At 50.3% G+C, this 72,089-nt stretch overlaps 1 protein-coding gene across 1 annotated transcript; it reads right to left on the reverse strand.

Annotated features, from left to right (window-relative positions):
- Positions 1 to 23,605: 23,605 nt before the first annotated feature.
- Positions 23,606 to 28,608, reverse strand: LOC131205837 (insulin-like growth factor-binding protein complex acid labile subunit). The gene is made up of 4 exons (XM_058198107.1): positions 27,705 to 28,608; positions 26,773 to 26,933; positions 24,248 to 24,590; positions 23,606 to 24,214 (listed from the first exon to the last, which is right to left on the reverse strand). The coding sequence occupies exons 1-4, from the start codon at positions 28,500 to 28,502 to the stop codon at positions 23,606 to 23,608; spliced, it is 1,911 nt and encodes a 636-aa protein (XP_058054090.1). The 5' UTR covers positions 28,503 to 28,608.
- Between the last annotated feature and the right edge of the window lie 43,481 nt (positions 28,609 to 72,089).

Consider the following 72,089-nt stretch of genomic DNA (forward strand, 5'->3'; position numbering starts at 1 on the left):
ACGACGATAGTTGAGGTCGCACTTGCGATAAATCACGAGCGTAAAAACTCGAAACAAGGCTCGGGATGGGCTGATGATGATTTAAAACTTAATGGTCGATGGCCATTTTAAACTACGGGATCGCCAGCGAGTGATTTACGCATCCCATTGTTGCACTATTCATTTGCACATTGGAAAGTTTCACGATTTAAAAGCTTTGTCCAACTCGGACGTCAACAGCATGTCCGGATGCGGCAGTTCATTTGGAAGTGACTAATTACGGTGCGATCATCGTCGTCATTGTGGGGGATACCGATGCTCATCCCGTCACCACAATGGCACAATAGTGTGCGAAACTCGAGTCGATCCTCTCCGTGCTTCCTGGCGCAGCACTCCGGAAGTGCACCTGTCACGGTTACGGAGGGCTAATTATTCCAAAATGGCACCAAACGCACACTCTCCCAGCAGGTAAGCAGGTAATAAAAAGTCATAAAACAATTTTCCCCGCCCCACCAAAAGGACACACAAACGAACCGGTCCACGCCACCGGGAACCGATGCGGCACATAAAGCAATAATCCAAGCTTTTGGTGTCGCATTTGCTACAAACAACTGAACACGGCAAACATAACATGAGCTTCATTTGGGCTCAGTAAACTGGAGAGTGGAGAACAAGCCAGGTGGCAGCGGAAAAAAAAACAATTCCGACCCTGGACCCGCTCCAATCCGCCCCAATCCGCCCCAATCCGGACCGGGATGCTGCTCCGCACACTGAGCATAAATTAAAAATAACAATAGCGATGCGATGGGACACCGTTTCGTTCGTTGTTTTTTCGCCTGCAGTGGGGTAGCGTTTTTATTGACTCATTTACTCATTTTCACCCTGTTTATTTATTCACGTTATCCGCAACCCCGCAGCGTGCAGAGCGTTGACAGGGCCGATCGTCATCCGGGATGTTTTCACTCCTCGCTGACCGGGCGTCCATCAGTGGGCTGCTCGGACACCGTAAGCTGCGCTGATCCTGACGGGCGGGCGGCCATATTTTCGAAGCCACAAATCTTTGAACTGACGTGGTGAATGGTAAAAATCGGTTTCAGCAAAGTTTCTGATTTCACCACACCGGTGCACCGGCAGCTAGCTTATGGGATCGGCTTACAGGGAAGCTTGCCTTTTCTCGGCCAGCATCGAGAGACTCACCTCGGTAAGTGAAAAGTGATTAAGCGAATTAACAATACAATAGTGAAAGTACTTATAACATCAATCAGCTGGCGAATGGGCGAATTATTAACGATTGCAGCCACCAACGTAAACACGCTCGCACCATTCGCTTCCCGGTGACCGCATCACTTTGAAAGATTTTCAATCATTTAATCGATGGGCCATTTTATTTCGCGCATTTGCGTTTGGCAAAAACAAAAACATTCAATTAGTTTTCATATTTTATTGCCAATCAACGCCAACGCGCCTGGCACCACCGCGTGGCAATTGTTTTAATGTCGACTTTTGCGCGCGCACTTTTTTTGCGCTCCGTCGATCTGTTTGTTGCGCGCCGGTTTCATTCCGAACGAACCGGAAATTCGAAATGCTTCATTTTGGCGCTACTATTTGCGTTCGCTGTTTACTATTCCGGGGCCCGATCCGCATGCCAATGCAAAATGGTGCAGTGAAGCGCTAACGAGCAGCAATGATGTTTGCCGTACATATTGTTTCTTGGTTTATTGTTTTGTTTTTGCTCGCCCCACCCTCCGCAAATTCCATTTCGTCGTTTAATTTCTCCAATAAAAGCCGCCCCCGGGCTCAACCACTTTTTAACTTTCTTTCTTGTGTTTGCTTGTTGCACTGTTTTATTGGGATAAAAATGATCAACAAACAGCGTGGGCCCGCGCTTTCGAAATTGAATCATATTTCAATCGAACGCCATCGTCCCAGATGGGGGACTCATTTAATCCATCGAACGGGTTTGGGGGGGCCACCAGTGGCCGATTTCCGAGTGGGAGAGTCTTCAAGAGCTCTGAGCGGGAGGGACACAAAAAAGTGTTACCCGTCGATCACCGCCATCGGTCGGTATCGTTTAATTCATTTATTGGCAATATATTTGACCGATTGCCGGTCATTAAAAGTTTAATTGGAACGCGTAGCCCAATAAATCAATTACCGAAGTACCATTAAGCGGCGTATTTATCAAACAGTGTTACGCCTTCCGAAGGTGTTTGTTGGCCGCGTGGCTTTGAGCCCAGAAGGACGTTGCTGCGGTTTATGATTGTTTATGCAAATTCGGGTGTTGAGTGCAAAGTTAGCGAACTTTCTCATTTAAGAGCCTAATGTAGAAATTTTTGGTAGTTTGCATTTCTAACGTGTCGAAGGCACGATTAATCAATATTTGGGCCATCATATTCAAGCGCTAATTGACAGAAAGCTTCTCAGCTTCCGGGAAGCGACGACAGCAGAATGTCCCGCTTCCTGTTGGTTGTGGACAAGCAAACCCGGTGTTTCCGCTTCAGTTCGTGATTCGTGCCCACAGTCTACTCCATCAACACACCCTGTGTTTGGGGAGTGTTCGGTCAATACATGATAAGTAACGGACCGGTTACTCGGTCTGTGCCGGACCTCGGGTTCTTGGGTTACGTTACTGCACATTCCTAGCACTCATCGAATCATGGAGCCAGAGGACCAGGGAAAATTCCAACCTCACCGGGTTCAGTCCAGTGTTGTCACAATGTCACAATGATGGCCAGTGATGCATAGCGTGGGACTAGGGTCAGGGAAAATGTGCCTCTCAAAAGTACGGCCTCACGGCAAGGTACACAATGTTGGTCATGCTTGGTTTGGAGAAAGGTTTGCGGTACACTGGAAATGGTTCGCAAACGGGAGTAGGGCAATGAAAACAAACTTTTCTTGGCAAGGCCCACAATCCACAGGCCCGTAGGGGTTGATTACTGATTCCTGCGATTCCTCGGTTCCGTTCCGTGGGTCGAAGTCGAATGTGTTTATTTTTATTTAGAACGATGGAACTGGGTTGGAATGAAAAAAGGTTCCTAGAGCTTTCTTGGTACACGATGTTCGTGAAAATTGTGGAAAACTTCCCCAGTGATTCAATAGTGAAGCCCATGTTAAATAATAACCGTAGATTAGAGTAGAACAGCACGGTTTTTAACTCGCGCAAAACTTACACGCAACATGTTGCGCAGATTAAAGAGATTATCTCGTTTGCGTCGCTTTAAAAACGCCACCCTAAACACTGGCTCATAAACGTGGGGCAAACATAAAAAGTTCCACACGGGAACCGAGCCGAAGCCAGGGCCGCTTCCGGTTAGTTGTCGGTCGATGCGGTTCGAAGATTATGTTTCGCGCGCACGCTGTTGCCCGCCGCGTGAGCTTTATGATATTACGCGCATTCCCGTGGCTTCGCAAACCTCGCCTCGGCACGTTGGGCATGTTGTGGCACGTTATGCACGGGGCGGCCGGTGCCTTTGGGCCCTTCCATCCTGTGGCCTGCGCTGGCGCGCCGGGTGCATCGAGGTTGTTAATTTGACCGAAAGTTTGCGGTTTGCGTACTAGGTTTGGTGGCGGCCCTTCTGCAGAGTCGCGCTGATGAAGGACTGGGGGTCCCACAATTTATGCTACGGCATGCCTGTAAGTTATTGGACCCGGGCCCGTTCGGTGGCCGGGTGCATCGGGAAACATAAATCGATACGCTCACCCGGTGGGGTGGAAAGAAATACCTCCATTCAAATGGGAGTCACGGTGCACGGCCGGAGTGCAACTGCGACCGTGTCTGGGTCAATCGACCGATCGTTATCGGTTTCGCGAGCGTCGATCCGATGACAGTATCATAGCGGGGGCCCGTCGGTTCGGTTCAGTGATTTCAGAATGTTAATAATGTCGCCGATTGGAAAATAATTACAATTATTTGGCACCCGCAACGGCCAACAGCTCGTGGCCAGCTGTTAGAAGCGGTTGCGACGGTTGCCATCGCATTTGACGCAGTTTCACGTTTCGACGTCAGTGCGCATCGTGGCGTTTCGAGTTCCTGGGTTGAGTGACGGTGCTTGTGTTTGAAACATGACACTGATTTTGTGCCCCGGCACCGGAACTAACGTGGTGCGTTTGTGTGTCCTGGGGAGGGTTATATTGTACCGATTACTTCCGGCCGTTTCGAGTGACGTTTGTGTTGCTCCGGGAACCACAACTGGGATCGATGAGAAGCTACGTTTTAATTCAACCTCAAAAACGGGTTTGTGATTTCGTTTAGTCCCGTGAAAGGGGGTGCTTTCGTTTTAATTTGTATTCAATAAATAAGCAACAGAACACTTGAAGGTAAACAATTCAATAAACTTTGCATTACTGATTTATTGTTTAGTTCATAAATGTTGCAGATAAACCAAAGGATGAATCCATTTAATTTTCGTTATCATACTTTAAAATTAAAGTCCAACTCAATGATGGAGGTGCATGGTGCTTCAATCAATGTAACAAAACAAATACAATAAACATGTTTTCCTTCGTTGTTTATTGCTAGCTTCTTAAATTCTATCGATGTTTGGCACTGTATTCCTTTTGATGAGGTATATTGAAGTCCCTTTTCAGTTTCGCTCAAACGCCACTCATCCAGTCATGAGCTGAAACGGATAGAAAGGTTTCCAAGAATGAAACTGGGATTTGCTAACAAATGGCTCTAGCTTTCAATTTAGTGCTCATCATAATACTTTATTGACAATGTTGCCTTCGTTTGACATCTGGCAAAGAATTTCAACTAAAAACAGAACGTGTTTTGGTCTGCAACTAACGTTTGTAGGGGTTCAGGAACATGTCGACTTTTGTGTCTATAAAGTACGAAACAAGGAGATCATTCTTTTCGATGATCGCATCGAATGCTTGTCGAAGCTTTGGGTGAAAACGATTTTGAAAAATCACAGTGCTTTGAGTGGTTTTCATTAGCGTCATTTATGCAGCAGTATCGATGCTATTCAATGCGTCGGATTCGCTTTAGAAGGATCTAGACCAAGACAGAATTCGACTCGTTTTGTTGAAAACTGAGCCAGATTAAACATTTGTTCTACTAAAAAAGCAGTTGAAATTTTCACCGACTAAAGTTTTAGGATGTTCACGCAAGTTTCGAATCAAATGCAAGTGTCATTTGAATAAAATAGACTTTATCATTTCAACTTCGGTTTCTGGTAACTAGCTTCCAACGCAGGCGCATAGAAGTTGAGATTTGAAAACAAAAGGCAACAATACCATGCCCAGCTCATCCCATTGGATGGCTCATTGTCAAACCGTATTATGGTGGGCTTGATGACAGAACCCGTTGTCGATGCAGCTCGGTCGCTGAAGCCTACGTAATCCGCATTGAGCCCTGCCACTTCGAGCGTCCGAGTCAGGATGCATCGAGTGCATAGAAGGTACCCTTTTTATCCACCTCTCCGCATCACCTGCGCCACCACCGAGCGTGAGCACAACAAATAAAACCAATTAATGGCCTCCCAGATTATGGCACTTGTTTGTGCCGTACCCCGTCTAGTCGTGTCATACACGACTATTCGATCAACTTGCGACGAATGAGTGTGTGCTGAGAGTTTCCACCTGAGCGCCTCATCCGGGGCCCCCACCCGGGCGTGGAAATCTGATCGACGAAAGCGTGACGCTTAAATTTATTGCATCATTTATCAGGCCACGCGCGGACCGATTCGCGTCCGGGACCCTTTTCGGGCGTAATGATCAGCGGCCCCCAGCGGCAGTCGATAATCGAATTTGTTTGTCAGCCGACTGCAAGGGGCCACCACTGTTGCATTCCGCCATTTGCGCGTTTTGCGGCAGCAAAAAAAACCGAAATGCAACAAGAATGATATGCCTTCATTATCGCGAATGTCCATCGCGGTCTGGTCCCAGCTGTCGGCTGCAGGCACGGCGACGGAGGGAGGGACGCGAGGCGACGTGATTGAACCACAAATTTATTGGTTTTAATGCTGGGCTTGTGGCCCAGGACTCCAGGGAGGGCCGGTGTCCGGGTGGCAGTGTGGCGCCGATCCGGAAGGGGATTCAATTTTATTTTACACAACATACAATGCAAATGGACTCACCATTTGTTATTAAATTAGCGTGATGGGTATTGATGTAATCCAATCAATATCAATTCTTATGCGAAGCCCGTTTTTACGTTCAATTCTCAAAATAAAAAAGCATAAAGGTCCTCCGACAGCGTGTTTCGACGGGTTCTGAATTTTTGCCACTTAAGTGGTTTGATTTCGGTTTTATTATTGTCCCCCCCGCGGAACAATGGAGCGAAATTTAATTGACAAAATAACCATAACTCCTACGGTGGAGCGGTGGTTCATTACAAGTGGCCGCTTGTAAAACGTAAACATAATTCAAAACGGTACCTCTGCAGTGCACTGTAATTAGCGCCCTTCTCCAAAAGAATCCATCATTTGGGTTCTGGCTTCAAATGTGTCCCCGGATGGCCCGGAGCTCGGCAAAAGGTTGGCAAGGTTTTTTTTTGCCCCAGCGTGCGTTTATGTGGCACCATTGGCCAACCGCGGGGAGTCGTCGAATGTACCGCAGCCGCCACAAAACAAGCATGATTACATTGTTGTCGCCCGCGGAGGGCTAAATCATGACCGGCCCGTCGGGGTCGTCAGCGTAAATCCTTCTGGTAGCCAAATGGCAGCAGCGGCAGCATAAAAAACCCGATTCGGTGTCCTTTCGGTGAATGAGCCCGGAGGGTGTGTTGAGTGCTCCATAACCCGCTCCCATAAACCGTTCAAATCGACCGTTGAACAATAGGAGCCCCTCGGAGACCCACCGAGCGAGAGAGAGAGAGAGAGAGAAAGGTTTTTGATTTAACTTTAACCGCCGGGATGAGGGTTTTAATTTCAGCCGCACCGAAAAAATGTAATTTACGGCCCACGACGAGAGCCCGTAGCGTTGGCATATTTTATGCGGAACGGCCGGATGTGCTGGGTCGCCGTTCATGCGTATTTATGAATATGAGGTACTTGGTGATCGTAAAAGTGCCAAGTGGACAGTTTTCGGTTGAATAGGAAGTTTTGATCGTCCGGCCCCACCAGAGTGTGAGAGAGAGAGAGAGGCCGAAAAGGGACTAAACGGGGATGAGCAACATTATTTACGGTGGTGGAATAATTAAAAGGCGACCACGGAGAAAAAAGGTGGAACCACATCTCGACCACGGAGAGTACGGTGAGTAGATTGAAAATCATTCAATCCTGGCATCCCGAACGGAAGGAAGTGGCTGCTGGTGGCCCATCCGCACACCACCGAGGAACCCGGAGCCCCGAGAAGTCATTACCATATTTCATTATGTATGATAATTTCCCCACAAATAAATTGTAATTTAACGGGTGATGATAATCAACACGTACACGCCGGACGCTGGCCAGCCTCCGACCGACCGGCCAGCACCTGAAGCCTGTCTCCAGCGCAAAAGGTCCTGCTTTGGCGGTGCAGTCGGCGTGCATTCCGCCTCTGGCGCTGTGGACTCGAGGACTCCAGGCTGGCGTAAAGTTTGCTCGCACCCGGGCCATTCCCGGGAGTGTAGTTTTTTGGCCAGACCAGCCAGACCGACCAGTTGTGGTGGGTTCAAAGTTCGTTAAAGGATTCGGTGAAGCGTGTAAATTTCCGTCCACGGCCGGCACTATGCCGCCGGCGACTGTCCACCCCAGGTCGGGTTGGCGTGTTGTGCGTTAGCCAAGTGGCACTTGTAGTGGGTAGTTTTATTATGATGTTGGACGTCGGTTGTGGGGTACTTTTTTGCTCCGCTGATGGCCAAAAACGGCGGGACGGAATTGGGTGTACATTAAGAGCAGCAAATTGACTCCTAAAGTGGGGTAATAATCTCTAGTTGCATCTCGAAGACGCCGCTCCGTTCGGGTGGGTCGGTCCCAATCAGTGGCGAATGGCGGTATTTTGGAAGGTCTTCGACTGCCTTAATTTGTGTTGCCCTAATTGGCTTGGCTGGATTGTGTTGGCTTCAGTTTTCGAAGTTGGGCCTTCATTATGATAAGTGGATAAGGTTTGGACTCAAACTAGTAGACTGTTGTCGATTGTAAGTAAAATAATTAAACAAACCTACATTTCTAATTTATTCTCCCGTTAATTAGATTTGTATAAAATTTATGGATCCACATCGAATATAATAATTTAACCGCCTTTTTAACTCCACTCCAAAGCACCAAACGGACCCATTATTCACTCGGACCGAACGCAGCTGCTAATGAAATGTAATTAACGTGAAATATTCCGCGTCTAGCGAACCGTTGGCGGCCTGAAGTGCATTGCTGATCTGTTTTTAACACCCCGCGAGTCGCGATAGTTAATTAACGGCGCTATGCAACGGCCGTGCGGTGGGCTCAATCACTCGCCCATTATTCATCCATGATCGACACGGAACAATTCCCAAAACATTTGGCCCATCCCGTGCTTTGGGTGGTGGTGGTCGTGTTTCGTGGCCGGATTGGGTGGGGACGCCACATGGAATTCTGCCACCGACTTGCTTGACATCTCGGCAAACAATCGCCCCAATGGGGAGCGTTGCTGGCGAAACCCATTCGCCGGAACCGGACCAAGCTTTGACCTCTTAATTAGGGTGCTCACTACGCAACTTTCCGGGGCACAATATTGGAATGTCAGAATCGAAACAAATGCAGAAAGAATGTTCCCAATGATCCGGTCCGGGGAGCTAGAAGACACGTAAAAAAAGCCTAACCATTATTTGGTGACCAGATGGTCCACGCGGCGTTAAATGACACTTTCCGCCCGGCGCGAAATTGCAATCAATTGCTTCACTGAAACGGAATGTCATTAAATTTGGCGATTACATTTCGGGTCCCCGGTGTGTCCAGCGTGTCCTGGAGCCGAAAATGGGGCCAACCGAAAATGCTTTCGATACGGTCAATCACATGTGTGCGTCAATTTTGAGTTTAGCGTCGCGATTGTTTCACTGTTTGCCGTGCTCCTTTCCTAACAATCCTTCTATTTATTCTCGTGCTCTGCTTAAATAACGCGAAAAAGGCGCACTCGAAAATTAGACCCGGACTGTGCCGGGTCCACTTTCATCATTCATCGATTGACCGATGGCCGATTGTCGGCTGCCGACTGCGTTGTTGTTTGTTCGTAATTAAAATACGTGTTTCAAATACCAATCCGACGTCGGATGGCATCGTTGGCCGGCCGGCCAGCCGGCAAACTAAGCTAATGTCACACCAGACCGAACGTCAACATGTTGGGAAATTCACGCCACTCCGCGGCGCACCGTGACCGTCTACCTTAGTTGGGGCCCGTTGGCCCGCCCCGATTTGGTGAATGTTTTGGAAGCTCGCGGACACTGGCGCTGCGTGCGGTCGCTTACAAAATCTTTCGACGATTGCAATTTATTGCATTTGCATGTTTAATTGAATCGGGCGCGGACATTCGGCGTACGCAGGCCGGGCGCCACTGACTGACTGATTGTTGTCCGGGGTGTTGTGCATTGTTGTGCAGCAATCGGCTTTGCCCTGTGTTTTGGCGCTGATTGGGAATACACAGACACAGGGACAGCGGGTGTCGCGAGGGATCCAGGCAGAACCAGGCACCTCTCGGTAACTCAACCGCGACTGTATTTAGAAGAAAATGGAAGCACAGCTTGAAACAAACACAATCACCGGAACCTGGTGACGGTCGAAGGAAGGGATGAAGGATTGCTCTTTGTGTGGTTGATTCGAAAATGATAATCGAAAAGGATTTACCACCGTGACACGTGTTTCACATTTCCATTTAGGCACAAGATGATTAACCCTTGAAGTCGCTTTTGATTTGAGCCCCATGTTAAATGGTCTTAAATCTTGTATAAAATATTTAATTACCGGATCTATTTTGTTGGATGTTTAACTTCTGTGGGATTTCTAAAAACAAGGAGTTTATGTTAAGGCTTCAAGAAAGGGCTTGGCTATATTATCGACCCATAAAAGAAGAGATCGAAGCGGGTATTTTATAATCCTTTTAATACATTGTTATGTGTATCGCTGAAAAAGGAAAGATGAACATCTCCGGTTTTATTGGAGAAAACTCGATACCTTGACTACTCTTCGAGACTATTGAGAGTGATGAAGCCCTTTTCCCCTTTTCCCCTCCGGAAAACCTTGCTGAAACCGTATCGATAGGCTCTTTTCAAGAAGATTGAGGCTATCATCTCGTTGTGAGCGTGAGCTAAGCCTTTGCGGAAACTTAATTCAGAAGACCAATAGATTCAAGTCATCTATCCAGGCCGAAATTAATCATCATCTCGAATAATTTTCGTTGTGGAGCAGTTTGCTCAACACACGATCTCGTCTTCGGCAGGAATTGGAAGTTCTTTCCAATTTTCTAAGAGTCGCCACTCGAACAGCCGGTTTGCGTCGTTCACTCAAATGTTGGACACACGGTATTTGTCTCAGGCATACGAACTTAGATTTTAACGTAGACTTTAGTGTGGCGTGTTCTTCACTCGAACGATCGAGTGAGACAAGCCGTTGGATTCGTTGATTTGCCTTGACGATTGGACATCATGAATGCCCAACGCAATCCAATCGAATCAATTCTGTCGAAATTTTCTGGCAAACTTCAACCTTCAACGCCTTCAGTGTTTTGATCGTTAAACTTAGCTGTGGCGTATTCGCCGTCAAGATCGAAAAGGACTCGGGTTTTCATCAATATCAAGGGTTTTAAATAAAACTTTCATTGACTACAACAATTCTGAAATACGGTACATTTACTTAAAATACATTGTTATGTTTAGAGTAGTTGGAATGTATGTTTAAAATTAATATTATTCTCTTTTCGTGGAATAGTGTTAAACGGTAAATCGATGCTCCCCGAAGGGTTCATACCCGTCACTAGTTTGGCAGACGCAAATGGCGCAGCTGCGCCTTCGGGCAACAATGTGCCCGTACCGGTGGGGCAATCGTTTGATTTTCATGTTTCATGAATATTCAGCTGATAAATATGGCTGTAAATCAATTAAACATATGTGACTATGCGGTTCGCTTTCGTCAGCGAACGGGTCGTCTCTCCATCCCCTTTCGAAGGGCCGGATGGGCGGCCCGGAACGAAATCGGATTGCACAGCGTAATCCGCCTGTCAGCTGGATGTTACGAGCTGGAAGGACTATTTGCCAATATAAAGCCCTTGGTCACTTCATTTAGTTTTCCGGTGCATAACCGAAAGCTTTACCGAAAATACCAGGAAGGCAGTGGAAGGTAAATTTAAAGGTCCCACAACGCTCATTAGTCAGCTGTGGGTCATCGAGGACTCATAAACCACATCAACGGAATAAGGCCCTCGATACGAGCTCCAAACAAAAAACCGGATCCGTTTCTATGTTTGTTGGACTGATCTATCATTTTAACGGAAACCTCAAATGACAGTGTCCTGTTGCCGCGGTGTGATGTATGGCTGTTTGATGGGTTTCGTATGAAAACGGCAATTAACAAACCCATCCATTGACCGCAGGTGATCCCCTGCGTAACGATCGTTACGCGCAACGGCCGTCGGCAAATAGTGTCACGATGGATGATGATCAAACAAGTCCTGGAGGTTCGGTCAGTGTCCGTTTTTATCCGCTGTCCGTTTCGATTAGTTTATTTGGAAGGATTATTAGCGCATCGAGTCGAGCCGTCGAGGTTCGGAACGGATTTTACGAATCATTTCTGATGGCTACACCACGGAACGGTGCTCGCTTCCGGCCCGTTTGGTGAGGTGAGCAAACAATTTTAATTATTGTGTACGTTGTGAATTTAAAATGTCCGCAGCGAACATTTCCCCTTGGGCGGGCTATTGTTTTTGGGAGGTTTTTTTTACAGAGCTTCGTGCTACTAAATGAATGTGCCGAGCGTGGGATGCATTTGGCCTGTGGGCGTGGATGGTGGCCAAAACCACATAGCCGCTTTATCTTACGTATTTCAGTTATATATTTTTGTCTCTAAATATGTTTTGATGATGCTTTAAATAATTTTAAACGCATTTCTTCTGAACTAAAGTTTACCGCTTTAAAAAAATAATATTTTATGGAAGATGTTTTTGGCCATTTTGACACCGCGTTCAGAGTGCTGCTAGTGTCCCGGTGCCCGCTGACTGTGAAACGGTTGCGAAATTAGTGTTTTGAAGCTGGAGGGTTGTTAAAAGCATAACATTGGTGCAGCGCACGAAAACGCCGCTGCCGACGAACCACCGCTCCGGGTCCGGCTACAAACGAATTAATACAATAATTTCAGCTGTTTGAGTTGTAGCTCTAGCTAAACGTCGGTTTGCGGAATGCCAAGCCGGTGCCAGGCCCCGGTGGCTTCCGGCGGAAAACTGGGACAGCCAAACCGTGCCGTGTATGGGACGGTTTTTTTTCGCTCTCTCTCTCTCTGGCCTCCATTTGCCCCAGAATTGCCCAGCTGCGATTAGCTGCAGCACTGCATCCGACTGCATCCTGTGGCAATAAAGCTGTATTCGGTGCGGCCAGGCCAGGACTCGGATTGCGGATTCGGTCCCGCTGCGGGTGAAGAGAAATTGTTGGACAAATAAAATTGGAAAATAGCTGAGAACGGAACGGACCGTTCCGTGCTCTCGGTTCCGTTCCGGCTTTCTTTCACTCTCTCTCTCTCTCTCTATCCCATTCGGACAGCAGGACACGAGTTACAACACGGTCACGGCGCGCTTTCGACGATCGTTTTCGGGGAAATAAATTTCCTTCCACCGCCCACCGGGTGTTCCGGGACCTTCCGGGCAGCTCAAGAATGCAGCCCTTACCGTTGCAGCCGCCATTCGGAAAATTACTATTAGAAGCTATTTAATTAGTGTTTACACCGGGGTCGCCGTCGCTCGTTCTGCGCCCGAAAAATGTCCGATTTCACACGGTTTCGCCCCGATTTACCTCACGTTCGAAGGGAGCGAAGTTTGGGACGGGATTTGGATCGGTAGTGGGCACACCAAAGCAAAAAAAGGACCGCCAAAGAAAAGCTTTCGTAATCCGAACGGGCAAGGTAATGCCGGCGAATGGGAAAGAAAAGAAAAAAAGCGCCCTCTGCTAATAATTTCCGTGGCCGGGAGCGATGCAACGGGCACTCGGTAAGGCACGTAAAAATTGGCCAGCTCACCCCAGCCTCACCGGAAGTCGCCTTATGCTGCGCCGCGCCACTAATTAACCGTTTGCGCTAGGGAAGCCCCGGCCAGCCGGCCCCCGGACAATCAAACGCTGAACACTGGTGCAGTTTAATTTTGAGCAAACGGAAATTGTCCCCCCTCGCTTCGCCCGCTCGGGAGGCAAAACCCCGATGGGGTCGGAACTTTTCCGGTCGGCGTCGGGCTGGTCACCAGATGCAACGATGCGGTCCAGTGTCGGTTTAATTGATTCAACAAAGTAAAATAAATTTGGTACAGAATTCAGGGACCGCGGCTCAAGACGCCATCCCGGGAACCGACTCGAAACAGAGAGAGAGAGAGAGAGAGAGAGAGAGAGAGAGAGAGAGAGAGAGAGAGAGAGAGAGAGAGAGAGAGCGAACGAGAATGGAGCATGAAATTGGCTCATTCCATCGGAATCGGCGCACAATGCTGATTGAGGTGGAGTTGGGCAAGCAATTGTGCAGCTTCTGCTTGTTACTACTTCCGACAGTTACGAGATTTCGCCTGGCACGGCGATTGTAAATTGGATGTCGTTGTCTTTCGCTCGCGATTGGCCGGTAAATAGTGAGGGAAATGAAGGACAAACGCGGAACGATGCTAACTTTGGGTAGATGAATTGAATTACGTGCCGGAAAATATTCAAGAAGCACCCGGAGAGGATTGTGTTTTTCGATTGTGGTTGAAATTATGATTTACTGTCGGTTAGTTTATGATGGACTGCATTTGGGGCTTGAAATTATCGTGGAAAAACTGGCCGAAGGGCCATTCTGTTTGAAGAACTTCAATCTTTTGTATGGCTTGCAGCGCTTTGAAATTACTAATCAAACAATAAGCAACGGAGCTTCTGTAGGCAACTATTGTTTAATCTTGCACATTGACTGCAAACCCAGGGCGCCCTAGTTTGAGTTGCTCGAGAAGCACAATTACTACAATTGCAAAGTTTTGATTTCTTGTCGGGCTCTTACCCGAACGGCCGATGATGAGAAGTTTGTGGCCATGGAGTTTCTACCTTGATGAAATTTAAATTGGACCATGATTGTACATTACTCTACACAGGTTGGATTGGGCGAAGTGTCTGATGCACCTCCGATGCATCTTGTCCGATTTTTTCCAACCTGTACCCCGGTGCTGGAAGGATTGCGGATTTCCCGTGAATTTCTCCAACGCTCAAACTAATTGACGGGCAAATCGGCCTACCGTCGTTCGGTAGGACGTTCCGATGGCCGAAGAAAGGCCGCACCTTCGAAGGACCAACGCTTCCTAAGCAACCGAAACACGACACCTTCAAGTGTGGCTTCCCCCGAGGGAGCCGGCGAGATATGGAGGAAAATAATCCTATTATAAAATTTAATTATTCATGGATTAATTCACAAAACATGTCGCAGCTGTTACCGTCGGCCTTCGGGGCCATAGTGCTAGTGAAGGTGTAAGGACGAGCCCGGCACACAGCCCGGTCCGTCGGTGTAACGGAACGAGAGAGAGGGAGACCCCCATCGGGCGGTTGAAGTTTGGTCAGAATCGTTAGGATCGTTAGCAAACGGAACGGGTGCTGGTGGGCCAAATGATGTTCGTGAGAATGGTATTATGGTTCCGTGCGTCCGTGCGTGTGTGCGTGCGTGCGTGCGAACGGTGCCGGTGCCGGATCGTTTCCCGGCGAACGGAGAACCAGATACGGGTATTTTAACACCTTCATTTTTGCTCTCGCCCAGAAGATGGGCTTGGCTAAACCCCGGGAGGGGCGGTGGTGATGGTGGCCGTGCACGAGGTGCTCTAATAAAACCGGAAGCGTAGCACATTAGGGAAAATGGTGGAGATCTTTGGCCGTACCGAAAGGTGCGTTTTATAATCGGTGAACTAATGTCTTTACGTTTGGCACGACGTTTGGTGAACGAGTTACGACTGCCAACCGGCGGCACCCCGGCAGTGGGCCGGGTGCTGGTGGGTAACGACGGGATTTACGACCAATCACCGCAATATGGCATGGGTTTGTGGGATTCCGGGTGCCAGGAGCACTAAGTACCAGCTCGAGCGTGTGGCGGGAGTGTTAGAGAATTACAATTGGCGGCCAGGATTAGTAATTTGATTGTGTGAAAAGAATGTGTATTCGGTCCGTTACGGAAGGGTTAGAACAACTGAACCTTTCAAGTATTCGGGGCCATTCTTTTCTCAAATGTACTCTAAAATTTTGTTAAATTTGTCAACATTTTTCACTTTTTTATAACGTCGTCTTGTTGGCGCCAAAATGGAATTTCCTTGCAGAGGTCTTATCTGTTACGCAAACGCACCTGGCGATTCGTGCGCTCCGCCCAAAAGTAGCAGCAGTAATCATTATCATTACGATTATTACAATATCTTGCCTTTACGCTTGCGCGGCAATAGTTTGGCAAACTCCAAACTCAAATACCGTCACAATGTGATGAGAGTTTTGCCCATTGCTTCTGCTGGTGGGCAATCACCATCATCCGCCAGTAGAAAACACCTGGCCAACCCGAGGGTGGGCACTCGATATAATTGTATTAACACGCATTTTATTTCAAACAGCCCCCGAAATAATCGACCAATAGGGAGTCTTTGATTGATTTTATCGCATACCGACCAGAAGCCGGGCAGGCTTCGTAACTTAATTTCGGATCTGTTTACTAGCCCGTCGTGAGAAAATCGGATCAATCGAACAGTTGTTAAAAACGGGGCCGAGCTTCGCCGATTCGCTGAAAAGATTAATATTTAATGATTTTCTTTTGCGCGGTGATGATTGTCGGGGCGGTTTAGGTTGCCGAAGTTCGTTCATAAAAGATCACTGGGGTGGCTGGGGCCCCCGGCAGCAATGGGTGCCGTTCACAGGGATCATTTCGCTGGCCTAAACCGGCTTTCGGGCCCCGTTGGGTATTGATGAGAATTCGCGTGAAAATTTTGATTTTGAACGTAGAGCGTCGCTCTGCGCTTTGGAAAAGCACAATTCAAATACCCTCCATGGAAGTTTAACTTTTACGCGGAATTATGGAGCCGAATGGAGGCGCCTAGTTGGTGGTAAAATTACGCCGATCAGCGAAGCGAGAGTAACGTTCACTCACCTGTCCCCATTGGCCGGTATTGCGGGAAAATTAAAACTTCGCGCTCTCGTGCACCAATTAATAAGCAGGACCCCCGCGGGGGGACGTGCGTACCACTATGCGGCGCTAGGATTAATTTGTCGGAAAATTAGGCTGCCAATTAGTGAACCTTTTTGGACCTTGCCGTTGCACCCGGGCTTTTTTGTTGCCGTTGCCTCGGTATTATTCTTGCGCCAACTGCACGCTAGAGAGTAATCCTGCGGGCGCTGCGGGCTAATCAGGCCAACGATGCGTATCGCATGCGAGTTGGAAATTATTTTACCAATTCCAGGAGCCAGGGAGTATCGTGGCCACGGGAGTGGCCTAGTTTTTTGCATCCTGCACCACAGTGCAGTGCAACAGCATTTTTTACTGTGCTCACCATGCGCAGACTTCCACGCTGGTTGCTCCATAATTTAATTATCGCTTACACATACCGGCTTCCTAGCGTTACGACGACGGCGACGGTCCGGCCCCGGGCCAATGGGTTTTATTTTGATTCCATATATAATCGTTAAAATTAATCAGATTCATCCCGCTCATCAAACATCGAGCCCGGAGAGCGCGGAAAGGAAAAACAAATGCTGCGAACTGTATTATTAAAAAGTGCAGTCCAATGAAAGTATAATCCTGCACAGAAAAACCCTGTCCCAGTAACGTTGATCGACGCTGGCCGCTTGCCTGGCCGCCTGGTTTATGTTGGCGGTCCTGGAAAGGCAGCCATTCGTTTATTTTCTTTCAATTGAATGAGTTGATTGCTCCGGGATTTTTTATGTTTTCAATCTTCCGGTCCCGGTTCCAGTTCGCCATCTGGTTCGCCGTGCCGTGCCGAGTGTCCGGCACCGCCACCAGAGCATAGAGCATAAATTGTAATCAATTTAACGCAATGGATGCATTCATTTCGCTTGGGAAAATTCGTAATGAAAAAAATGCGCACGCAGGCAATGTGCGTACCGCGCGATGCATTTCCTGGCAGTGCATCTCGACAAATGGACAACCGTGTAATGCGATCGTGGCTTTCGATTTAATGAGGTAATAAATTCCACCAACGGCACCGACGAGGACGATAACGGTGGTGTTGATTTCCGTTCTTTCATTGCGTTTCGATTCCGTACCGTATCATTATCCGATCCGTTTCGGCCAGTCGAACGAAATTCTCCGCGTGCTTGTTCGATAAATTTTCCGTTTATTTGCAACTCAGTAGTGTCTTTTCACGCTGCACAGACTGCTGGTGTTTTGTCACATTTTTTTGTTCACGCACGAACCTGGCACGTGGTCGTTATCAAAATAGGTCATTAGCTAATTAGCCCACCGCAGAACGCGCTTGCGGTGGCCTGAACAGGCTTCCGGTTTCGGTTTGATAGCATTTTCGGTTCGCGCTTGAACGTTCCGAAGCACACGTTTTGTGCCTCGTTTTACGCGATCGCGATATGCAGATGACAGGAGTTTTCCTTCACGGCGTCGCATTTCTATCTTTTACTATACAGAGGGTTTACTTTGGGATTAACAGCTGAGTAAGGGGAGCTTTTACCGCTTGTTGTGCCGCGGGCCTGGTGCCTGGTTTTATGTTATATGTTTTCTGTTTCTGTTTTGTATAACGTTTATTGCTTTTTGTCAATTCTCACGATACTTGTTAGCGCGTTGATGCCTAGGTTTCGATTTACACACCGCAAAGGTCCGCACGGTTCACGGAGTTTCTTGTGTTTTTAGTACAAAAAGGAACGGAATGTACAGCGACGTGCAACACATTTGTTTTAGTATTGTTTTCTCGTAGCCTACTAGTGTGTCCTAAATCGTTTATCGGATGCAGTTGAATAAAGGGCACACGAAACACACGGCTTTACGCTGCCCTTAACCACCGTTTCACTATTCCAATTTGGAATGCACTTGCGCCGCGCGTGGGATTTTACTGTATTTTCGTCTCTCGATTATTCTCTCGGTCTCGGTTTGCTAAATAAATATTTTTACACACTCACATTTTCGGGCGCTAACTTACTGCACTTACCTTCCTATTTCACGTTCCACCATTCCGCTGTTGGCGGTGTAGTTAATGTACAACGATTTTTTCATGAGTTTTTCTTGCATAACTGTGGCCTAAGCTAGCTTAAATATTCCTTTCTCTCAACTGTTGCCACGCGGCCATCATCGTTCTCTGACGTCACCTGTCACCGGCACCTCAATCTTCATTTGCGTTCTACACACCGGAGAGCTGGGTCTGAGTCTTTTTGATCATTTCTTTTCCCCCGTCTTTGGCCTTCCTCGAAGAGCACGGGCGCATCCGCCACTACGCCACTTCCCATATTATAACGGAGGATTATCCTTTCCTTTACGAACTTCACCAGTCACCAGCCAGCCAGTCGGGCCGGAGTTTTTTGCCCGCCTTCCAATATCACGAACAGCGCCGCGCTTTGATTGTTGCATGCTTTGGCTTATATTTTTTTGTTGGTGTGCGGTGCGTGGGGAAATCCTCCATTTTTTTTTCTCGCTCCAATATTTTCGCATTTCCAAAGCCGTAATCCTGTTGTACGTATAGAGATGTATCTTTGGTAGAGTCGAGGTGTTCAACCGTTCCGGACCTTCTGCTGCTGCCGTTGCTGCTTAGCCGCTTAGTTTTTCGGACTCCCTTTCCGACGCCCTTTTCCCGACTGCCCGTCACCGATGGTGGGGAATACGAAGAAAGATAGAAGGAGAGAGAGAGAGAGAGAGAAGAAAAAAAAACCGTTTTCATTAAATAGAGATTACTCCGGCCGTACTCTAATGATTTGCGATGTCGGTCGCCCGGGTTGGTGTTATTATTATGTTGCGTTTGCATGTTACGTATCTTGACGCGCGCAAAAGGCGCAAAAAACCGCTCGGTTACCCGGGAAAAATGCCGCCGAAAAGCTAAACATGTGGCCGACGGCATAAAAACGGTTGAAGAGCGTTTCGCAGCTCGCCTCGGTCTCTGTTCCCGCCGGTGGGCCCGCGTACAAATTGATGAAATTCTAATGAAACTCCTTGCCCGCCGCCGTCCCGGCCAACCCGCGGCAGGTCGGCGGACGAACAACATCCGACAGCTCGATTTACGCGTCTGTCAATCTTCTTTATCGTCTGGCAGAAATTGTTCTAAATTGAAAAGAATTAAAGTTATGCTCTCTCCCTTTATGCCTCACGGTCTGGTTCGGAGCACCGGAGCATTTTTCAAATCACCATGATTATCCCGAGGATGTAGCCGTAGCTACTGCTACCGCTACTGATGACGCTGATGATGATGATGATGGTGTTGGGAACGAAGCCGGATCTTTGGGCACACTGCAGTAACAGCTGGCACACAGAGAGGCCGAGGAAAAGAGGAAAAAAAGGGTGTAGAGCGCGCGTCTCGGCTCCGTTCCGGGAAGTCCGCTCTGTAGTCGTCCTGCCGGCGGCCAACCTTCACCGCGGGTGGTTTCGGCGAATGTTAAATCGAAATTAAATTATCATTTTCCCTTGTTCATCCCTGCAGGTGCTGTTGATTTTCCTTCTGCCGAGGCTGGCCGGGTTTTCCTGCTTCTTTTTCCCTCTGTTTCTGCCAATTTTTCCATCGGTTTTTTTTGCCGACCCGTTGAAGCGCTGTGCCGTGCTCCCGGAGTACCGGATGGTCCGAAACTGTAGGAATTTTCCGAATGTCCTGTCGTTCCGGGCCGGTTCGATCGGCCGTGGCGAGTGCCAAAAAGCGATAGCGTTTGGCCCCGATCGGGCAAAACTCAAAAGTCCCACAAAAAAGGACGGCTACGGCCTTAAACGGGACGGTCGAAACCTTGTGTCAATATTGGACCATTTGTGGCCTACCGAACGGGGTTTTTCCTGCAGCAAGGACGTTCCGCTGGCCCGGAGCAAGAGCCAGGAGGACACAAAGTAGCACAAATCGCCATTTTATTAACTTCTACCACCGCAGTGGCCGTCTTCCATCATCCACCGGCACTGAGTGTGACATTAAAGTTTCATTATTTGAGGGGAAACTTTGACTTGGGCGGCGTTTGTGGCCACCGAAGGATGGGCCGCCTGATAATGGGGATGTATTGAACCGACCTTTTGATGCTCTGCGTAAAGTGAGTTTGGCTTTGCATAAATTATCTCGAATGTGCCATCATCACCTTCTGGTGAGTAAGACCTAACTTTAGTCCTTAATTTGGTTGGCCACGCTGTTGATGTTACCCTTCTATTACGCCTACGATTCGAGCGCAAAGTCCTGGAACGGTTGAGTTGAGCGTTTCTATGTTTGTTTCCTACAATGCAACGAAATTTTTCCGCGAACTCGGAAATCGTTTTCCACGGAAATCGTATTCCAATCGAATCTGCGTCTGACGTCTGATTCGAGTCTATAAATAAGCGGTGGCCAGGGCAAGAAACCATGGCCCCATTCGGGGAAGGCCAAACAGCCTCACTTATTCACAGCGTTCCGCGCCAAAATATGTTCCACTTTCACGGCCCAGCCCGAGGTATGCGCGCGTAACAAATAGGACATCCGGCGCAATGGGCATTGCGCTAAGACAGGGCAGAATTTATGGCGTTGCGGAGAGCGAGTGAGATTTATATCATAAAACATTACTTAACCTTAGCGAGCGAACCGGAGAGCGGCCGAGTCCTCCGTAGAGTTGCTCGTGTGGCGCATTCCCCGTGCCATCGGTCATTTCGACTGACGTGCCACTTCCGGCGACGCACTGCTATGCGTTCCGGTTCCGGTTGCTTTACACGCTCGATTGACAGGAAATGGCCAAACGGGAGTGCTGATCCGCCGGGGCCGGGCCATGTCAGCTTCCGTACCGTTTTCATCGGCAGGATAAGCGCCGATGACTGTTGGCCCCATTCACCGAAATGGCGGTGGGAGGGGTGGGCATTCGGTATCGGGAAAGCGGAAAAACCGAACCGAGCGAATGATAAATAATTCAAACGATGTCTTTTCCGTCCAAACCGTCGGAACCGGCAGTGGGGCGAGTGGCTTCCTTTGGCAGAATCGTCGGAAGTAAAAAAGGACCCGTGCCAGACGATGGACATTCGGTTGATGCGGTGGATGCGGGTGAATCGATTCCGGTGGTTCCTTGGGCTCCTCTGCGCCGGTGGCTATCGATTGTTTTGGGCTCGTTCCCAAGACGATCCCCAAAAGGGGCCAACGTGCCACAGCTGGCACAGCATCAGCAACGTCCCTAATGAGCGTGCCCGAAGATCAGTCGTCACGTGGGCACAACGCACACGCGCGACAGGAAATTGGGACGAACCGGAGATGCCGGTGGACAGGCCGGTGGATAAGGCGAAGCCGTGACGGCCAATCCGATTGGTATCGATCCGTGATGATGTGTTATTGAATTAGAGCGATAGTAATTTGGCGCTCGGGCGCGTGAAGGACGGCGTTGATTAACTTCTCCTGTGCTGCCGAGGCCCCAGCGAGCACTACAGTCCCGACCGGCAACATGAGCCCGGGTCTAATTCATTGCCCAATTTGCTTGACTACCCTGCGCTTATTGCGGAACACGTCAGGCGTTGTTCAGTTTCAACGGCACGATAGCAACTTTATGCACAATGTTATGTTGAGTGTAAATAAAGAAGCTTAAACGAAGCTTCGAAACGAACGGCAGATGTTTCATCCTTACCGCAAAGCCAACGATTATCTTTCCCTTCAAGGACCCACCGGGATGATCGGGAAGCGTAGCCCCCCCCGGTGCTACTGCATCCGGCCCAACAGCTGACTAAATTACTTTCCATTCAAATAAGAGGCTTCAAACGCGAGTCGGCAACCTTGAGTTCCGCTTCCGGCCTTTCAGCGCTTCCGTTACGGCCTTTGCCGCGGAACTAATACGGAGAAGTTTGTTGCAAAAAAAGAGGCTCCGGCCAGATTCGCATCGTGAAGAGGATGAAAAGGAACGCCACGAGGACACGCGCGCTAATAAGGATGAGGGGAACATTCTTAGCGCGTTCGTCCGGGTTTGGACTTCGGCCTCGGCCAGTTTGGGAACCAGGGAGCGCCAGATGCTCGGGGGAAACAAATTTCCGTTCGCTTTCATTTCCGCCGCCACTGTGGCTCATAACGAAAAAGGGGCACGCACCTTTAGTAATTCTTGCGGACATTGAGTTGGTGTTGCGGAAAAAAAACGAAAGCATTTTCACGGTCGTGGTCCGGGATGGTCCCGGGGCCGGTGACAGCGAAATGAAAGCGAGTAAATAAAAGAAGCATCCCAAAGTCGTTACATATTTATTAAGACGTAAGCGCACGTTCCTTCACGGAGTGGGCTGTCCTTTCTCTGGAGGATGCCTGACCCTGACACCGGCACCGTGGCAATGGTCCGGACCCGGAGAGCTTCCATTCGTGCGGAAGATTTATCGCCAGACACGGACACGACAGCCAAGGGGCTTTCCGGTTGTGGCCATTGTGTGTGGCCTACTTATTAAGCTGGACAACAGAAGCCGAAGACGGCCCAGTCACTTCGGGTCGAGTGAATGGAAAACGCAAGACGATAACTCAAAACACTACGTGTCTGTCCGGGTGCGCAATATGTTGTCCCAGGAACAATCTGCCACGTTGGGGTGCCGTTTTCGCCGGGTACGAAAGTATTACCGGGGCGGTTCTAGGACCGTCTAGGAGGATAAGTATGTGTCGATGGCGACATCCGTCACCCTGGGGCTTCGGGTAACGTGCGCCGGTGATGTGTGCTAACGAGATAATTGATTTTCAACTAAAATGGCTTCCGGTGTTGACCAGCCTCGTGAAGGATTATCATCGAGAATAATGACCGGCTAACTGTCAGGTCGGTGATCCATGGTCTGAGATGTTCTTTGAAGTGATGAAAAAGGCCATTATCAGAGTCACACGCGAACCACGCGCTGGAAGAACGCCCGTGAGGCTCTTTTGCATTAAATATTAACGCGAAGAGGCCATAGATTTTGAAGGCCTCAACCTGTCACCTGGTTTATTGTAATTGATTGTGCTCTGAAGTTGGGATGAAAATGGGAAACAGAAGATTATGAAGGAGACATTGACCAAAGGCTGGCCGAGTTCCAGATTTAAAAGAATAGCCCAGCTAAGACCATTGGATTCTTTACATTCCTGTTGGCATCAAAAAGGCACCCAAGTCAAGTCAGCAAGTCGTCAAGTGCAAACGTCAGTGGCTAGAAAAAAGCCCGGGAATGTAATTATACTTTGATAATTGTGATTACTGCTTCACCCAGTTTAAAACTCATTAACCTGCGTCCGTGTGCGTGATGGCAATTAGCGGGTTCCCTCCCCCTGGGAACGGGGAAAGGACTTGTCACCGCGGGACTTACCTTCCGGGCGAGGGGTTGGGGAGCGCGCTTCAGACGGCGCTTTCGAACTCCAGCAGTGGCGTGACGCTGCTCGTGGTCCTTCGGCGCCCAGTGCAGTAACCTCGGTGACGTCGGCCGGTCTAGAGTCATACGAAGACGATGTGTGGACGGGAGAGGGTCCGCTTCTGTTGCTGTTGCTGCGGCTGCTGCTGCTGCTGCTGCTGTTGGTAGAAGTCGAGACTTTCGTAGTGGTCCGTCGTGGTCTGCGGACCGGCCCCGGTGGCCATTCGGTTCGTGACGCTCCCGTACTTGCTGAGGTCCTCCTTGACCGGGAGGGCCCCACCGAGCTCCCAGGGGGCCCGCAGCGCACGGTACTCGTGGACGAGCGACTGTTGCTGGGCGAGGTAGCGCTCCAGCTCGAGCTTGTCGACCTTCTGCGGGTGTGGCAAGGAGCGATCGGCCGTGCCCAGTCCGCCGCCCGACTTCGTCCGCCGCACGTCGTCCTCGTCCGCCATCAGGAGGCGCTTGCGGCGCTTGGACTGCCGCAGGACGTACAGCACGCTGCCCCCGGTGGCGAGGACGAGCAGCACGCTGAGCACCGCGCTGACGACGGTCAGCAGATGGGTCGGGCAGTGCATGTCGGCCTCAGCCAGTGTCCGCAGCAGATGGCGGGTCCGGCGGCCGTCCTCGTACCAATCGCACCCGATCTCGTCCCGATCGATGTGCAGCGCCCCCTGGCGGTGGTGGTGGTGGTGCTGATGGTGGTTCTCCTGGAGCGGCCGGCGGACCGGCTCGTCCTGGGGCGAGGACGAGGTGATGAGGGCGGCGGTGGCCGCCGCTGCCGCCGGCACGATTAACCGGAAGTCGGCCTCGTCCTGCAATCCGTAGCCAGTAGCTAGCCGCCACAGCCACAGCAGCGAACAGTTGCAGACGAGCGGATTACCGGCCAGCTCGAGCCGCTCTAACCGATCGAGCGGGAAGTGGACCGCGTCCAGGCGGACCAGTGCGTTGCGGCGCACGGAGACCTCCGTCAGGACCGGATTGCCGTGGAACAGCCGCAACGGTAAGCTCGCGAATGATGGATTATCGTCCAGCGTGAGAATCCGCAGGTTCGCGTTGTCCACGAACGCCCTGTCGGAGGGGAGAGATTGAAAGGATGAGCCTGCGTTGTCCTTTGGGGCTGAGAAGGGCTGATTTATATGCGGGGCGAGGACACAAATGAAGATGTATGATTTTGTTCGGGCAGCGAAAAGTCTAAGCACCATGTCTGGCTTCGTCAGGGTCCCCAAACGTTTGTGACCCCTCTCTGTTTGACACTGGCCCCCCGGTGGACAGTTCCTGATCGATTGACTGCGGTTCTGGCTTCGTCACAAGCCTGATGATGAAGGTTAGCGCAGAGCGAAATAACTATTCGCTGGCTCTTTGGAACTCGCCATCAGAATGGTGTCACCAACTGTCAAAAAATCGCAGAACGTTAGTAGCGATATCTATATATCTGTCTCAAGGTCCGTCTCATTTCAAATACTTTGTCTATCGTTCCAATCTCGTCCCTGGGTGGTTCCTTCTATTGTTTCCGATTTCGAAGATAGGGTTCAAAATATCAATTGTGACTTTCGTTCTGTTGAAACCCAAATGTCGCCCAATTTTTCAGGTTCAATTTCGCTGAAGAACCAATCAGCCGACATTTCTTTCAATTTCTTCTCTTTAGAAGAAAAATGAGCTGACGATGCCGCCATACTTAAATCCGCTCCAAACAGTCTTTCGTTTTGGGTGCATTGGCTTCTCTTGCACGACGTGAAATGAACTTTTCAAATTTCGTACAGTTCAAGTTCAAATCTCATCACTTTGGGAACATTTTTTTAAAATATTTTTCAATATTCTGCAAGCGCATAGCGTCCTTTTTCTTGAATGTCAAAGTTTTTACTAAATGTTTACATGTTTCCAGAATGAAGCTAGACATATTAAAAGTCAAGTAATCGGTTGTTAAAAATCTAAACACTTGATGAATCAACCTATAGCTTCTTAAAGCCACGGGATTCCGAAGCTTAGGACCGTTAGCTATTTTTCAAACAGATTTGACGCCACCGCCCAGCAGACAGGACAACAAATTTGAAGCGCAAGAGCCGGTAGAAGGCGGTACCGGCCGGTTTCGCCGATGTCACCGATGTTCACTTGTCACTGGCCACAGCTGCATGTGTACTTCCGGCACTGGAGGGCTCTGGCGTCTACCATTCATCCGGACGTGTCAACGTTAAGCCGTGATGCATTAATACCGGCGTACGGAACCGTCTGGCGCCGGAGTGTCAGAGATTTGCGTTTTTTGTGCCGTCGTCGGTATTAATGCGAAGCGAACCCCTGCCGAAAACGGTTCATGCTTCAATGTAATGCATCTGAGCCGGAACAATGTATTCGGGGCTCGCTAAACGAGGATTAGGAGTCCACCGAGCCACGCGCTACAGTTGGGGACATAATTTTAATCACACTCGGTACAGTGGCCAACAGTTCGCGAAGTGGTCTCCTAAGCGTTGGAATAGTAGTACTTTTGGTACTAATTTTTAGAACAAGCGATAACGTTAGGGAAGAACAGGATGATGAATAGCCCACCAGCCCACCAGGACCAGCGTGCCGTGGCTGACTCACGCTTATCACGGTGCACAACAATGAACTGGGCACAGCATAGATAGCGAGCGAGGTGATGCCTCACGGCCAGTACGACCCCTCTGGAGGCTTATCAGACCAGAAACCCCGGCACGGACCGCTCTGGCGGGATGGCTCATTTCCGATGCTCGTTTAGCCCGGACGCCATTTCACGCCGCCGCCGCCGCCGGCCAGTTCACCCATCAATGTCACGCGACGTGACACGGCAGATTAAAATCTTCACGTGGGCCGTGGGCCGTGTGTGTCCTTTGGCGGCTTTCAGGATTTGTTGGTCTACGTTGTTGGTCTTTGTCTTTCCGTTCTTGTCCCGTCTCTGGAGGGAGTTGTAATTTAATGAAAGTGTCCTTTGTGTCGCCGGCGTTGGAGTAATTGCGTTTTTCGGTGGCGGGGAGCAGTATCTTCGGGGTCACTCCGTGGTGGAGGCAAAAATGTAACTCCCGAAACCCGGTGCCCTTTTCGGGGGCATGTAGCAACGGATGTTACGCGGTCCTATCTCATCGCCCAGCAGCCGGATGAGGATCTACAAACACCGCTCCGGTTGGGGTCCTATCGGAGGGTGTAATTAAAATTCAACCAGTACAAGCGTTACATCTTCATTTGCCTGTGCCCTCGAGGCGACGCAGAAGACTGGCACTGTGCACTGGGCAATACCTACCGCACGTCGATCCGCTCGAGCCGGTCGAGCCGGTCGAGATGGAGCTGCTGGAGCTGCACGAGGTTCAGAAACGCCACCGGCGGCAGGGCCGTGAAGTAGTTGCCGCTCAGCGATAAATATGTTAAATTACACAATTTTGATAATTGCAGTGTTGGCACGACCTGCGAGAGAGACAGAGAGAGAGATGGGGTCAGCGGGAAGATCACAACTTTATGTGGAACGGAATGAATGAGAGGAAACGTCATCATCACAGGGACCTCTCCGCGGGGCCAGGGCAGCCGTGCAGCCGAAACGAAATCACTCATTCTATAAATTATTAATTAATTAAACATTCAACCCGCGGCCACGTTGCGTTCGGAACGGAACGGATCGCCGTCGGGACAAGGCAGACCGCTCGGCATGGTGACCACAAATCGACGCAGCGCAGTGCCGCCAATGACTTCGGCGTTGTTGTATTGTTTCCGCGCGGACGTCCTCTGGACGTTGAACATAAAATCGAGGACCGGGCCGAGCGAGCTGCAGACCTTGCGCCAGCAGGTCTCCACACGGGCCGCGCCAGAGTTGCGGAGTAATTATTCGAGAATGATTTATGTAAATTGTATGAGTTTGCATATTTTATGGCGTGCGGACCGTAGGCCCACCGGACCGGACGCTTTGCGTGTGAGCTGGGGGAGGGAACGGGATTAGGGGCGGGTGTGGCGTGTATGGGACGGGATTTGCACAACGGTTTATGATGGGCTCGCTCGGCGTCGGGATGGAGAAGCCAGCAATCGATGAGCTTGCTGGTGGAGCGGTTATTGGAATGGCAGAATTTAATAGCCTGCGAGTGAAGGATTAACTACAATGTTCGACGGTGTGGGCCTCATCAAGTCAGAGTTTCGGAAGCTCGACAACGGTTTGTGGCAGATCATCGTCGAGACTTGGATACTTACTGTAAAATTATTGTCAACGACATCGAGCGCCTTCAGCCCGGTCAGACCGTGGAACGCACCGACGTCCAGCTCGGTCAGGATGTTGCCACCGAGCCGGAGCGTACGGAGTTCCCGCAGCCCCACGAAGCTATCGTTCCCGATGTACTCGAGCAGGTTGACCGACAGATCGAGTAGCTGCAACCGGCCGAGGTGCTCCAGGTTCCGTTCGTACGGTACCTCCAGCAGCTGGTTGTTCTGGAACGAGAGCACCTCGAGTGAGTACAGATGGCGTAGCGTTCCCGGTTCCAGACTCGTCAGTGCGTTCCCCGTCAGATCGAGTTCGATCAGGTTACGGAGATCGTGAAACGCGGCTGGATGTAGCGTTTCGATGCGATTGTTGCCCAACCGGAGGGTCTGCAGCCGTTTGAGGCCTCGCAGTGCGTCCTTGGGGATGGTGGCGATCGCATTACCGCTCAGGTTCAGTGCCCGGAGGTGCTCCTGCGTGTCGAAGTTGCGTGATCCGAGTGCTTCGATGCGGTTGAGTGACAGATCGAGCAGCTCCAGCTTGTTGTAGAAGGTGAGCGTGAAGTGCACGTTGGTGATCCGGTTCGCGGTGAGGTTGATGTAGCGCACCTCCGGATTGAGCTGGATCGGGACGACGTCCAGCCCGGCACCGATGCACCAGGTGCGCATGTTCGGGTCACCCTCGCACGTGCAGATCGACGGGCAGAAGCTGTAGACCTGCGGCAGCAGGAACACCAGCAGCACCAGGGTCGTCGAGTAGATGATGATCCGACAGCTAGCCCACGGCGTGACCATCGTGCTGCGGGAGGGACGTTATCTGGGCGTATCCGGACGTTTCGAGGTTTCGAGTTCTCGAGGGCTCAGGCACGGTCGTTCCGCGAAGGCGGAAGCCAACACATGAAGCTATTAATTAAATCCACCGCAACGGGGGCAGGAGTGACTGTGACGTGGATCGTTGTGCTCCGATTTGAGCCTCGCTAATGGAGCTACGGGCCGTGGGTCCGTGGCAGTCCGTGGGATGGCTGGATGTCATCGTCAGATGCGGACACGTACCCATCTACTATTCGATACACTTGCGGTGGTCGATCCATTGCACCGACGGTCGGAACACACCCATCACGCAGCCGGTCACTGTGGAAGAAAGGGAGAAGAAGGAAGCCGTTAGTCTCAGTCTCAGGGATGCGAAAGATTAAACATTGGCCATGGCCATGTCGTGTCGATTAGAGTGCCTGGGAGTATATGCTGCATTTCTGAGGCACCCGAAGGCCAAACTACATCACAGCACATGGGTGGATCAGAAATAGAACGATCACGCACGCTGACTGCCGGCAGCCGGGGGCCTCTACGGTCCCCTCTCATTGGGCCCTCCTTTCCATTCTGTTGATTAGATATTTAAATTCAACTAATTAATTTTATCACTCCCACGGCTCGGCGTGGATGGCACAGACGCTTTCCCCAAGAGTGTGTCGACTTGACACCCCCCGACACCGGGACCGGTTCTGGGGAACCTTCAGAAGCCGGACCCGGAACGCCCAAACCCGGACCCTGACTTTGACTGACAGGCCGATTTGACATCTGGGCCGGTTTGGATGTCACGTCTAGCGGAGCGTCGCTTCCGAGATTTGGTTCGTGTTTTCTTTCTCTTGTTGGACCGATCCAACGTTCCGACTGTCCCCACAACGTTTTACAATGTTTCCCTTGTCACGGAGAGAGAGAGAGAGAGCTTGTAATCGGATTAAAGCGTTCCATGGTGGAGGATGATTAAGGAATGGTGTAACGCCAGTAGCTACCGTGGAAGAAACCCTAAGGCTGGCGAGGCCACGGAAACAATCTGTCCTGGTGGCTGGGTGCCGTTATCGCATTGTTTACCGAAGCCACATCGGGTCCTGCCACTTCGGAGGCTAACATTTGGACAGATTGGAATCTCCAAATTGTTGCCCAAGATGCTGTGACGATGAAATGCCACAGCTAGAGAGAGAAAAGGGCAGTGGCCAAATGAGTTGGGGACGTAGCATCGGGTTGCTGTGGTTTTAATTAAAACCCAGCGGCTGGTGTCAATGATGGCCTCGGAGGACTTAGGACCGATTCCGTCAGGTCCATCTGGAATCGTTGGCTTTTGGCTATGGCACTGTCAGTTTCCAATGATAACCATATTGAAGAAATCTTTTCTAATGCATTGTCCACAAAGCTCTTGTATCATTTCCACAAGTTATAAGTCGGACACAGCTCGCCTATCAATGCCTCAGGTTGTCCGTGACACTTAAGCTGTGGAGAGCGATTCGAACTATTCCAATAAAAATCACTCAAATACCTAACAAGGCGATTGGGCGGAAGTGGTCCGCCTAATGCATCGTCTGCCATCGTCACACCTGGAACGATGAGGTGATGAAGCCATTCCAAGCGTCCCGATCGTAGCCGGGCTCCGGCAGGGACCCCATTAAAGCCATGCCGGGGGACTGATCCAGGATTTCCCCGGAAAGACCCGACAACGAGCACACCGTGCACTGCCACACCACGTCACGTAAATAATGTTACGGTGAATTTTTAATAATTTTCTACTCCAACCGACCGACCGACCGACGGTCGTAAAGTAGCACAAGTCGAAAAAAGCCACTCACCGAGGGCAGAGACAGAGACAGAGGCAGGACCGTACGTGATCCGGTGCAATATTTACGGTCCGGACCGTCGTGCCCCGTGCCCCGGTACTTTCGGTCGTTTGTTTGACTTCTCAACACTCTGCAAAGCGAGAGAGAGAGCCATTCCTTTACCGAACCGTCCGGGTCCTGCAGGATCATCCCTGGCTGGCAGCCCTAGTTAGGTAAGTGACGAAAATGCTTCTACTGCCTCCCGGCGCACCGCGTCTGGTCACGTTTTGTGACTCTTGAGGTGCATTCCTTGCAGGCTGCAGTATGCAGTTCCTTGCACATCTGGCGCATACCTACACCGCCCTGCAGGTAAGGACCTCCGGGGATACGTGCCGTGGTTTGTGATGGGAAAAAATGACTGTCTTCTAGCAAACCGCAGCGCCCCGTCCGATGGAGACACGAATGGAGGTTGCAACATAAAAACTGCAAACATGTCCTTGGGGGGGGGAGGCACCACACATACAGCGAGAGAGGCGGCCGAATCCGGCACACAAATAATCAACCGTACGGTGTGTGTGCAGGTGTGCAGATTTCCGTTGCCACTGCGGATCCGCCACACCGGAAGCTGAGCAGCTTCTTGCGCCGCCGTCAGGCTTCGGGGTGTAGATTATTCATGAATCATTGTTTATTTGAATTTCCACCACCGGGGGGGCGGTCCGCCGTGTCGTGTCCTGCGGGAGCTTTACCTGCCTGACTTTCCGCTTTTTTCCTGGAACATCCACCTCCCCACGGGGAGAGACACAGTTACAACACGGAGAAGAGTGCATCCCCGGTGGGGATGCTGTTTGTCTGGCGGAAGGATAATGAGACGTAGCAATACATTATGCAGCGCCATCACACCGGGGAGCCACCAGGCTTGGGGGGCTGTTGTGTTGTGTTTCGGTGCACGGTGATGATTGTGGCTGGCCACCGAACCGGGGAAGGAAAAACGGTGCGGTCCACAAGACCGATGGGTGGTGGCCCATCGGATGGTGGTGTGAATGAACTGTAAAGCTCATTCGCCCGGCCCGAGGGGGGTTCTTCTTTGCAAATTCTCTCCACGGCTCTTAGGTTTATTAAAAAAAAACGACGGCAAACCCGACGGCCATCGGTTCGCTTTTTGTAAATGTTTTATGTTGAGCTTTATATGTTTATTCGTTACGAGCATGCATTTGGTTGTGTGGTGAAAATTATGTTTCGCCTTTTTTGGAGTTTCTTAGTATTGGGAAAGACAGAGCCTGGAGTGCGGCTCACTCACTGTCAATTTCAGGGACGAATTGCAATGAAAAGCTTTTCTTCGCGTTTTCATCACCCATCCACCAGTGGGCCAATAAGTCGTGAAGTTATGTTCTGTTACTTTAAGGATTTACATATTACAATTTATTCATCTCATTCAGTAATCAATGGGTCAATTTGAGTACTTTTCGTATTACTAACATTGGGAAGGCTTGTGATAGATTTTGAACGCATTTTGCAGAATAACCCAATAACCATAGCTATTGTGAATTAAAATAAGACATATATAGAAAGCAAAGTGGCTAGGTTAAAATGCCTAAATTAAAGAGTTTCTTTAACTCTGAATATTTTGAAGAATAGATCAGAATAGATCATTGGGATTGGGAAGTAGTCAAGTGGTAGATGTTTCGCTCCATCGATTGGAGCTTTTACTTTATGCGATTCTATAAGGCTGTCGTTAGCAGATCGAAGAGACAGTAGCAGTTGAAGTTGCTACTGAGATAAGACCAGAGTATTGTCTTAACCGCGTAAAATGTAACCTCGACATATTAAGAAAAAGTAAAAAAGAACGAGCGACAACCCCGTGTGTCACAAGCTAACAATTTTATAAAAATTCATTCCATTTTCCCAAAATGTTCAAGTAGTTTGGTGATGAAGTAGAACACAAAGAAACAGGGAACAAATAAATAAACTGAATAAATAAATAGACAAAGTGATTCAAAGTGAACTTTGCAATTACAGCGCAGCTACTTATTAACCCACTGAGCATGCTACATATTTTCTCCAAACTCACCATTCTCAGAACTCTCACCACAACTCGTTAGTTCGTGAGTTCGTTCGTTCTTTGCTCGTTTTCAGATCCAAAAATAAGGTAAATATTAATATTAACATCTCTTTCATTAATTGAACAAGCGCCGCGTTAGACTTGATCTGTCACCCGGTTCGGGAAGGACGGCTTCCTTTCAGAACCGGAAACGCCGCATTCGGCGCAAATATGCTTTTGGGTTGAAATTTAGTTAATGTTGCGCTCGGTACCGGCACGGCGCGCGTGTTAATGAATGCTGCCGGTTGCCGTTTCGCTCATTAAAACAACAAGGACGGGGTGCGTCCTTTGGGGGGAATTCACCTATGCTCACGTAGCACGCTACATGTTCGTGACGTGAGCGAAGGTTTTCGGTGCCACTTGAGCCGTGCTGCCGTTGAAGAGGTTCGATGCACGCGCTGCACCCTTGCAAGCTGCTGCCACGCAGGTGAGTGTCATTGTGGCAGGATTCGCCCCGGACACACACCCGTGGTCGACCCGGGCGTATATCTTAATCTCTTTGGTTGCTTCATTAACGGAATGGCATTCCACCCAGGGTAGGTGACCCAGGGGACCCAGCGCAGTTACAGCGCGCTCTTGACAATGCTCTCCGGTGCGACGCCAGGACGAAGCCTTCGAGTCGGCGGGAGGTTATCACTTGAAGAACAAACCCGGGGAATAGAAAAACGCACACTCGGGCTGGGCGAACGGGGCAAAAAGCTAATGGCACGATGTGACACCGAGAAGGATCTTGAAATTGGAGCACACGTTCCGGCCGGGGGGCTGGGCCCTCGGGGACCCCGTCCGCTCACCGGGACACCGCCGCAGCGGGTGACACACCGCAGCACGTCCGCATTCCTTCTGCGGTCTCTCCGAGATGATGGTTTGGGAAAAATATTTACTTTTGTCGCTCGGGACCTCGTCGGAATGCCTGGTACCTTCCACGAAGCCGTCATCCATCACTGTTTCCACGTTCCGTGTGTGCGCGGTGCCCACTTTTTCTTTGCCCTCGTTAGGAAGCTCCTTTCTCGCTCTCCGGTGTGTCGGACAGCGCAGCTGACATTTGAGCCCGACTTAATTCTTCCAGCGATTCCGACGAGCCACCCCTTTTTCCGGCCACGATCCCGCACACCCCGGGTTGTCGGGACGGCGAGACGTGGGCGAGAATCCAGAAAGTTCTCCAGCGCCAACCGCTGACGTGGAAAGGTGTTTCCAGAGAGAGAGAGAGAGAGAGGCAGTGTTTGACTGAGACTATTATTTATCTCAAGATGACACGGACGTGAGTGTGTGATTCATTTGTGCTATTTAAAGTGACACATATTTTGTGCGAGGAGGGCGGATGTACGGTTCAACCCGCCGGGCAGTGTTTCGGAATTTCCGGAGTGACATTCCTTATCACACACCCGGGGCTCACGGCGGTTGGATGAGCACGTTGTGACTCGTGTGCAGGGCTTCGGTTCCGTACGTCCTGTTGGGGTCGGACTTGGTCTGTCCGACTTGGCACAGCCCCCGCCCGGGCCAAGGAGATCGATAACTTTCAAGTGAGACCACACGGGCCAGGAGTTTAATTTCAACATGATTTATGTTCCCAGTGGCAGGAATGTGGGGCCACGACAACGGGTGGTACGCCGTTCGGTACGTGCGAAGTAAAAATATTGAAATTCTTTCGCGTTCGGTAAGTGCAGTGAAGAAGTTTTTACATTCTCGGAACTGCGGGTTGCGTTCGAGAAAGAGTTGAATAAATTTCCCAATATGCAGAACCCCGATAGGATTAGGAATTTAAAGACCTATTTAGTATTCCAAAAAAGGCCCTTCCTTTTATGCATTAAAGAAGCATTTATTGTTCGGCATATTTATTGATCGCTCGAGCTCTCTTGATTAGAGAAAGTGACAATCCTCACTCCGGATTACCGGAGTCTTTTGTCAAGAAGGCGAAGATTAACAAAGAATTTATGTAGCCCAAGGATTCACTTGGTAATCCATCCCGGATCACGCCTGGCCACTAATCAAGTTGCAAAAATTCAAAGGACTTCTATTTTCTTCGCTCACACCAATATGTCCTTCAAAATCACGAGAACAACCCTCCGCAATGACGCCGCGCCGACCGGGCTAAGTGTGAATAGCCCGAGGATAATGATAGCCAGCCACCGGAGGACCCTCGACCCTCGAGGGGCACACGACTTTACAGTAATGATAGCTCTCAGCGCCGCTATTCAATTACCTCCCCGGGGCACCAGGCAGGATCGATGCAGCTGATCCGGAAGGATTCGTTAGGAGCCACCGGGGGCGGGCCCGTAAATCACACTCCACCACGCGGCCGCGGCCACTTAACTGATTGGTTTTCCTCGCCTCTCGAGCGAACCGGGGAGTGTATTTTTAAATTCAAATCAAAACCAACCGCTTAGCCACGTTGCACTGATAAGGCACACACAGGCTGCCGGTGCAGGACGGCGTAGGGCTTCCCTTTCCTTTTTTCGCCGCGCCAATATGTTCCCCGGGTGAATGCCAATTTCTGTAAGCCACCTTTAATCACACGGCCCACAGGGTTCGTAGGGTGCCGCGCAGGCCGTGTCCAGGGCCAGGGAAACAGGCGACACCGTTATTACACCCATAAATTGATCCCGATTCCGGCGAAATCGAAGGCTCCCCACGGCGCACGGGCGCACTTTCCTGGCGTTAGGGACGCTGCTGCTTTCGACAGGATCAATTCGACGCCATTCGAGGTTAAAGAAGCGGAAATGGCGCACCGAGCGATAGAAAAAGAGAGCATGTATGTGAGCGAGAACGAGAGAGTGGAAAGTTGGCAACGGGAAAATCACGACACGACATTCCCGGGGACAGTTTTGACGTCCTTTCGCATTTTTTTGCCCTCTGGTTGCAGGATCTCCCGAACGGGCGCGGAATAGACTTCGAAACCTCATAATCGGTTTCAGCTCCTGTTCCGCGTCACCTGTCTGTGTGGGCTGGCTGGGTGTGCGGATGTGGTGATAAAATAACAGCTATTAAACCACAATCACTGTGGTTTTGTGGATAAATCATCACCCAACACAGGCACACCGTGGTGCCGCACAAGGACTCGCGGCCCTCCCAGATAGGGCCACAGGGTGTCCCTGTCCCTGTCGTTCGGTTTTTTACTGTTTACCGCTGTGTTTGCAGAGGACGCAGTGCGTTCCCGGGGGGGAGGACGTTTTTTCTTTCGGTTTCACCAGGATATCGGTAAAATGACAGGAACGCTGTCGCCGCCACGGCCAGGTGCCCGAAGGGGAAGATCGTTAATAGGGCGATCGATAGCATATTTTCCAGCCCCGTATCGGTGGCAGAGGGCGATAAAAAGTAATGACTAGACGCTGCGCTCCACTATCATTTACAAAACACGATCCACAGTGGGCCAGATACGGTTAAGCATGATTTAATAAATTGCTGCCATCGCCGTTGGTGGGTCGTTAGGGTGGCCAGATATTTATAGAAACGCCAACGGTTCGTCCCGGAACGCGGTACGCAGCGTGATGATGGCACTCTTGATGAGGTGAAAAAGTGTATAAATTCATTGCGGGCGGGTGGGACATTTGGGACCGATGTCTAGTTTGTTTACTGCGCTTGGGGTTGGGTTTTGTTTGGCCACTAGACCCCGAGTTGCTAGACCCATTTGTGTTGTTTTAGAAACATTAGGAATATGTTGATGATTCAGTACTACAGTGAGAGTGCCGATTGCCTTTACAGTAGGAAAATTCCTTGATAAAAGCGATTTTTTGGCTGCGCCTTTGTGTATGCAATACATGCAGCACGCCACGTGGTCGTCTTGTTGCTTTAAACATTATTCCATTCTACACTTCAAAATGATCATTTTGCCTTCCAATCCTCGTGCGTTTTAGCTTTTGGTTAGTGTGTTCAATTTCGGCCTAGTTTTGTTAATTTAATTTTTTGTTTAATTTCCATAAAAATAATTTCCACCTGGCGTGGTCCTGTGTTCCGTTGACTTCTAAGTAAAGCAACCTCTAAGGTGCCGCAAGGCTTCAATTTTTTTTCTAATTAGGGTATTTCCTTGGCCCTCAAAAAATCTCTCCAGCATGCTCGAAGATCCAACCGAGCTAGACAGAAATGTTTCTCGTCCCGATTTGTAGAACGAAACAAATCTGCACGCCATCCATTTCCGGTCACCGGGCAGCCTTCGCCCGGCGGAAGAGTGGGTTTGAGTATCATTCTCTTTAGACTGCAATTAAGGATTACGGCCCCGGGGGAAGCTGGCGCGGTGGCCTGGTGGCTGCTTGCAAACCGCAACCAGTGTGACCGAAGAGCGAACCGACCTCGGGGCGCACACCAAGTGAAGTGTGTACGTTTTGCTGCGTACATTTTTTCCTCTCGCTTTCCGGCTTTTCCTTTTCCGGTGGCTAACGATGGAAGGAAGGCCTGCACTCGACTCGTCGTCACGCACACGTCCCACGTGGCTGAAAATTGTCAGCGTGCCAGTCACCACAGCAGCACCCGCAGGACGAGCGAAAAGGGAAAAGGCAAAAGAAAAAAGAGGAATCACCCACTTTAGCAAGAGGTGACCGAGGCAGGCTCGAGCGCACACACATAGGCACCCTTGACAAATAAAGGATCTTCAGCTAACGACACACACGCCGCCGGTGCTCCCCGTTCCCGGCGGGCACTTTGGGCTTCCCGGGACACTCGGATGGACAGCAACGGCAGTGTATGAGAAGTTATGGTCCCGAGCCTGGCCCGGGCCCTGACGGAAAACAAGTGTAGTGCGTGCCGATGGAGGGTAACGGAGCGGTATCCTGAGAGGGCCGCGCGTGTCGATGATGTGATGTGGGGCCGGCGGCCGGCGGGAAAAGTGGACATGTTGAGTGTCTGATGGCTTGGTGATACATCATGTAATATTCATTCCTCAATAGGTATTTGACATCAATGCGCCGTCCGTTCTGCCGTCCGTCCGTTCCTTTTTCTTCGCTCCTCCCCCGAAGAAGGTCATTTCACGGGCCCTACGTGTGTGTGGGTGTGTGGGGGTTGGAAAATTCAATCAACCACTGGCGAGGTGTCGGAGCACTGAGGAAAATTCCACCCCAGCAAAACATGGCTTGTTACGGCCGTGGAAAAACAATGTTACGACGACAACGACGACGGGCGACAACAGTCCTCCGAACGAGTCCTCGAGCCGGGGCAAGATGTTGCCTTATCATGCCCTGATCGTCCTCTACCGACCGACGGAGGCGTTACAAGTGGTAAAGCAAGATGTCAACCAGCGTGTACACCCAGCCCAAGGATTCCCCCGAAGAAGTCATTAGATCGACACTCGAGCGGTTCCTCTCCGTGCGCTCGATTGGGTGCCTCCGACGGCCGCCAGCGATGATAAGCGATTTGTGATGTCCCTGCTGCTGTTGCTGCTGTTGATTGATTTAAAAAAAGAATGTCAAAGTCGTTCCGAAAGATGTGTCACGTTTCGTAAATAGGCGTCCCGTTTTTCGTCGCGCCGATTGACGATAAGGCCATGGCTGCCATGTTGGGTCCTTGGGCTAGAAACACGACAAGCAATTGAAACAGAGCCGCTTGCTCTAGTTGTGAAAAACCTTGGACTTTAAAGTGGTACTGTTAAAGATAAGGGAAAAAGTGACAGGAATCGGGCCATCGGGCCGTGGATGCCGGAGCTTGGGGCCAATTTTAGAGTGTTTTGTTCGTTTGAAAGTGATATGATTATTGTTTCAGGCATAAGCATTTGTTGTTAAGTGATTGTTCGAAGCTGGTTTCTCTAGTGTTCCACGAATTCTAATCCATTTTCAGTATTTTGCTTCTTTTTACATATCGAGTGAATGTTTTTGGATGGAGTGAATGTTTTTGGATATCGAATACTTGGAAGTACTGATGATTCCGTGTACTGACGTATTCTGGTTAAAATGATAGACTCCTATCCTGAATTTCTACGAGTCGCCACTGCAATCGTGGGCCCAAGGATTAGCAGATGCTTAAAAAATGTGGCCCTCTTAGGGTTTTACATTTCCGCGGCGAAAATCCTCTTTTCCTTAAGTTCAAGGTCAGGTCTTCCGGAAGGTTGATTCCCGCTGGAAATCGGATTAAAACTTCATTATTCTGTCCACAGTTCCGTGAGTTTCGTCAACAAATTTGTGGATCCTTCTAGGATAGTAGGATTGATTCCTTTGGCTCTCCCGATTTGTGGTCCTGCGGTTCCTGCTTTTCAAATAAATTGATACAAAATGAAATCCCGGTACAATCTGGAAGACAACAATTTACGCGTTAATCCAACGGCGGACGGAACTTTTCCTGGGGGTTGCCCGAAACTGTGAAAGATCGAAATCGATTTCCGATTATCCGACACGCGGAGCGGGCCAATTACGATTACCGGCCGTAATTGCTTTGCCGCCCGGCACATTTGAAGGCCAATTTTCGGCTAAAATAGAGGAAATTGTGTTACAATATCCCAGCCCAAACCCATTTCGTTGCGTTCGCGAGTGCCGCTCCTGCGAGAGATGCAAAACGATGTCATCTCGTAGTCGTAACTTTTGGCCAAGAAACGTTTAATGTCGAATCGAAACTCAACTACTTTCCTCGGCTCAATTGTTTTGCCGACAGTCGACAGCAAATAGTTGTTTCCGCCCTTTCCAAGAGCAAGTGCACTCAAGGATGAAGTTTTCTTCTGCATCCTGGTGACGACTCCTTGGTCCCGCTCCGTGTCGAGAGAGTTTTCCCCTTCGAACAAGAAATGTGCGCGGATGCGGTGCAAAATGAAAAGTCAACTGCGATGAAAAGCGTGGCACCAACGGCAACGTGTTTCTAATAAGTCGCAAATAACGGAAAATTGAAAAACCGGAAACAAAAGGCGGAGCGCGATGGCTTCGAGGAAGTGGCCCGCAAAGCTCGAGGCTTTTGAAGTGGAAACGAACGGGCACGCTCGCAGGAAAACCAAGTGGAAATGGCGGAAAAGCGGAACTCGGTGCCGCGCTCGGTGGATCGGTTTCCATTAACTTTTTCATGTTTGTCGCGTCTCGGGTGGAAATAAAATCATCACCAACCGCCCGTCGAGATGCCGGGAATATCCCGGCCCCGTGCTCTGTTTATACAAACAGATCGAACCGGGCGAAGCCGCTGCCGCCACCGATCGATGCGTGGGGAATTCTATTTCCACACGAAGGTGTGCCTGTGCTATTTGGATTTTCGCGCTTTTTCGCGCATTTCCTTAGCCATCGATGCATCTTAGGCAGTAGCACGGAGGCCCCCGAGCGACCCCGGCTATCGGCACCGTAGCTATCGGGCTGAATCTGATGAAATTTTATAAAATTGCAAACAGCTCCCGCGAGAGCGAGAGCGTGGGGCCATTAAATTTAGTTTTCACCGTGTTTTATCAGCGCGAAGCGCGCAGCGAGCATAAATATGGCCGCGCCGCGAAACTTGCTACTGCCAGGTTGAGTGCAAAAAATATGGCCAAATTGTATTTCCCACTTCGGGCCCGGGCGCACAGTTTGCATAGTTTGTGAGCATAGCTTTCGCCGGAGTGGGCCGGCAGATAACAAAGATGATTGCCCCGAGTGCAAATAGTGAGAGCGCGCGCGAGAGGCGAAGCGAATGGAAAATCGACCGACCGAGTGGGGCCCGCGGCCGAAAAACGGCAGGAACGGCAGGTAATGGAAAGTCGCCAACTGGGCAACTACTTCCGGAACTAACGGATGCTATTAACTTTTATCACTTGCTTTCTTCCTTTGCCGGGGATTGTTTTTGCTGCTGCTGCTCGGTGCTGTTCTTTTTTCACCTGGCCGGTTCTTCGGTGGGACGATAGCCGGTGGTTTATCGGCAAAGTTCATTGAGAAGGATGTCCACTTAAGAGGGTGATGCTTTTGCTGCCCCACTGCTTGATCTTTTCTTTCCACTTTCGACGAAAGTTCCATTCTTCTCACTGTTTTTTGTGTGTCTTTCTCATGGCCGGAACTCACCGACGAAAAAAAACCCGAACTCGTTTCATTCTTTTTCTGTGCATTTGCGAAACTAACGCGCGCCCGCTGGAGCATAAGAAAAGTCTATGCTCGAGGGGGGGTCGAAAGTGGAAGATGCTATCGGGCAGAAATATTGCACGCCCCGCCGGTCCAATCCGGTCCGATGGCCGGCAAGTGAGCAACTTTTTGATTTTGACCCGGTCGGACATCGAAAAACGGATGTGTCCCAGCGAAACGATTTGCCCATCGGGGACGGGGCAGGAAGTTTTCGTATCATGTCGCACTGTAGCCGGTGGCAGACAGGTTTAATCAAAATAATTTCAGGAGTTCCACTTTTTTAAGGATTAGCTACCTGGTGAAATGGGATCAAAGTTTTGCATTCAACAAAGGCACTACCGGCACTTGCCGTGCCCGAAAATGGGTGCCCGTTAAGATCCTTTACGAGCGATCCCATGTTTTAAGTTTCGTCCTTTTCGTCCCCTGTGGCGAAAAAGCCGAAAGCCGCCCTAAGGGAGGTTTGACTCTTTTGTTGGAATCATTAAATTAAATCAATTTTATATTGACCGTCCAACCGTCCCGGGGATCCGGGCGCAAGAAAAAGGAAGCAGAACCGCCTGGGTATGCAACGCCAATCGCCTGGTGCCTCCTCCAGGTTCTGGTTTGAGTGCTTTTCTGCAACGTTTACTCACGTCATCACGGCCGCTGCAAGATTGAACTTCCGGCATTTAATTAAGTGCTGTATGATCCGATGAGCTGCCTCAACCACTTCCGCCTACGAAGCCTGGCCGACCCTGGTGGACACTGGTCTAGACGACTGCCGCCGCTTCCTTTGTCAAGCGGTGATTGTTCTTCTCCGGCGGCCGGTCACCTTGCTCACCGATTCGGAGAGCGGTTCCGGCCAACCGGGATCGCCGCAGAGCGAAGGCATCTTAAATCTAATCAAGACATCGTCCACCGACCGACCACTGGCCATGAAATCGGCCACGCAGCTGCCGGCTGGCCGGCCAGGAATCCCGGATTCCTGGGGCCGGATGTTCGACGGACCGGAATAAATCGAATCAAATGGACCGGAATGAATTAATTCACTCATCGGGCCCGGCTGAGAGGCGCAAGTGCTTCTTGCATATTCATTTGCGTCTCTCTGGCTCTGGCTCCTCTTTCGAGTCTCGGTGCTGCATTCCTTTTTGCGCTAAGTGCAGCTCACCGCAGACTGGCCTGTCACAGCTCAGCCGCCTGGCTAGGGATGTCCCGAGCGCCTCGAAAGTCAGACCACGACCCGTCCGTTAGGCATCGATCGTCGCCGATTTCGGGACGATCGAAGGACCGACCTCACGAATCGACCTTAGCCAGCTTCAATCTCGACAAACCAATCACGGCCGACGAGCGGGACGAGTCAGACGAGCGTTATTCAAATCGTACCGGGCTACTTTCCGGTCGCTTTTTCGTCCGATTTGAAGGGCACCTGGCACCTGGGCAGGTGCCAGCCAGACACTCACCCCCGAAGGGACGGACGACTATCGGTTATGCATCGGTTAGCACCGGGTGGTATCTCAGTGTTTTTGGGGGGATGCTACTCGGCCGGAGAGTAGTAATACCATTACGCTCTTCCGGGGGAAAAGAATGCCAAAAACCGGACCGATCCGGATGAGAGAATAAAATTTTAATGGAATATAGATGTAGTGTGGTGGAGTGGCCCCGGGCTCGTCCTAGCTGCGCACCTGGCTGTCTGGCAAACACATTCACCTCTGGCTGGTGACGGATGGACGGAGCGGCTCACTTTCTTCTGCGTGTCTGCTCGGTTTCCTGCTTCCGGAGCACTCCGGCATTTGCATAGATGAAAGCATAAACCGATGGATTTCGGCGTGCTCCTGCTGCTGTCGATGGTAATTAGTCGACCAGTGATTTGCATAAATTTGTGTTCCCGACAGGAATGCAAGTGGCCCTGGAGCTCGCTTCGTTACTTTGAGTGAAAGCGAATTCTCTTAAATGGAGCATCCGGGAATGGCTGGCGAGCTTACCGTGCGTCGGGTTTTAATCTTTTAGTTTTGCCAATTTAAATTCAAAGCCATTTGGGCTTACAGATGTTGCGTGCGTGTTATCTTCTTCTTGAATCACTTAACTTAAAACAGTAATCAAGGGTAAAGTAAACGTAAGTAAACGAAAGAGATGGAAATAAAAACGCTAAGATTAGGAAACTGCAGCTATGCGAATTTCAAGTAAAAGAATGGAATAAGTTGAATCAAGTCGTTCAAAGGTATTTAAAGAAATGGCTAGCAAAGCTTTAACGTATAAAATGCAACCATTTAAACTATGATTTACATTAACAAAACCATTAAATATGATATAAACATCTCAAGAAAACTCGACAAATACGATAACAGTGCACAACTGTCACAGCCCGAAATCGTATCGGAGGACGTTACAAAGGGACCCAATTGCCTATTTCGTACAGAAACCCGCGTGTTTGGAATTTGCTGAATTGCAATAAATAAAACAAAACGACCAAACAAACGCACCGCCGCTTCACTGCAGGGACTCACTCAACATGCTCGACCCACCCGTCAGGGGCACGGCACGGAAACATAAACGAACAAAGTACAGCATCCTGTGTTCCCCCGTGCCCGTCCCGGAAGTCTGTCTGGCGTGGCCGCGAAGGCGCGCACCTCCCCGTCACGTAAGGTGCATTTTTCAGACTTCGCGCATGAAAAACGGTTCCCCCGGGACGCGCCCGTGCCGCGCTAAAATTGGCGATATCCTGTGGTGTCTGGTGTGGCGTAGGGCGCACGAGGACACACGCCATAAACACGGGAGTCATTTTTCACCGTGGGCCGGGATTATTTTGTACGCCTCTCACATACACATAGAGGCCCCATTCCGAGGGAGGAACGGGAGATAGACCCGACCGAGGCTGGCAATCAAATTTGAATAACTTTCGATTGAGTCATTAACGGGCGGGAGGGAAGGCTGTGAGGTGAGCGTTTCCGGTGCGGATCGTTGAAAATTACACCGCAGTGCGTCGAGTGTGCCGACCGTGTTCGACGGCTCCCAATCGATCCTGGCTCGTTTCAGGACACCGGCAAAGGATCCGATGTAATGAAGATGAATGAAATGAGTTGTCGACGAAGAAGGAACTGGCCTCTCGTGGCGGAAGGGAATCATCGCTCTACACACTCTGTAGCGGCACCCTGAAGAAACTGTCATGATTTATGGAATTTTGTTTGCCGAGTAATTTGCAGAGCACCTTCCTTCCTTTCGACAGGACAGACAGGACGACCGTTCGGGAAGGTTTCACCTGCCCAACCTGCGACGCTTGAGCCTACGCGTTCGTGAGTGGAAAAAGCTTTCCACAAAGAGAGAGCGAGAGAGAGGCCAGCAGCATAAGAGAGCATAGGGAAAAAACGGAAGATACAAACCCGGAAGCCATGCTCCGTCCGTCGATAGGTTTCATCCGAGATGATAATTACCTGGAACGATAAGGACGGCCAAGGGAAGAAAGATTTATTGTAGCAATTTTGCTAATGAAGAAGTGATAATTTGCAGAGCCGGCGAGCCGGCGGACGTTTTAGCTTTTCGAATGATGAATGGTTCGCTGTACATGATTCATTAACCTGGTGGCCACCGGGTTTACCGGCGAAAGGTAATCGATTAGCAGCCGCTTCACGGTGGATTATGGATTAAGGTGAAGGTGCTTAAATGTGAGAAGAAAAATGGCAGATGATTAACTTCTTCCTTTTCCGGGACGGAAGTGATTGATTTATTTGATTTCACTTAGCATTTAAACGGTGAACCCTTTATAATGTGGTTGAAAAAGGATCGGATAGGCTCGGTTTCAACCTTTGTTTGTTTATACACTAAAGTCCTTGATGGACCTCGCTTTAAAGCGTTCGTTAGTGTAATCGGACCAAACAATCGACAGGAAACCCATCGGTCGCTTTAACCACACCTCGCACAAACGCAAAGCGCAAAATCTGATGCTGTGGTCAGCCAGAAATCTCATGCGGGCGGCGTCGACAGCATAGCTCGACTTCGAGAGCTTAGCACAAGATTATCACCGATCGGACCGGATGACGAATGCATTGGGGCGTAATTTTATTGTGGTTACCTCTCAGACGACGTTCTAGATCGATGGCCGGAGCATGCGGTTGCCGTTTCTTCATACGTGCCACGGCCGTCTCCTTGACTCCTTGTGCGATCCAGGGTATGTCCTGTGACTTTCCCCGAGTGACTTTTGAAGAGCAAACGCAACAACACTCGCCATCAAATCGACATCGGATATGCAAAGCTGTTTGTCGCTTCCCAACCACCAATCGGACTGGCGAACGTTTGGTGGCCATCGTCTGTAGCTATGCGAGTCTGTCATATCATTGTCCGACTCTCTGGTGCCTCGGCACACGACACAAGCACGACAGCTCCACTCTAATGCGGATCTGATACGGTAATTAATTTCTATTCCATCAACGAGAAAGGTTACTTTAGGGTGCAGCTGCATAATGGCCCGCTTCATGCACAGACCGGCGATGGCGATGACAGCGGCCGGCAGGATACGGAATCGAAATATTGATTTGTGGCACGATCATAATAATTTCGCACAGCCCATTCTCGTTTGCCGTTGTGTTAATCGTAATTGGCATTATCGCCACAATTACGCCGCAGCCGGTGGGAAAATGTAACACACGCGTTCGGAATGGACTTAAAGTCGCTTGATGAGCGCTGTATTTAAAGACCCTCAGGTTTTGCATAAAATCGATTACAAACGGACAACGCGGACAAGGTGATGATTTTGCAACAATTCCCCAAAGGCCACCGCTTTTTGAAGGACCTTCCTCTTGATGCACGCTTAAATTAGACTCCAAACCATTTGCGTTTTGATTACATTCATTACGATGATTGTTTGATGAAACGATTTCACCGTAAATTGAATAAGAAACAGCGCGTTCCGCGAAAAGTGGTCCCAGCGGGCCCCGGAGCCGGCCATCCGCCTTTTTCACAACATCGGCTCAGGCAGGCCAGGCCAGTTTGGCTCGTCATTTTATTTACATTTTCCGCAGGACAGCCGGCCGGCTCTCAGCTCACGGCGTCACCCCTACGATGATCGATTTCTGCCGCGGATATGCGGCGGGCAGGCAGACAGGCGGACAGGACCCTAACCATCATAATAACGCTCGTCGAGTCGCCGTTCATAACTCGCGCGGCAGTGGCAGACCGAGAATTAATTTAGAGCCTGGTGGTGGTGGTCCCCGGAACGTGTAAGTCGCGCTCGCGCTGTGGGTTGCGGTAGTCGACAATAACGGTCATGACGGCGACCGTGATGATGATGATGTTGCGGCGGCGGCAGCAGCAGCAGCAGTGTTGCAAGTGCATAATCGTGTTTATTAACCAGTTCATTAGCTGTGTAAATAATAGACACGCGAAAATCGCTCACCCACCAGCAAAAAAGGGGACACGGAGAGTCCTTGGAGTTTCGTGTTTCGTGGACGAGGACAAACTTTTGCCTCTGGTGTGTGTTTGCAAATGCAGCGAACGTGATGGCTAAGCACGGGGCCCGTTTCGAGGATCCTTGAAGCTTGTAGAGCGGACCGACTGTGTGAGTGTTTAGCTATATCCTGTCGCTGTGGCCGCTCCGGAGCGTTTTAAGGATCTTCGTCGTTGCCGACGACACAAAGGACAACACTTGGAGGTCCTTTCGGAGCGCTTCACAAACATTACGCGCCGGAAGACACAGCGAGCGAGTGTCCTTGGAGGTGGGTTGCAGGATAAACATACTTAATTCTACAACGCACCGTGTCCTCTCGAGACACGAGTCCTCATTTCGAGTCCACTCTCGGTGGGGATGCAACACTCTCCGGCCGGGCGGGCTCTTGTAATTAAATTCATCCTCACGCACCGGTCTGGGAACGGTCTGCAACTGTCGGTGGCCGGCCGGATGCAGCGCCATTTGCATCCCGATAAGCCAGGGCGCGTGCGTGCATGCGGAGCAGAACCCACCATTGGACCTCAAGACCACCCGAACCGGTGATTATGTCTTCTAGCGCGATACAAACCGATTAATCGACGTTAAGGCTTGGCGGCTCGTACCGTTTTACCCGGAACCCGGTGGTATGCTTATTATGCGTTTTTGATTCGGGCAAATGTTTGAGTTCACAGCAAGGAACCTCGGGTACGTGACGGTACCTGGGACGGTGTGCTCTCGAAAAGGGAAACACATGTTTGGGGAATTTGCATCAATTGGGACAGCGTGTTGGGGCTGATTTCCATCGGACGACCAAGAAGGACCGAGTGTGTTGTGCCACGTGTTGACATCCCCAAGGTAAGGCTTTCGATGTTTCCGGTTTATATAAATTAAAATGCAAGCCTCACAGCAAGGACCACCTCAGTTGCCGTGTTAAGGCTCTGGAAAAAAATATGACAGCAACTGCTTGAATCAGCAAATCATTGTCAAATGTGCTGAACGGCAAAATGGCTTACTTCTGGCAAGTGCTTCCCGAATCCCGTCCAATCGGCCAACAAACAGGTGTTCCGCCATAAAACTAATCGCCCTCCGTTTTTTGGTTGCCCCATTGGGTGTTCCTGTTCGACGGGATTTTTGACGGATAAGCGGCCAGTGGAGCCCGGAAGATGAACAAAGCCAAGAAGACGAAAAATCATAATTCTTCCAAGGAGATCGAATGTGTCCCTTGCGCGCGCCCGATGGACAAATGTTTCAAACCACCACCTGATGGGGCAGCGCACCAGCTTAATGGCCGTCAGCCGTCGCCCCCAGGCAGTCCGGCGGATTTAATGGATGGCTGCGAGGACGTCCGGGGGTAATCCGTGGACCCGCCTCACCTGATCCGGAAGCCCCACAACGGTGATGATGCGGTGCGTGCGTAGGGTGTAATTTGTTGGCCAGTTATACCGGAAACTAAATTACCCACTCGCCCCACAATCCACGTGCCCTCCACGCGCCTGGTCGCGCCAACAATGAATGGAACATCCTGTAAACTCCCAGGTGAGTTACCGGCCCGTCGCCACCATGGCGTCTTAGGCTTATGGTAACGGTTTTATGTTTTTCCTTATGCTGCCTTCAACGGCCGAGCGGACGAATGGTGGCGCTTTATCGTGGCGCCCGTTGCCTTGGCGTTCCTGTCTGAAGTCTCCGGTGGGCCATTCCGGTCGTTATTACGTCCGGAGATAAAAGGTGAGGCTTAATAAATATTTTTTATTATCATCCACCTGGAGTTTTCTGTTTTGTAAACATTCCGTCTAATAACGTTTGATTGCAACGCGGACAGCAAAGCAATGAAACAGATCGCGCAGAATAATATTTCCCCCAGGAGGAGGTACTTTAAGATCATTTGAACTAGGTTAAGAAAAGGTTCGAAAAATGAGAATTCAACTTGCTCAATAATTTGTAGTGCTTCCACTACGCAAAATGACGCAATTTTCCATTAAAGTTTTCATTTTCCGTACCACCAGAAAAGCCTTTTCACTCTGGTACAATTTACTAAAATGACCCACAGGCACGGCATACCGAATTCAAGTGGTAGCACCTCTAAAAGCTTCAGCTTATTACACGACACGGCACGGCTGGGCATTTCGGATCGATGGTCACCATCGGCCCGAAAGCCTGAGGTTTGGTGCTAATAAACGTGCACTTAGAGTGTGTAAGAGTGTAATGTCGGGTAAAAGGAACCACACGGAGGCCCCGAGTGAAGAGGGCCCCACAAGATTGAGGTTGCGAATACGAGCGTAACGAAGGCTGGGTAGTGAAGGGCTTCAAGGGCCTATGGGCTGCCCACACTTCGAAAGCAACAACTGGGCCAGCAAGTTTGGGGTTCTCTCCGGGGAGTAAATTCATTTTCATGAACACCCGTGTGGCATAGGGAAAAAGTTTTTCATGATTTTCAGCCACGCCAGCAAGTCGGGACTCGGCGCGGTGGTGGTGTAGAGTTACTTTCACTTTTGGCAAGGAATCGGAAGTAATTGGATGAGACGGCATCGGCAGAGTGGGAATCGGATGGTCCGGTCGAGGACGGAAGCGCTGCTCGTGAGGCTGAAGGCTCTAACTTCCCTCGTTTGGGTCCATAAGTGATAAGTGTGGCTTCTGTTTCACTGAAACCGGCAAAGAACTCTAAAGATTTGTCATCAATCTAACTTGACCCCTTTTAAGTGATGGTGGCCCAGCAGTTCCAGTGGGTCCAATGAATAATGCATTCGGTGGCAAAATTTGTGGCCAACCAACTTCTGAAGGGATGTGCAGTGACCCGCCAAAATGGTTGGTTCCTCTTGGGGAACCAACAAACATCCCGAAGCGAAGCAACGGTACGAAGGGGCTTCTTTAAAGCAAGAACTCCACAAAACAAACTCCTTTTTTAAGGCTGTTACCTCCCTGCACGGTCTCTCTCTCTCTCTCTCGGTTGGTCCAAAGTCCTGCTCTCTAGTTCCGCGAGCCGCATGCATTATTCAACGTTACGGCCCTCCCTAATAGCCTCACGTACGTCTTCGGAGTTCGTCGGTCGAAGGTAAACTTGGTCGGAAGTGGCCACTTGCAAGTCTGTATGTGTGCACCTTAGACCAAAAGTCTTACCGGTCCGTTAGGCTCAATTTGGGAGTTCCATTTTCCTTGGCAAGTCCTGGCGCGCCAGTTCAAATTCATCTCGAGGAAGCTCTTCTTGCGCGAAGCTGCGTTCCGAAGACCAGGTGAGCGCGAAGACGAAGCAAAATGGCAAACAAATATAGCCTCAATATAGTTTTTATTATCCACTCAGCAGCGACCATCAACCGGTACCAGCAGTACGTACTAGCGCGTGCCCACCCCGAAGTCCTGCGGAACATCCATATGGCAGACTTTGACCCCGGAATGAAAAGTTCCTTCCCGACACAGGGTCTCGGTTTTCGCAAAAACATTGCCGACACCTGGCCCACTTGGGCGGGCGAAGAAAACGGGGCCGCAAAGTTGCCAAAACGATTACACCTCTTTTTGGCAGGCCGGGACGGGCCGGGCCGACATCGAAAACACCCAAGTCCAAAGTGGGCCAGAAAAAGGGGTTCACGCGGCGTGGCGAGGCGTCCGACGTCGAAGTTCGGCTTGAGTGGCTTGTAAAACGGTTTTACGAGAGGTGCGCCATCACGTCGTCGTCCTACGCGGAAGATGAAGGTATTTTGGAGGCCACCCGTTTCGGGTCAGGACGACGTAGCACGCAGATTATAGAGTGAGAGAGACCGGCTGGAGGTCCTGTTTGATGGAGCCGCCCATCGCGTTTAGTGCGACCGCTTGGGCCAACGATTTACGACGCACTTTCGGTGGACATCAGCGATGTGGTCGGAGCAGCATTATCGTCGGGTGATTTTGGACACCGGCTACCCGCAGACAAGATGCTACCCGGAAGTTGGTCCCGTACAGGCCCGACCCATCGCTACGACACCGACCTGCCGGCACGATTAATCTGTTGAGTGAAATTTTATGCAAGCCACATTTCAGGTCATAAGGACACCTTGCCGATGGAAAAAAAAAGAAACCCTCGTCTAGCGTTCGCGATAAGGTTTCGCTTCTCGGAGCCTGGTACTCGTTATTTTGGGGAAATCCTAAGCAAAGTAATTACTTTCCCGCTGGATACCCGGAAAATCTCACCCCGTACGGGAAAGCGAACGTACTTCTTCCTGGGTTTTTGGGCACGAGCGCGAGCTCGTAAATCCCCTCGGAAAATGGGGAAGAAAATTTGAACCAACTTCCTCCCCGGTCGGTTGGCCATTTTTCTTGCACGGAGTTCATAAAAAGAAAGGCAATTAGTTTGAACTTTTCCTTTCCATCCCGGTGGTGCCGATCAAACGATCAATGTGTGCGGGTGGGAAAGTCGGGAAATCGGTAGCGCTAGGGGCAGAATTTGATGAGTCATTTGTAAGGCGTTAAAGCGTTTGTCGATAATGGTTAACGGCGTCGATCCGGTTGGGAAATTAGGTAGGGCGTTAATGTGGGGCTGCTGGTGCGGGATTCTTTTTCGTCTCCCGGCCTGCCATTGATGATGAGTCTCCGGAGAGTTGGATGTCGGCTTTCGGGCAGGGATTGCGATAAGAGAAGGTCTAATCGTTATCGATTGCACACTGTTCGCTTTGTTCGATTTTATGAGCTTCCTTTGGAGTCTTTGAGTTCGCGCAGTAGGAATGTAGGAACATGTGGTGAGTTCTGCCCTTTAAGAGACGATATTTGGGTAGAAATGGTCTCTACAAACCAAGAAACCTCGAGTAAGTAATCTTTGAGAAGGTTTTAGGTATAACATTTTTTCTTACATCAGTCAATCAGTCAATATTCGACGATCTGAACTCAGTTAGGCGCTTCGACAGCACGACGACATTTAACCAGTTTCGGATCATTCATATTCGTAGCGTATTCCACGAATGATATGATAACGCACGCGAGTATCGGTGTGTGCGTGAGCAGTCGATCGACGCGTCGATCAACGTGAGTCTTTGACAGCTTCTAAAACATCATTTTGTTTTGTGGCGGTGATTCGGAGTGATCAAATTTCCAGTGATTGAGTAGCAAAATTGTTTGATCCACGATATCCGCTACTATTTCGTCTCGTGTGATTAGAACGTGTTAGTGAGAAGGGTGACCAACTACTGGTCAATTTCGGAGTGATCGTTGCGCTGTTGGTTCGCAATTGGTTCTAGTACAGGTAAGTAAAAAAACAAGCAATTTACGATCAAGATCAAAGAGAGAACTCTCAAGGAAGAGAACTATTTACTTCTGAATAATCTACATTGATATTGAAAGAGGGATTTTGAAGCATCAGAGTCAGCCCAAAAGAACTGTCAATGTTTCGGAGAAAGCATTCCACCGATTTAAGCGATCAACTATAATTCTTCCTTATCCGCTATTATAAACATTTCTCAAACCCCAAAATACAAACCCATACCGAAAAAAACATGGCATTAGGATTTTAATACAAATTTTCACCCCGGGCTGATGTCATTCTCAAATGGATGTAATCACAAAGTTGCTTCAAGCTACCGTTGGTTTGGGGCGCAGATTAAACGGTTGGGCAGAGTGTCCTTTCTCTGGTTGTCCCAGAGAACGCTGAGCTGAGAAATTACTCATTCGAACAAATTTCCCATTTCACCGCTATGTCCCAACAACACAGGACTTGACTAAAATCCGGCGAGACAGAAGTCAGCTCCGTTCTGTGAAATTACAAACGCCAACTCACGTTCCCCGAGCGCGCTCTGTGTGGAGGGCTAATTAGAGTAGTTAAAACACAGTGTTTGGCACGATTGTGTTTTGCAGTTGCCTTTACAACAATGCACAAACACAGAGATACGGTGTGTAGCCAACGTTTGGCTTGCCATTCGAGTGCGATTGCGGTCCGCGAGCTTAACGAACCGTCTGCTTCGGGCCGACGTTGAAACGCCCGTGGGATCGTGGAGAAGATAATTGAAGATTGTCCCGGTAACGACCGCGGCGGACAAACGGCGGTGAGTGACAGACGCGGAGGAGACGCATTACATTATGAAGCATAACTAGTATCTATTACCAGCAGGCAACATGCAACACACCACGGGAAGGAGCCCGGGGCCCCGGGTGGTTAATGTACACGGTCCACGGCTGCTTCTGCTGTGTGCACCGTGCGGTCGCTACATTAATTCTCCTGGCGTCCAGTGCCGGGTCGGTAATCAACTGCGAGCCAGCGAGCAAGGGAGTGGTTCACGCGAGGCTCGACACGAGCGGCCCCGTAGTTGGATCCTTTATCCTTGCAGCACTATGTCGGGTCGGGCGGCCAAAGTTGCATCTCGTCAAACCAGTGGCGTGTTCTCGGAGCGCAACCACTTCAGTTTGGGCAGAGCACCCGTGGCCAAACATTTTAATTGCTACATAGCTTTCGGGGGGTTGGCTTCGCCCGCAGTGGGTGCCGTTGAAGCTTTACTGGTTAGCCTTTTTTTGGCCACAATTTGTAATTTTAATTCGGTTCGCTTACGAGGCTCACGCGCGCATCTAAACTCATTACGCTAAGCCACTGGGCGATGTTTCCGTGTTAAAGCGACCGAAATAAGTCCTTCGCCGGCCATGAGCAGTGTTACGAGTTCCGAATTTCACGCGCTCGTGATTTTTAGGATCTCTTTGGCACCTAAGAAAATGTGGCCAAAATCGAGAACATAGGAAAACGAAAGCAATTGCCAGCCTTCCAGCGTGTTGAAGCTTTTGTAGAAAAATCCCGACCCTGAACCAATCCGAACGGAACCGTTATTTATCTTAAGCGCCCCGGAGCAAAGTGATGAAATGCTCAGTTATGTTCGAACCGTCAAGCATAGACCCCAACATAATTAATTATACCGGGCAAACAAGGCCAACAAATGCAGAACGAAAAGTGAAAACAAATGGAAATACAAATCCCTTGGCGCGATGTTGCGTAGCAAGGGTCGAATAATCACTTTAATGTCGGGATGAAATGGACAACGGACCACCACGCGAAGAGCGAAAAAAGCGATCCACCATCAAATGGGATGTGAACCGGCAAAAAAGAACACAAATGCTGCTGCCAATCTCTGGCACCGTCCCAAGGATTGATGTTTCAAAAAAACCGGCTGACCATCCTTGACCGTGACCGGCTGATTCGGGTTGAAAAAGGCAGCACATTATTTATGTGGAAGGGTAGAAATAAAGAAAGTGAACCACACGCTAATGCGGAGTGCTGTGAAAATGTAGCCCAGAGTTTCCCGGGCCCGTTGGCAATTAGTTTGTTGGTGAGCAGATTCGTGCCCAATATTTTCATTGTGGTTGAATAGTGTTTCAAATTGGGTTTCAAAATATTTAAGTCCACAGGACTCACAACACCTATTTTTCAAACACCAACCATCGCGACAGCATTTTTCGAAACGCAACACCCATTTTTCAACCTTAAACAAACTTGTTAACCGTTCGGTTGCGTCGGGAATTTCAAATTTAGGTTTGAAAAATGAACATTCTAATTTGTGGCGATTGCCGAGCCCGGGACCCGCGCAGTTGTGGCAACAACACGCCGCTAGTCTGTTGGCCGGGAGTCCTGCCCATAGAAATAACAACAACACGGCGCACGGTGTTTTGCCGTTCACGGTTTCGTAATCTCCGCGTGGTGTTGGTGAGAAAAACCAATATTTTCTCTCCTTCGGGTGACACTTAACATTTGGTCCGGTGTGGCGGCAGTGGCTTCTTAAATTTCTCATCCACAACTCCGACGTGAGCAGGACGTGAGCTATTTTCGTGGCGCGTCGCCGTCGCTCTCCGTAGCCGCACCACACCAGCATATGTGACAAGCGTTTGGAATAAGACATCACATCGCGGTGATCGGTGGCCTGGGCCGGGGGCTGGGAACCGGTGATTTTCTGACCGCCATGATGGATCCTTACGGGGCCCCGCGGCCAGCCGACGGGACCGGGAGTTGGGAGAGAAAAAATATTTCACACAGCGCGCTTAAAAACAACATAAACCGAAGCTGGGAGAGTGACGGCAAAAAATCACGCAGACGGAGCATGATTGAGATGAGAAAAAGTGCATCTGTTAGCCGGCTGCCACAGCCGCGTTCCCGCTGTCCCGTTGGCGGCAGAACCTCAAACACGCCGAGCATCCCGGCACCCGGGGTTGACGGTTGATTTGATGTTTTGCGTCGGTTCCACGCTTCATGCAGCCCGAGGGCGAACAGCGAACATGCATTTTCTCGTCCTAGCCGCAAGGATTGATTATTGCACGTCAGGTGATGACGAATACGTCTCCTGTGGACATGCTGCTCTCGTGCTGTTTGATTTTATTAAATAGCAAACAAAGCTCGTGAAGAATGTTCACGCGACGCTTGGAACGCCATAAATCTGATCCGTAGAATGAGGGTTCATTTTGAAACTTCCCCCCTCGGTTTGCTGACCGATCCACCGAAAGGACAACATTTATTTATAACTCACTGACGCAGAATGCACTGGAGAGCTTGTTCACAAGACATAACATCCAGTGGCCGTCACAGAATGTCAGTGTCGACGGCCCCGGTCCTGACCGGAGTCGATTTTCATCAGTATCTGTCAGCGGTTACGGCAGCGAACCGGACAGTAACACACTGCGGAATGCGAAGATTGTTGCTAATTTGCTAGCGAATTTATCATTCAATCAACAGAGAGAGGTAGAGAGAGTCATTTGTCAAACTATATAAACATTGAGCAACACTCTTTCCGTTTTTGTGCTCCTTTTTGAACGGACTTTCACCGGCCAGGATTCCACAGTTCGGGCAACACAGTCTCACACGGCAACATCTCCGCATCATTGGATCGGGATCCTGAAGATTTTCCACTTTCGCATCCTTTCCAGGAGCCCTCGAGTTTTGTGATGGATTGCCGTAAGGTCCTAGACCGGCAGAAGAAGGTTGATGAAACTCTGTTCCAATTCTGTCTTGCTAGGACTCACAGTGACCCATCACCTCCATAGAGCGTCTTGACCTTCGGCACCCGCCGTGCCGTGGTGTGCCGTCTCCTGCCGCGATAGGATGAAAACTGTCACTCTGGTGGCCGCTCGCTCGGCGCGCTCACGTTTCACGCCAAGCGTTCCACGTGGTCGTTCGTTTCGTTCCGTCCGGTTGGCCACCGGTTTTGCTGTGGCTGGTCCCGTAAAACTGCCACTTGGTCGTTACGCTTGAGTTACGACGACGATGACGACGATTCGGTTCGCCACCAGCTGCCGGCAACAGTGGCCTGGGTCGGGCCACCGGAGCCGGTCATAATTCATTTCCTTAACAAACAAATTTTAACTCGATGTGGGATTCTCACAAAGCTGTGTGTGCCTTATGTGTGAAAAGGGAGCGATAGAGAGAGACAGCGAGAGAATAAATGTGTTCCTCATGATGATGATGGCATTAGTGGGGGGTTAGAATCTCAGGGTTGGGTCCTGGGTCTGCCGGAAGACCTCCTCTTCGGTGGCGTCTTCTCACATTTTTTGGGGTGAAATAGTTCTTTGGCCGTCCCGCGCCAATGAGCGTGTGCGTGATCACGCAACGATGGGAAGGAAAAGTGTTAACCCGCATTTTTTGTGCCGCTTGCCGTCGGGACCCGCTTGCTGACGCCCGGCCCAACATCGGCCGGGGTTCGGTGGTAACAAGACAAAACAAATTAGCTAATAGGTGGCACATATGTTGCCTATTAACTCAACTTTGCCACCCGCCGGTTTTTCATTTCGCGGCCCAGGTTTGCGTGTGGTGTTAGTTTCTGTTCCGTACGAGTTCATTCTCTTCCTACGCTCGGTGGGCGGTTTGGTGCTAATATTTTCGTAATGTGATTGCTGTCGCACACGCAAAGCAGGGTTCGAGGCACGCAAGCGTAAAATTTTATCTGCAGCCCCGACGGGTTTTTAACCAGACCTCCGGTGTACGTGTGGAGTGTCACTCGTCTCGTGACGCAGTCCGCGTGGCCAAAAAAAAAGTCACCGAATGTCACGGTTTTTTACACGGCATCTGATTTGGGCACATGAAACGACTGCACGCGCATTCTCTAAAGCTGATCTGCTTCGCGGGCGGCAATCGGCTAATGAAGAGGATGATGAACAACATCCGCTTTTCGGGAGGTGTTTGAAGAGTCATGTGCAATTTACAAAGTCGCGAACGTCGCCAAGAGTTGAAAGTGGAGCGACCATAAATGACAATGACAGACGGTGCTGGAACGGTTTCGTTCCGTTTGCCTCCACCGATGTCAAAACTGTTTAAAATAGCATCATTATGTTGCAGCATCGGTTTAGTGACGCTCCCCGAAAAGAATTAGAGCCAAGGTCATGCAGCTGGGACCCATCCACAAGACGCCATCTCAGGAGAAAGAAAGCTCCAAAGATCGATAGCAATTAGGTTGCTCGGGTTACCGGCCGAACCGAACTGTGTTAATGAATTGATATGTTCCAGCCAAGGGGACCACTAATTAACTTGTCACTCCAACGAACTCAGTTCTAGTCGGAGTCGTCTCAAGACCGGACCAATTGGGAAGGCCACATAAACACATGCGCGCTCCCGATTGCTGGGGGCCAACCAACCCAGAGGGACCAGCTGAAGGCGATGACGAAACAAAGCTAAGAACGAACACGTCTGGCGGTGACAGAAAATTGAATCAATTTTTCCGAAACTCGTTTCGGTTTTGTCCAACCTTTTCCCAAAAAACCCCCGTGCACCAGCTGCGCCCTGTGTGTTATTGAGTTGTGGTCGAGATTGGAAAGCAAATTAGGGTTTCGATTGGGACCCCGCAGTTGTTGCCTTCGGCAAGGGTTTAATTGGATGGAGTTTGCAATTTCGGAGCCCCGGGGGCCGGGTTCACAAACCTGGCAGCGATTTGTCAACAGTTTTCAGTTTAATTTCCTGAAAGTCGCTTAAGCTCATTTGCCTCCCCAGAATGTCGGTGACCAACATTTGTCAAATCTGTCGTCTGGATGCGTGACTTCCCCTTTTTCGAAACATACGTGTAAAGGGGAGGAAAAAAGAAACGGAAACACTCCTTTTCGGGATCACTTTCGGAACTCACACAACGGGCAGCCAAGCGCGGTTATCATTTTAATTATATCAAATGGCAAATGGCACGGGCATATGATGCGGAAAACACCGAAAAACTGGAAGCGCAACACCGGGAACCGGGCGTGAGGCCGATTAAAAACAATAATTTTTCATCTTTATCATGTGTGTGAAACTTTTAACGGAGCGCCCAACACCCCCACGGACACACATCCGGGTGACATCCCTCGAAGGGGGCGAGCGTGAGGTTTTTCCGGGTTCCGGTACCGACGCCCGGGTGCCGCTTCTCGCCAAACACCGACTGTTTGGCATAAATAAGCAATTTATCGTCAGGGGGCTCTCTGGCTTTTCCGGGGCATCCTTTAGTAGGCCAATGTGTTTGCTACGGACCGTACGGGGACACACACATACACAGGTCTTTTGTCACTGACAGGGCAACGACCGCCGGCGCAAGGACCGTTACGCCACGATTTTCCTCTAATCGAGTTTAATGGGAAAGCGTAACTTTCACTCCACAGTCGGGGGACTCCCTCGTGACCCTTTCGGTTCGCCTTTTTAGCTCGGGGAAAACCCAAAATACCCACCCATAACCCGCGTGCCCCGGGACTTTGGGGGCTCCGGGAACGAAAAACGACGGATTATCAAAACCAGATGAGTGTTTTTGAGGGTTTCCGGTCCACCCTTGCTCGGGCTCGTGGACCGTGCCGGGCGTGACAATTCCATTGACTTTGTGACCGACTCGGGAACATGCTAAGGAATGCTATGGACGTCCCTTCACTAGACTTCCCGACTTCCACGGGGCAGGGGAAAAAGGCGACAGATGATGCGATCTTTCGCCTCTAGTACGCCAACGTTCTCGGTGACGAGACATGGGTCCGTCACGCCTCCCGGCGGAAAAGCCAAGCGTGGAAAAAGCAACAACACCGACGACGACGACGACGTTGTGAACTCATATTAAGATATTAAATTTGATTTATGCCACTCTGACGGGCTTCGTTGTTACAGCTTTAAAACAATGGAACAGGGCCCATCGGATGGAAGAAAATCGATCGACGTTTGGTAAGAGAGAAAGACAGACAGAGCAAGAGGAACTCCCACAGGGCAGAAAGGACAAACGCGGAAAATGGTAGCTACTTTTTTCGGTTTAAATTGGCTGCACAGTGTCTGGCAGTATGATTAATGCAAAGTGTGTTAATTACGCCACCACTTTCCGCGATGTAACGGCCAAATGAATTGTCAGTTCGACACAGAACGCCAGGCCGACGCCAGTGTTAATTATCGTGCCTTTTTACTGGCCGTTTGTGGCATTTATTGAATGCGATAATCGGCATGCACCGGAACTGGAGCCAAACTCCGGTTGAACTCATTACCGTAAATCAATAAGCGACTGTTTGTACTGTTTCTAATAAAACGTTCAACACAATCGGCCAGTACGTGGGAATTAGCGTAGTGGACTTTGCTTTGTAGTGTGGCCGACTAAACCGGCGACCGGGTCAACATAATGGTTCGAATCTAAATGGTGAATAAATAGCATTAATTTAGCATTGGTATGAAATGCTTTTGAAGGAGACCACCGATCAATCAAATTTGTTTGTGTTAGAATGAAATTGAATTTGAATAAATCGAATCAAACGAACCTATTGATTTGTGGCTGCTACCACTACATTGTTACACTAATTGCGCGTACTATCAACAGCACCCTGATGAGTCCTTCTTTGACACCGGGTTTTGGGCGACCAATTGGGCACCCTGGCAAGGAAAGGAAACATGCCATAAAGTTGTACTTGGTGTTAAGACAAACGCCAGCCAATCAAAGCCATCACATCTTTCTGTTACGGCGCACGTTTGTTACATTGTAACGCGCAGTCCCTCCTCACAATGCGGAGCAAGACGTGTGAAAAATATGTTCATCATCCGGCTTCCGGCAGCTCATTCCAGGCAGCATCCATCAGGCACCGCCGCAGCCCCGGAGCATCAGAAATTCAGGGCGCGCACCAGACGTGTCCATTATGCTAGTTTTATTGCACACCATCCTGCTTCTGCAGCCCAGCCCAGATCCGAGCCACCGATCCTGGTACCAGTTTTTGAAGGGCTTATTTATGGGCGTTTTTTCTTGCCACCCGCCGAGTGTCTGGAACGTGCCGCCGACACAGCAAAGCAACGGTTGCACGCTGCAAGGAAAATGAGAATTTCCCAGGCCGGGAAAAATCCCCCCACGTGGGTAGCGTTGGTTTCTATCCTTCGTCGGGGAGTGCGTGAGTGTCAGTCGGCATTTCGGTGCCATCGCCGGTAGAAAATGCGAAAAGCGTGTCCAATAAACCAGGTTTTCGGGGGTGCAAGGATGTTGTCGGTCCTTTGTGTGATACAAAACAAACGAATTGTTGTAACAAAACAAGTTGCAAATACAATAACATCAAATATTTGTAGCAAGTAACTTTAACTAGTGAATGAATATTTTTAAACATTTTTAGTAGGTGCTCACTAGGAGTGAGTGAATCCCTGTCCAGTGAAGGAAATTTAGTGTGCTGTTCCACGTGGGTACTTTAGAGTTCATCCACTAAACTTCCATTCACCATTGATAGTGCCCACGTCCAGATAGTTTCTGACCATTTCGCTTCGGAAACCACTAAGCGTTCAAATATTTGTTATACTTTTCCCGGAGGCCAGTGAAACGGAAACTTCGTGCATGCCCTGGCTCCTGATGGGCAGGACGAGAAAAATGGGCCACAATCGGGGAGTTTTCCACAGGGAAAACCAAGCCACCGGCCACTGTTTACAAATCGTTTGCTTTTTCAAGACCATGTTTCGTGTTCGTCTGTTTGTTTTGGGTGCGGGGAAGCCGTGGACAGCGATTCCATCGATGGCCGGTGGACCACAAGCATAACTTTAACACCGGAATCTCATCCTATCGCCCCACGGGAACCAGAGCACCGGAGTCGAAAGCCGGAAGGTTGACTTTGTCAAAATATTTTACGGAACACATCCGAACACCATGGACTAATTGTGCCTTCAGCCACAGCAATAGGTGATGGGGTGCCCCGTGTTTGGCGAAAAAAGGGTTTTCTAATCTGCCCAAGCGCAAAAGGGTTTCTCCCCCCCGGTCGAGGTGGTTACTTTATTACCTCGCCGCCCGATTACAACCTCCCGATCGCCGGGACTAAAACTAAATCCGTACTACGAAGGGGAAGAAGCACACATACACGCGGCCACACCGTAGCAACCCGACTCGGCGGTGGCGAGTAATAAAACCATCTTCCAGGGCATGGGTCCTCCTCCGCAGGTCCCGGTCGGTAGGGGCTAATGGGATAATGACTGGTTCACAAGACTGGTGCAACCCGAAAAAAGGGACGAAGGAACCCGACGGGTTTACGACCGCGTGCGGAGCGGGTTTCGGATTACTTCGACGACGACCCGAGCATCGTGAGCATATGTGTCAACATGCCGATACCAATGAAGTGCTAAAGTGCGTCGGAAGTGAGTAAAGTGTCAGCTTGCGAAGCGAAGCGTCTGACAGTTACTCCGATGTCTGTCGGCCGAGAAAATTCCTTCATCCCTCCGCGTCACGATCACAGGGAAAAGGGGAAAAACTGTTATGATTTATTGTAACACGAGACACTGAATAATTAGCCCTCGGAAGGAGCGACCGAGCCGGCTGATCGGAGCACATCGTTTAGGCTAATGGATGATGGTGCGCTGGCGGAAGCTTGGGTATCTCCTCCGTTTTTCCGATAGGGGTAATGTTTGGGCCACATAACGAGTTTTGACCGGGCTCAACGACGGATAACTCGATTCCGGGTAAATGGTCCCGGGTCTAGGAGGGGTGCCAACAGGGGTTGCGGCTGCGGTTTGTCTGTACAAGCCCCGTTTACCCGAGAGGGGTGCCAAACAAGTACTGGCCACAAGAGGAGTCGTCAAGATGTCTTAATTTTGTTAATGCGCTTACTTACGTCGTGTGTGCTTGAGAAGTGATGCGAATGATGTCGGAAGATGTTGCGGGGAAGCGAGTAACATACCTGGAAGAAAGTAGAAGAAAATGTTAATTAGGTCGAGCAATTGATTGAGTAGACCACAGTTACATGATAAATATACTTGTTTTACAATAGAAAAAAATTTCGTTACTTTGTCACAACTGTTGAACCAAACTGTCACTGACGAATACATCGTCCCATTGAGCTAGGCTTCTATGATGACTAGATCCTTTCATTGCCAACAACGGATTTTGGCAAAATACTTAGATTGATGATCTGCTTGAGCTGACGTTTAAAATGTTATTCAAAATTCAATTACCGTTGTACGTAACGCACATAGCATTGAAAACAATCCCTTTAAAGCGTAATTAAATTCACATAAATCGTCCCAAAAATGGGCGTTCCAAAGCACGCGGCGCAGTCGTCGGTTTCTCGCCGCGGCACAATCTCAGCAAGCATTGTTGCCGTGCAACCATGCGCTCCCGAATCGGTTCATCGGCGTGAAGGGAATTTTCGCGAAACAATGATCATCGATTTGCTTCGATTGGTTTGCGTTTCGCGCGTGAAGTCGAACTTTTTCCGGGACCGTTACACTCGGGCGCACATGTGACGCCGTCGCCGAGAGTGCGAGAAGAAAGAAAAAGCCATACCGAGAAGGAACAGGCGAATCGATACTGACGCCCGACACGATTTGAATATTTTTCGCCCAGGGTACAGCGCAGAGGCCATGTTCGGCGTAATTAATTAGAATATTTCCACCCAATCTTGGGGCCCAGGAAAAGCGCGACAGTTTCCCTTGCCGCCCCCAGCCCTATTCAAGGACGGAAAGACGGGCCGAATTTGGCATTCTTTTGCTTGCGTGCCTGAAGCTTGCCCCGCGAAGCCGGGAATTAATTAATGGAACGTGTAATTGGCGAGCCGGATTTTTCGCCAATTTTGTCGTTGCCTTCGCCCCGCGGCGTGCCCATATCGTGCTGATACTTCCGAGAAGTATCAGAGGCCGGCCGGCAGCAGTAGTTGGAAGCCAAACGCCGTGGAATTCCTTTCGCATCGGCACCGGACATTGATTGAATTTCTACCGACCGAGAGGACCGACCGACCGACGGAGGGTTTGATGTGGCGAACGGTTTCGAAGAATTTTCACATTTCTCTGTGGTCCGGCGGCTCAGAATGTCCTGCCCGTGCGTACCACCCATTGCGTTACGTCTCGGTCCCGTTGAAAATGATTTATTGATCCACGTGAAGTGGAAAAATTCATCAGAACACTCATTACGGCTCGTACGACCGGCCTTGGGGGAGAAAGCTACAACATGAGCTGCCCCCCTGACACCGGTGTAATGTTGTGCCTTGTAACGACCTCAATAAGTTCACCGCTGGAACCGTTCGCCCGCGGGGACGAACGCCTCCCGGGAGCCCTCGGGAGCCCAGATCGATCTCAATTCATTAGAGAAAGAAAGCTGTCAATCGTCCGTGTGGGCCCCCAGTGGCCTGCCGGAGGGTGCGTTTGCGGTCAACACCCCGAAAAGGGCATGCCAACGGGGCCGAAGGACCACGGAGCCAGGCGGACGTGCTAAGCAAACTAGCCACGCCACCCGAAAACCTGGGTCGACGACGCACGGCCATCTATTTTAAACCTCCCGGCCGAAGGCCCGAGAACCTGAATCTGCCGACAACAACGACGACGACGATGGCAACCCAGAAACGGCTGCGGCGAGATTGATGGAGACGGTCCATCGAAACGGAGCGCAATAACCGACGGAGGAAAACCCTCCCTGCTCCCTGCGTAGCGCCGCGTGAAGGGTGAAAAATGATTCCTGCGACGTGCGGCGTTTGTTGGAAAATGGTTGGAAAAACACCCGACACAAGTCCCGACACACAAGCGCCCCGGCTCGTCGACCGCCTCTCGTCGTCGGGATCGTTTTGAATAACTAAGTGTGTGTTATTTCAACTGTCAATCGAGTATTTCAGTAAACGGTTCGAACGCGACACCTCACCGAGAGGGCCCCAGAGAGAGAGAAATGGTTAAAATGTTGAGTTTTCCCCGAGCTGGTAGTGTAGGATGGGTGACACTCGAGAATGTGCTTATTTGGGGGAACAGTTTTCCGGGCCGTAATGATAAACATGGCCGCCGTAAGCACTTCAGAAACTTCGTTTTCCCAAAGATAAATAAGCAACTGGGTTTTAGTTTTTCATAAAGAATTCCTTTATTTGACTCTTTAATGAGTTCTTAAGTCTCATAAGGATTTTTAATTTTTTTATAATTTAAGCAAACTTTGTCCAGTTTGACCAGCGCCACGCTCGCACACTGTCCCGAGCGCCCGGGATAATGATCCTTCTCCGAACTCCGGAGAACCCCGAAGAAAGGGCCGGAAAACCGGCGGAATACCCGGTGGAATCCCCGGTGGCGGTGACGGAAAATGGTACTGTAACTTGTGCGTCAGCGAATGATGAATGTCGATTCGATGGACCGACCAACGGTCGGGCTCGAAGGGGGCCACGAGCCGCGAGCCTGACCGAACAGCGACCCGATGTTGAGTGAAATGTATTTTTCATAATGATCCGAAACGTTTACCTACATGGTAAAGGCGGGAAGCGGAGCGGAAGGAAGGCGAATGGCCGCGACTGGATCTGCCGAGCGACAAGATAAATGGATGTTCGGTTCGATTTTCGTTCAAATATACATTCTTTCCCTGAGCTCTCCGGTCCCTCGAGGGACTCTAAGGGAAGGTTGTTAATTATCAATTATCTGTTTCGAGTGAAAATGAGTCATCCCTTGAGTTACTGAGTGGGCCGTCCCTTGGGGGGGAGACTTTTAAATTTTCCATCAAAGGGAAAACACACTTCCACGAAGCGCCACGTTGGGCCCTATCCCTAAGGACCCATCGCGGGCTCCGTCACTTAAAGGCGGTGTCGAAGATTTATCTATCAAAGGCCTTCCCGGTCGCCGGTCGACCGCTTCATCACGATACGATTAAAGCGCTCAGATCGAAGTTCGCTGAGAATATTTTGAGCAAAAGGAGTCGACGGCGACGCCGCGGAAAACTCAGTGGTGACGCCACCACCAAAGCCGCTTTTAATTACAACCCTGGCCAAACCGTTGGCATGTTTTCGATTGAATTACGGTGCCGTTCTTTTATCGTCACGATCCCTTCTCAACCCTACCGGACGGGTTGGGAAATGGCGTTTTTTCGGAAAATTCCATCAAAACCTGGGCGGGGCCCACCGCCCGGTGCTGCGGCATTCGCGAAAACCCCACGCGCTGCTCCGAGAAGTACCTGAGAAGTAAGAAATCGATTTTCTGCCGCCCCGTGCCGAACATTCTTTTCGGAGCTGGAGCTAATTTTGGGTCCGATCGAAACCCGGGAACTCCGGGGGCGTAAGCTCCTTAGCAGTTGGTTGGGAAAATATTATTTTCCCCTTCGAGGGGATCGATTCTGATCGGTCTGGGACTGTAAATTGAAATGATCACAAAATGGACGACGAGGAAAACGACTCAAGAAATAAAAATGCTAGCCGGGAAAAGGGGAAAGTATGCTAAGGTGGCCAGGATCGGTTCATGGTGTCATCGTAACATAACCCTTGCCCGGGATTCAAGCAACTCAACACCCGATGCTGATCCTTTAACAAACGTAACCTTGAACGAAAGACGGACAGAGAGATAGGGAGAGAGAGAGAGACAGAGTGAACCCGTCTTGTCAACCATTTTGGCCCCTTTTTCAGGGCACATACACAGAGTCGGAGGTGGACCGACAGGAAGTGAAACTTTCCCCCGGGTATCCGGAGGGTTCGAAAATTTAATTTACCGAATTCAGTGAAGTCATTCAGGCGAAACATTGTAAGTATGTATTTAAGTCCCCAATTCTGCACGGGCACTTTGCCTCCAACCTGCCTCCACCGCAACTGCGCCGCACCCGCAACACCGCAAACCGAATTCGTCAGCCATCGTCAGCTCCGTGGCCGTAACCCACCAGGGCAGGTCCTTTCAACGGAGCCGTCTTCAGGATCACGAACCATTTTCCGGGAGCCAACCGAAACCAGTCCAACAAGGTTTCCAGGCCTCTTCGGTGTGAGAAGGATAGTTTCAAATGCACCCTATCGCTTCCGGAAGTACACCCGGGTGGAACGGGTGGCTCCACTCGCATTGCACTGCATTCGGCAATGCGCCGTGGATGGTAGGGAAAATAGTTGCTCGCCGTTTGATTTGGTTAAAACTTTGATTTTCCTACCCTGCCCTTGGGCGAGAAAGGTTCGAGTTGGTTTTGCTTTTCAAGGCGGGAAGCCTTCACCGATCCGAGAGGGAAGGATACAAATCGTGAGAAGGCAGATTCGAGCAGGGTATGAATATGTTGAATGGTCGCAAAAAGTGCTTCGGGAAGCTTTACTGCGATATCGTCCAGATCCTTTAGGGCAATGGCGAGGATATGCTAATACCACCTTCGGTAAGAATGGAAGAGAACCTCACTGCAGGGTTTGTTTCTTGAAGTTTTTGCTATTCAAATGGCTTTGCTTTTGGCCACTTAATGTTGCTAAAAGTTGTTTTAAAACAAAAATATCTATTCAATTCTATTCAAGTGGATTGGTATTGAACTAAGAAAATAGAACACTCAATAGGAAGGCAATTTAGAAAGCGGCTGGCGGCCGTTGAAATCCACTGCCCTACAAATGCCCTCGTTACCACATTAAACCTACCCCGCCGTTGGTCGAGAGGTTGAACAAATTGTTTATATCAAAGATCCTGTTTACCGGGAACCAGATCCGATAAACGACCCGGAACCTGTCGCTGGAAGCGGATAAGTGTGCTAAGGGAATCAATTCAATGGCCAACTGGCTCGGCAAGGCGGACGGTCCCACCCATCCGCTCCATTTCATGCATGAAGCTGACAAATCTTATTACGCTAGCGCCAATCTTCGAGTTGAAGATGGTGAACGAACAAAAAAAACGCGGCATCGAAATCGCTAACGACGTCGCCTTTTACTCCCGGAGTAGAGATTTCCTGGTCCGGGTTTTCCGGAAGGATTATAAATGCGACCATAATTCTTTATTTAGGAATTGGATTATATCATCCCTTTCGGTCAAGCAGCAGCAGCAGCTTTCAGTTCGCTTTCATCGTTCCGAGGCGAAGCTTCCGCCCTTAGCCGGATCGCCGGCTAGCTCGCAAGCGCTCGAGTATTACTGTCAATTTCGGGTCGCTGATAAGAGGCCAAGAAAACCTGGAACTGGCTTCGGAGCACCACAGCAAAAAAAAAAACCCGGGAAAGCGGAAAAGCAAAGTTCGTTTTGTTCGCGTTCGGCCAGAAAGCAAATTGCGCTGCGGGCTGCGACACACGCGCGCGCTCTGCGGACTGTGACACTCTTCACGGAAAATCGATCGCCAACGGAAAAGCGAGCGAGAAACCCTTAAGGATGCCGCTTCCGGAGAAAATGAACCCGAAGGAAGAGGCACACCAGAAGAAAAGTAAAACGAAATCGAAGCATATCTCAAGGCGATGGACGTAGACGAAACTTAATCCCGGGCCGCTCCTGGAACGTCGTGTGCAGAACACATCCGCCACAGGAATACCTTCTGCACGGGCCGCAGCAGGTGGGGCTGGGGGTTTTTCGAGGACAAATCAAGGTTTGGTGGTAATCGGATTTCTGGCTCCTCCTCTGGTTCCTCACCGGACACCACACCAGCAGCAGGAGGTCGTTTCGGGGTGCCCGCGACCTATCTCCAGGAGTTACGCCGAGTGGACAGAAATAACTCGGAGCGGTGTGCCAGGCCAAAGAAAAGGAAAAAGGGCGAGAGAGAGAAAGTGGGAGAGATGTGAAGTACTCAAGCCACCAAAAAGTGAAGATGTAGCCCCAAAAGTTCCAATCGGTTCATCGAAGATGCTCTTATGATTCCAGGGGTTTCGGATATTTTTTCGATCGTCCCGTTTCTGGCAGCAGCAACTCATCTTCGGGGCCCGTTAGTCCCGTAAATATTGGCAGCCGAGATAAGTTTTAACGATGGGGCACGGTTAGACGGGTACCGGAGTGAAGGCCGATTGAGTGCAGCGAAGGCAGGACGGAAGGATATCCTTCTCACGGGTCCCGATCACGGGTGGCCTAGATTTTTAGTTTCAGATAGCAGATTTTTCTCCGTTTTTGGCAGTCGACCTTTGGCAGTCCGCAAGATGATGTAAGTGACGTCGGTTGCGGGCATAACTCTCGGGAAACTTCCCTCACCCAACTTACGGCCTCTGCAAACCCGGCGGGTGAAAAATGATTCTGATTGACATGCTCCGTGGCTCAGGCAACGGCCTCCTAGCGAGATCCAGTACCAACCTCTCAGGTTCAGGTCAGGAAGTTTGTAGCGTGCCCGTGGGCAACATGCAACAGATCAATAGCCTGGCCTAGTTCGGAGCGGCTTCATGCGGAATCGATTTTCCCGGCGCGCCAACCGGTAATTAAAGAAGTAAATCAGTTTCTTTATTGCCCGCCCGAGGCTGGACCAGAATTCCTAATCACGCCGGGTCACCGCAGTCCGGGGGTGCCGTTGGCGTTACTGGAAAATAATGGAGTCAGAACGGAGTTACATAAACTAATCGAATTGCGTGCGGCTTCAACTGATTCCGTGATTTCTCTAGTGGCTGCACCGGTTGGTTAGCACCGCAATCGCGGGGCAAATATTTCATTTAGCGTCCGATAATTAACTTCGGACAACTTTTGCCCCTCGCAAGTTCAATAGGCATTCAATTAATTGAATTGATAAGAAAGTGCTGAATATATTAGGACCCCCACGATCTAAGAAGCGTTCTGGCAAACTCCACAGAATGCTGTCTTGCGAAAGTAAACTTGTTTGCAAAACCGCCACCGTAAAGTCTTCAGCCAGCACCGCATTTTATGCTTAACCGACAAGGACCGGAGATTCCGGTCTCTCCTTTCAATTGCTTGGCAGTGACCGTGAAAAATAAATACCACGGTTCGGGTATCATCGGTGCGGCGAATGAAGCAATCAACGGTTCAGCTCCACTCACAGCTCAGCCAGAGAGCTATGACGGCTCCACAATGACCGATTGTGGCCGGGTTGGCTTCTCGTTGGCTCGGTGGAGGAAGATAATTATGACGAACCATTCCGAACCTCGGGCTCGGGATCGCTCGGAGGCTGCCAAGGATTGTTTAAACAAGTGGAAATGAATTGTGTGCCGCTTCCGCCGATTGTCGATTTTTCTGTCAGCATAATATTTGACTTCCGCCACCACCCCCTGGGGAACTCCACCTTCCGGGGGAGGCCCGCACCGTTTCGCGAATCTCAGCAGCTCGGTCCCAGGCTAGGTAATCGATTTTCGTTCCGAAGCCGCCAGTCAGCCAGCCAGGATCCATTCTTTTAACCGGAAGTTCCGCCAAGACGCCCGGCACTTCTGGGTGGGTGATTAAATACGGTTGAGTTGGCGCTTTCTGAGGGCCTAAGGGCGAACGCTGGAGGCCGCCTGGTTTGGCTTCGACTTTATGGAGTGAAATAATCACTGGCGTAATTGAAATTGCCGGGAAAAACGGGGCCCAATCACGAATCAAAATCTTTCGTCACGCTCGGATTCCGAAGCAAACAGCCAACAGGCCCGGGAGGGCAGGAGTCCCAAGATGGAGTCCACAGTCCGGGTGGCAGTTCTGTTTTAACAGAAATCAATCGAATGTTGGTTACGGTTGACAATCCAGGGCAGTCAATTGGGGATTTTTGGGAAACCCGTCTGTGCCATCTTGGAAAACAATGGCAGTCTTCGTCTTCGTCTTCAGCCAACGAATTGCGTAAATCAATTCCCCAGCGCGAGTTATTTATCGGCCTCGGTACGGCGTTAAATTTGGCGGTTCCTTGACGTTGAGCACAGGCAATTACATTAACCGCGGTGGAACCAGTGCATCTTTAATTCTTCCCAGCGCCTGAAGTCTGACTTCCCAACTAGGCCCCCCGGTGGACGTGCGTCATCCATTTCGGCGGCGGGCAAAGTTGTGAATGGAAGTAAAATTGAAATTGCTGTGTGCCAAAAAGTTGATGAGAGCATCACCGTGGCGTGGCTGTGGTGACCTGTGCCAAACCAGCCGCTTATTGCTTATTAGTCGTTCCGCGCCCCGTTAGCGATCGCGTCATCAGCCTCGGGCCTCGCTCTCACAGGAGGACGTCTCCCGAGCATCACGACGACCGCGATGCCAAGCCACGTCAGCCAAGCCACGTCAAGCGCTCGTCAAGCCGAAAATGACGCATCCAATCCACCGGGCCGGGCCACGAGCTCTGTGGCCGGTCGTGTGGCATTTAAATTGATCATTTTTCATCCGCCTTCGGGCGGGAAGAGACCTGACGCTCACTTGACGAGGTCCTCGGCGCGGGCAATGACGTAAAGGTGAATTTAATATCCTTCACTCAGCCGTGCAGTTGGCCGCGCTCGTTACGATCCCGGGTATGGCCCGGTAGAACAGTGGCTGCTGTCACTCAGTCAGTCATCAGGGTCAGCCAGACACACCTGAAAGGTGATCCATTTTCCTCGCGCGCGCATTCTTCGGAGTGTGACACATTTCCTTTCCGCCATTTTTTTTTTGCGCGTGTTGTTGCGTGCTCGTTATTGTTTTAGAGACCCCCTGAGAAGGTCCTCCTGCACTAGGTAGCTACCGCCGGCGGTAACGATCACGATCTGACGTGTATTTCATCACGCACCTCTGAAGGTGCCGCCACCCGCAGTACTTTCGTGAGCCCGAGTGTCGTGTCGCCCGGGACACAATGCACGGGGGGGCCACCTTATGAGTTTTCCCGGGGGCGCCGCGGCGAGTGACGTGCCGTGCGCGTGAAGCAATAAAATATGAATGTCCGCACACAGCGTGCCCCAACATCAAACGGACCACAAGAAAGCACCGGAGCTCGGAGCGCCGTCAGCGTCAGGAAGCAATAGACGCCCGGACTCGTGCGACACCACACCGTCAAGAGGGCCCCCGGGCGAGTTCTCCGATTTCTCGCCAGCTTCAGGTGCTTGGGTGGACCGTTTCCCGAGGCTGGCTCACGGAGTGTGTGACGTGTCACGCAGCGCCACGGATGACTGCGCGAGTTATTCGTGTACCGGGACGGGAGCCGCCAGGGAATGGCATGGGAATGTCTGTCACATTAGCGCGCGCGCTCATGTTGGCCTGTCAATCAGCTGTAGGTGCTGGCGTTGCCTTGAGGTGTCGTACGAAGTGCGTTCTTAATCGACATAGGGCCACTTGTTGGGAAAGAAAGGAACTCCAGCTTTGGTCAGGGTCCAAGTTTTGGGCAAATCCACTCCAGTTCCTTCTAGCTAACTCTTGCCCGGTCATCCATTTTGTTACAGTAAACTCGTTCCGAAACTTGACACTAGTATCTACAGTGTCCTGGGCTGGCAAGTTTAATTCGGAGAGAAACCGAGAACCTGGAAGCCTCATCCACACGACGAGTGTATCGGGTGTCAATTTTAAACACTTTGGCATCGTCACCCCCGGGTCCTCAACAATATCCGCTCAAAATCAATTAAGTCTTGAAGGTGAAAATTGGACAATCGCTCGCTACTGAAGGGGCTCATCGTCTCATCGTCGTCGTCGTCGTCATCGTCCGGAAGGAAGCGTCCCCTTCCGGGCGGTGACGGCGGGTGTTGGGGCGGGTTGTGTGCTAGTGTCAATCACAAGCCTCGGCCCCCATCGGCTAGGGCCGATAACCCTATCACCGTTGACGTCGTTGTCGTGTTGGGGACAAGTTGGTTCGAAAGAAGTATACACACTCTCGATTGGTGTTTGTATTCCGATGGTTTCCGGTGGCAGTTGATCCTGCTGCTGTCCCTGGTCCCTTGCCCGGACCGAAATCGTTTTGTCCTTCGGGGCTGTCGCGCACTGTCGGTGACTGTCAGTCATCGTCGCCTGGTCGGTTGGCCGATGACAGCTAGCACGCCGATCCTCTGCTCATCCGTACGTTACTCCGTAGTTCAAGGTGTGAAAACTTGCAGAGTGCAGCCTCGACTTGCTTTGACAGACGCGAGATCAAAGAGCGTCGGGGTCGGAAATTTATTTGAGTGCCCCCGGGGGCTTCCGGAACACCACACTGGAGCGCTGTGTGGTTACGGCTGAAACTTTGTGTGAAGCTTTCGTCCTCGAATTAAGTGAAAATTCGACCCAGCGAAAGCGGACTTCCGGGAAGTGTAGAGCAGCCAATTGAGTTATTGGGATTTTTGTTCTCGGCGCTCAGAACTATCGACTGAGGAACCAAACCCTACACACTGTAAAGGGGCCCGTGGAGGACTAAATCTTTCGCAGAACCGAACCGACAGTTAGAACCGAATATCGGCTCCGCACTAAATCAGGATCGGCTTACTCTTTGCCCCCCCAGTGCTCGCATCAAAGCATGGTTCCGATAATTCACTCAATAATCCGTTGGCTCCATAAATCAGACAAAGTTTAACGACGAAAACTGATAACACGCGATCGGGTATCGGATTTTCCGTTTCCCGGGCGCTTTTTTGATTGAGAAATCCGGGCCCCTACCCCCGGTCCGATTGGGTTGTATTTCAGACGCCTCGCCAGACGCGGTTGCCGGTTGCAAGTCTATTAGACAGGATTACGGGGGTCGAGTCGACTCCGACCGGGCCAAGCGTTGGCATGTCGCACGCAGGGACCAGGTCGGTAAACAAACCCGATCCACGGCCCCTCACTCGCTACTCGCCTGGCCACACTCCACTACCACTCCCTGGGGGGCTATTAAATGCACATCAAGCGTACCGAAGCGCGCCGACTTCGCAATCGTAATCGCGTAGAGAAAAGAAGGAATCCTCATCGCTTCTTCCGTTGGCAACTTTCCACTCTCTCTTCTCTCGGACCCTTTGTCTTACAATGCGCATAAGGACGAAGCAAAACGCATTCCCTCCCCTGCCATTGGTCCGTGGAGCATAAATCCGGATGGTATTGTGTTTCAGATTATGTTTGCCGATTGTGGAGCAGCGTGTTTCGCTGTTTAGGGAGCGGACCAGTCTATCGTTCGAGGAGCGTTCGACGCAATCAATTCATTTTGCTACTCGCAAGTAGCAACACTCTAAGCTTTAAGGAGTCCTCCAGAAGGACCCGCTTGCTCCTTGTTTAGCTAAGGTACAATCGCTACAAATGATGCGGATTGAAAATGGCTCTCCAAAGTTGGGGAATCCTTTTCTTGGGCTATTTACCTGATCGAAGGATATTGACAGGAAATCGGGCCCCAACATCGAACTCTAAACTTCAAACATCCTCACAGCGAACGGAACCAATAATGGGGGGCCCTCGTGTTCTAGACAGCAATAAACAACCACCGAGCGACCTCCAAAAGAAGGAAATCCAATTTCGCTATCCCTCGGGGC

The sequence above is a fragment of the Anopheles bellator genome, chromosome 1 (assembly GCF_943735745.2).
Source record: "Anopheles bellator chromosome 1, idAnoBellAS_SP24_06.2, whole genome shotgun sequence".
In the NCBI taxonomy this organism is placed as follows: Eukaryota; Metazoa; Arthropoda; class Insecta; order Diptera; family Culicidae; genus Anopheles; species Anopheles bellator.

Excerpts from the sequence above, each read along its gene's own strand:
- LOC131205837 (XM_058198107.1), bottom strand. The coding sequence starts at position 28,502 with ATGGTCACGCCGTGGGCTAGCTGTCGGATCATCATCTACTCGACGACC. Across the intron at positions 24,591-26,772 it reads CTCGAGCGGATCGACGTGCG|GGCGTTCGTGGACAACGCGA; the intron begins GTAGGTATTGCC and ends CCCCTCCGACAG. Across the intron at positions 24,215-24,247 it reads CCTCGCCCCAGGACGAGCCG|CACCACCACCACCACCGCCA; the intron begins GTCCGCCGGCCG and ends AACCACCATCAG.